The 72,089-nt window shown below is 46.9% G+C and overlaps 1 protein-coding gene across 1 annotated transcript; it reads left to right on the top strand.

Moving 5' to 3' along the window:
* Positions 1–2,630: 2,630 nt before the first annotated feature.
* Positions 2,631–39,950, top strand: gdf5 (growth differentiation factor 5). Its single transcript, XM_078236178.1, has 2 exons — positions 2,631–3,451; positions 38,022–39,950. The coding sequence occupies exons 1-2, from the start codon at positions 2,998–3,000 to the stop codon at positions 38,891–38,893; spliced, it is 1,326 nt and encodes a 441-aa protein (XP_078092304.1). The 5' UTR covers positions 2,631–2,997; the 3' UTR covers positions 38,894–39,950.
* Positions 39,951–72,089: the final 32,139 nt, after the last annotated feature.

The raw sequence follows: 72,089 nt of genomic DNA on the forward strand, positions 1-72,089 counted from the left end.
TGCTAAGTTGTTTTAGTCTCCTCCTCCCTTCCTCCCACCTCCCCCTCAACCTCTCTTCCCCTTGGCCTCCCCAACCACCCCTCTAACTCCAAACTTTTCCACGCTTAATGTTTCTCCTCATCATCCTTGCAGCAATCATCAGAATTCTCCTCATTTCCAGAAGTCCCAGCATTTACACTGATCCTCCTCAACCCAGCTCTGCTCGCTCTACCTCCCCTCAGACACTGCTTACTAACATTGTTAATGATTGATTAACAAAGGCATTCTTCCACCCCCTTAAAAGCTGCCTCATTACTCTCTCGGTAAAGTCAATTCCAGTCCCCTCTTTCTCTTACACTGCTGTCCCTTCTCTAAGAGAGGATTTATATAGCACCTTTACATCCTTAGAACATCCCAAAGCAATTCACATCCAATAAATCACTTTTGAAGTCTAGTCTAGTCACTGCTGCAATGGAGGAAATGAAGCAGCCAATTTGTGCACAGCAAGCTCCCATAAGCAGCAATGTGACAAAGACCAGATCATCTGCAGTGGTACGGCAGCACAGTGGTTAGCACTGCTGCCTCACAGTACCAGGGACCTGGGAAATCTGGCCTTGGGTGACTGTGTGGAGTTTGCATGTTCTCTCGGTGTTTGCGTGGGTTTCCTCCAGGCACTCCGGTTTCCTCTCACACTGTAAAGGTGTGCAGGTTCGGTGGATTGGTCATGAGAAATTGTCCCTTAGTGTCCAAAGATGTGTAGGTTAGGGTGATTAGAGGGGCAAATCCATGGGGTTACGGGCATAGGGCAGAGGGGAGGGTAAGGTGCTCTTTCGGAGAGTCGGTGCAGACTTGATGGGCTGAATGGCCTCCGTCTGGATTCTATGGTTCCATTCTATGTTTGAGTAATAAATGTCGCAGGGACACAAGCCTTCTGGCCTTTGAATAGTGACCACGGGATCTTTTCCATTCACCTGAGCAGACATTTCATCTGAAAGACATCAGATTCGGATCTGGAATACACTGCCTGAGACTGGGGGGGAGGCAGATTTCAAAAGAGAATTGGATCATTCTCTGAGAGAAAGATTTACAAGGGGCTATGAGGAAAAGATGGGGAATGGCAGGTGAGTTGTTCTTGAAGAGAGCTAGTCTGGGTCCTAAGAGGCTGAATGGCCTCCTCCTATGATAAGAGCACAGAGCAGTGTCAGCTCTTCCTCTTGGCTCTAATCTTTGGCTGTGTTCATCATCCTTCAGGTCTCATACGCTACAAAGGTCATGGACTTCCATTGGATTGGTCCGTGATGATGCTTGGCAAAGTACAGCAGTGGTTTGCTGTGCCTTCTGCAGTGTGGCTTACCAGGAAACTCTCCCACTCTTACCGCCTGTCAACAGGTGTGTGGGAAAGATTTACAGACTGATTACCAAGTTGACAATCGACCTGTTTCACCATGTTATTCACCTTCCATAACCACCAAGTCCTGAAGTGGGACTTGAACCCTGAGACGTTACCCATTGTAACCTAAAGGCGCCTTTGAGTGTGTTACCCTCTCTATATCCCTACAATCCAATGGTGCTCATTGACAGCACCAAAACCATCTTTAAAGTTTAAGTATTAGTGTCACAAGTAAGGCTTACATTAACACTGCAATGAAGTTACTGTGAAAATCCCCTAGTCGCCACACTCTGGCACCTGTTCGGGTACACTGAGGGAGAATTTAGCATAGGCAATGCACCTAACCAGCACATCTTTCAGACTGTGGGAGGAAACCGGAGCACCCGGAGGAAACCCACACAGACATGTGGAGAATGTGCAGACTCCACACAGACAGTGACACAAGTCCGGGAATCGAACCCGTGTCCCTGGCGCTGTGAGGCAGCAACGCTAACCACTGTGCCACCGCGCCACCCACTAAAGATGATGTTCCCCGACTGGGAATCGAACCTGGGCCACGGCGGTGAGAGAGCCGAATCCTAACCACTAGACAACCAAGGAGCTCTTGGTAAAAATCACTAACAGTATCCCTGACTGTGGCTGCAAGAAACACCAGGTGGGGACCTCAGTACCCAGTAGGGTCCCAGTGACAGGGCGAGGTACCCAGTGACAGATACCCAGAGCTGCTACAGTTTTAGCTGGAGTTGTAAGAAAATATCCCAATAAACCACTGACCTTCCCCTGGAGTTCCTTGTGCTGTTCCAGAGTTTTAAAAAAATCCAAACTGAAAGCAAAGTGTTAGCTTTCCAACCGGGGGCGGGAGGGCTCATTCTGTTAAAAAAATGTACTTATTCTTAAAATAAAAGGAAGTTACGTTTGGTCGCGATTTCAATGTCTGGAGGAATGTGAGTCCCTCACTGACAGTGAAGAGAATTGAAAGAAGCTTCTCCATCACACATTGCTCTCACTGTAGCTCGGATAGTCCAAGTTCAGCCCATGTATATATATGTATATATTATTTAAAAGAAATATATTGCACCCAAACAGCTTTGGACAGGCCGAGTGCTGAACATCAGCAAGTAATTAAAGCGATTTCTCTCTCTCTCTCTCTCTCCCTCTCTCTCATCCAGAATGTTGTCGGAACTCTCTCGCCGATTGCTAGAAGCAGGTTTGCCGAAACCACGGGCACCTGTCCCTTTACACAATATCTGAGTGTGAAATATTTTTATTGGAAATGATTCAAAATTTTGGAAGTTTTTAAGAGAGAGGGCGCTGGGCTGAATTACTCATTTCTGCTCCTCGGGATGAAGCTTCGAAGCAAGAATTGAACCATTGCTCTGACTGCGAAGAGGACAAGGAACAAGGAAAGGACAAGTTGATTTTTCCCCCCTCTCTCTCATTTCTGGTTTCTCTTATACTGGCTGAAGGAATCAGGGATTTTTAAATCTGTACTCAGCCGAGTCCACTATGGGACAGATTCCTAAAGTTCGGAGGAAAGTCTTGGAGAGATTTGTCTGGAAGTTTTGGGAGTCGGTGCATTGTCAGCCCGCCGCCACTCAGCAAGGATTCGCCCCCAGTCTGCTCGGAGCATGGAATTACTGAGACATCTCCCCCTCCTCATCTGCTACCTGAGCTGCCTGTGCCTGCCCCCTCCCCATTCGGCGGCACTGCTCCCCGGCGCCGCGGCAGGCAAAGGGCAGCTCGCCGGCAAGGGACTGCCCTCCGCCGCCGCCGCCAGATGGAACTCCGGCGGGACCGGCAGAGGCGCGGCGGCCGTTAGGACGGGAAATTCCGGCCTCAGGAAAGGCAGCCGGAGGACTGGGGAGGGGACGGCGAAGAACGAGAGGGGGAAAGGCGAGGGGGCAGCGGGCAGCCCGGTGAGAAGGTGGAGGAAGGCTGGCAGCCCCCAGGTGACCCCTCACGATTACATGCTGTTCCTCTACAAGAGCCTGTCCGTGGCGGAGCGGAGCGGCTTCAACAGCAGCCTGCAGAGAGCGGCGGGACAGGCAAACACCATCAGCAGCTTCGTGGACAGGGGAGAAGGTGAGAGGGTTAAACTGCACTCACACTGAGGCTGAGGAACAAGCCACCCAGAGCCCAGCTCCTCAGAGCAAACACACAGCAACTGGCCCAGGGCTCACACTCCAACCCAGCCCGGAAAATGTCCACATTTCATCCCCCCCGCCCCCCTTGGATTTTTCATCCTCAGCTTCACTCTGTGGCATTGAGTGGAAGTTTCCTTCTCAGGCAATAGAGGGATTTGCGATTAACACACACACAGACACACACAGACACCTCTCACACACAGACTCACACACAGACACTCTCACACACAGACTCACACATACACAGACTCACACGCACATACACACACACTGACATACACACAGACTCACACACACGCACACAGACACACTGATACACACAGGCACACACAGGCACACACAGATATCTGACACATAGACACTCACAAGCGCAAACACACATAGACACGAACACACAGAGACATCTCACACAAAGGCACACACATAGACATCTCACACAGACAAAGGCACACACATAGACATCTCACACAGACAAAGGCACACACATAGACATCTCACGCACAGACACACACAAATACAGACGCGCACACACACGGGCACAAACAGACACACACACAGATACAGGCGCAAACAGATATACACAGACAGGCACACAGACAGGCACAAATACACAAAGACAAACACACAGACACTCACTGGAACACACAGACTCACAAACACACACACACACACACAGACATATACAAACACGGAGGTTACTGGCTCGGTGACAGTTAACCAGACTTTCAGTCGCGTCATTGAAACCAAGGGCAGACCCCGGTTCAGGATTGTCTAGTCAGCCAGAGCCGGCCAGGACTGGAATTCAGGCTGCTCCATTCTTCCATCTGGGTGTTAATATTAATTTCTGATTTACAGTTGTGATTGAGTTGTGTGTCTGCGTGAGTGTGTCTGCGTGAGTGTGTGTCTGTGTGTGTGTCAATGTGTGTCACTATGTATGAGTGAGTGAGTGTGTGTGAGTGAGTGAGTGTTGTGAGGGGGACATTGACAGATAGAAACAGTATCTTGATACTCTAACTCTTCCAATTTGTGACATAAGGAAAATATTGCGGATGCTGGGAATCTGAAATTCAAACAGAAAATGCTGGAAAAGCGGCCAGACAGCGGAGAGAGAAACACGGTGAATGTTTCAGGTCGATAATGTTCTGATGAGAGGCAATTTCTCTCTCCACAGATGCTGCCGGAGCTGCAGAGTATTTCCAGCAGTTTCTGCTTTCCACCATGACTGATAAGTTCTGCCCCCTGTTTGCACCCTACATTTCCCACCTGTGGGGAGGGGTTGGAGGGATGGGTGGTAACTGTAGCACCAATTAGATGTAAAAGGTTCGCAACCCTCACCAACACTCCCCGACCTCACATCTGCTCACTGACAAGATAGAAGGCTTGACATTCCTCAACGATCCCCATTATCATTGAATCCCGGGATGGTGTAAGGAAAGCAGAATGATCTTGGGTCAGTTTGGAGCAACATTTTCTATGTCCCTGTGTTTTACAACCTCCGGTTCATGAGCTGTGTTCTCAAAGATCTCTTTCTGGGCTTCCTGTCAAATTCCATTGGATGAAGTTTCTGGAAAGGGACTTGGGGCGTGTTGAAGGCGCTATATAAATACAGGTTGCTGTCGTTGTTTTAAACAATGTGTCCGACTTTCTGATGCTTATACCCAAATCCACCAAGTGTCTATTCAGTGAAGCAACTTCCCCCCAGCCCCCTTCCAACCCCATAACAAAACCACCCAGTTATCAGTCAGTCTCAGTGTAACAGAGAGGAGATTCACTGACTGCTTGTTCTGTTCGAGAACCCGTTATCTCCTTCAACTGTTTCAGTCCCCCTGGACTGATGCTTGACTGAAGCAGTCGATCCCCACGGGGAGATCGGGAGATGCAGGTTGGCTGTGCATTCCCCCCGCCCCCCCCCCAGCTGTGAGCGGGGAGATCAGTCAGCATCCTCTCACCCTCAGCCTGTTCAAAGTGGAAAGCACAAGAGAGCAGGGTTTTTAAATTCGGGATCAGCAGGAGTTAAGGACTGGAATTCAGGCTGCTCTGTTGTTACCTCTGAATGTTAACATTAATGTCTGATTGATAGATGTCATTGAGTTGTGTGTGTGTTGGGGGGGCGGGGGGGGGGGGGGGTTCACAGTTAGAAGCAATATTTTGGTAAAGTTTTGTAGTTTACTTATTAGTGTCACAAGTAGCCTTACATTAACACTGCAATGAAGTTACTGTGAAAATCCCCACAGATGCGATTTGTGTTGTAAGGAAAACACTGCGGGTGCTGGGAATCGGAAATTTAAACAGAAAATGCTGGAGAAACGCTCCTTCTTACACAGTAAACATGATACCACTTACACTGATCCCTCCTGCCTGTTCCACAAGCTCCTTAAGAAGGTTAATAATCCCCGCAAGTGGGTGACTCCGGGAGCATGCCTCTCTCTGCCACCCTCGGGGCAATGCCCCAAACCCTCCCCACTTTTACACAATCTCTTTAGATCTTGGGAATTTGAGCTCCAGACGCTGTCCTGTTCTAGGTGAGGGAGTTTGCAGCTTCCAGTGAAGTGGGAGTGAATGATTGTGTGTCCCAGAGTAAGGAGTGACTGCAGTAAACTCAGCATTCCCGATGGGAAAAGTTACCAGCGCTGAAAATACTCACGCTGCTTACAGCTCACACTTACAGTATCACCCAGAGTTGTTGCAGCGCACCAGTTGGCCACTCGGCCCACCGCGTCTGTGCTAGCTCTCCGAATGAGCAACTCAACCAGTACTATTCCCACACATTCTCCCCAATACCCTGTACATATTCCCGCTGCTGATCACAATCCAGTTCACAATTAAATGCTTCCAATGAACCTGCCTCACTCACACTTTACCCTCTGCATCTAACCCAGTTTCCAAAAAAGCAGGAATACATTTTGCAATGTACACGTAGATGTTAAATATATTTGAAATAAGCCTCTCTGTGAGCTACACATCCACACACACTCTCAAAGACACGGGAAGGTGTTTCGGGGGCAGGGGTTGGGGTATTTCACTGGGAAGGTGTGAAGGACAAGAATTCTCTATCAAGGACAATGAATGACTGCCTCAGCTTGTGCGGGAGGAGCAGGGGGAGATCGGGGGTTAGGGTGGTGGTGATGGAGGTGGGAGGGATTTTTGAGCAAGGAGTAGGCTGAGGGTGGGGTGGGGTGAGGGTCAGAATGGTAGCGGGATGAGGGGTGAGGGTCAGAGTGGTAGGGGGGTGAGGGTCAGAGTGGTAGTGGGATGAGGGGTGAGGGTCAGAGTGGTAGGGGGGTGAGGGTCAGAGTGGTAGTGGGATGAGGGGTGAGGGTCAGAGTGGTAGGGGGGTGAGGGTCAGAGTGGTAGTGGGATGAGGGGTGAGGGTCAGAGTGGTAGGGGGGTGAGGGTCAGAGTGGTAGTGGGATAAGGGGTGAGGGTCAGAGTGGTAGGGGGGTGAGGGTCAGAGTGGTAGCAGGATGAGGGGTGAGGGTCAGCGTGGTAGCAGGATGAGGGGTGAGGGTCAGAGTGGTAGCAGGATGAGGGGTGAGGGTCAGAGTGGTAGCAGGATGAGGGGTGAGGGTCAGAGTGGTAGCAGGATGAGGGGTGAGGGTCAGAGTGGTAGCAGGATGAGGGGTGAGGGTCAGAGTGGTAGTGGGATGAGGGGTGAGGGTCAGAGTGGTAGTGGGATGAGGGGTGAGGGTCAGACTGGTAGTGGGATGAGGGGTGAGGGTCAGACTGGTAGTGGGATGAGGGGTGAGGGTCAGAGTGGTAGGGGGGTGAGGGTCAGAGTGGTAGTGGGATGAGGGGTGAGGGTCAGAGTGGTAGGGGGGTGAGGGTCAGAGTGGTAGTGGGATGAGGGGTGAGGGTCAGAGTGGTAGGGGGGTGAGGGTCAGAGTGGTAGTGGGATGAGGGGTGAGGGTCAGAGTGGTAGGGGGGTGAGGGTCAGAGTGGTAGTGGGATAAGGGGTGAGGGTCAGAGTGGTAGGGGGGTGAGGGTCAGAGTGGTAGCAGGATGAGGGGTGAGGGTCAGCGTGGTAGCAGGATGAGGGGTGAGGGTCAGAGTGGTAGCAGGATGAGGGGTGAAGGTCAGAGTGGTAGCAGGATGAGGGGTGAGGGTCAGAGTGGTAGCAGGATGAGGGGTGAGGGTCAGAGTGGTAGCAGGATGAGGGGTGAGGGTCAGAGTGGTAGTGGGATGAGGGGTGAGGGTCAGAGTGGTAGTGGGATGAGGGGTGAGGGTCAGACTGGTAGTGGGATGAGGGGTGAGGGTCAGAGTGGTAGTGGGATGAGGGGTGAGGGTCAGAGTGGTAGTGGGATGAGGGGTGAGGGTCAGAGTGGTAGCGGGGTGCGAGTGGGCAAGGAAGGGAGTGAGGGGATGATGAGGAAGTGGATGGGGAGAGAGTGGGAATGGTAGGGAGGATGAGAATCAGTGTGAGTGGAGGCAAGGGTCAAGGTTGGGGTGAGGATCGGGTGGGGGGTCAGGGTGCGGGTCAGGTTGAGGGTAAGGGTCAGAATGTGTGTGGGTCGGGGCTAGGGTCAGGGTGGGGATAGGGTCAGAGTGGGGGTAGGGGTCAGGATGGGGGTAAGGGTCAGGGTGGGGATAGGCTCAGAGTGGGGGTAGGGGTCAGGGTGGGGGTAAGGGTCAGGATGGGAGGGTAGGGGTCAGAGTGGGAGTCAGGGTAAGGATGAGGGTTGGGGTGGGGGTAGGGGTCAGGCTGCCATTGAGGGTCAGGTTGGAGATGAGGGTGTGGGGAAGGGTGCGGGTCAGGAGGGGCTGGGGTGAGAATGGGGGATGGTGAGGGTCGGTGGGCTGTGAGTGGGGTTGGAGCTGATGTGAGGGTGGCTCAATGGTAACGGGGGTTAGGATTGGGGTTGGGGTGGCCTGGTGTGGGTGAGAATGAGGCTGAGGATGGGAGTGGGGGTGAAATAGGAATGAGTTGAAAATGCAAAGATTCCTTTGGCAAAGTAATGAAGTCTCTTTCTCTCTCTCTTTCTCTCTCTATTTGTCTCTCTCTCTCTACTTTCTCTCTCTTTCTTGCTCTCCTTCAACCTGTTCACTTGTTTCCCCATTTCCTAATCGAGCAAAAGATAGTGAAATGGACAATAGAATACATCATGAGTGTGTGAAGGGACCTATTTCCATGAAGACACTTGTTTCAGTATTGGTACCTGTGCCAGATCCAGGCCAGCAGACGTCACATGGTTTGAATCGAGATGGGGGCTGGATCAAAGCCAGGCCACTGATCGGAAAACCCTCTGAATCTCTCTCTGCTGCTTTAAGACGCTTCTTAAAACCTACTTCTTTGACCAAGATTGTGGTCACCTGATCTAATATCTCTTGTTGTGGCCCAGTGTTAGTGTTGTCTGATATTGCTCCTGTTAAGAGCTTCTGGGTGTATTGTTCTACTAAGGATGCACCATAAATGCCAGTTGTTTTCTGTTGTCGAGTATTATCCCACACTGGGACCGGAAATCCATGTCATAAGAATGGAATTTGATTTATTTTGGCCCTGTGAGGAGATGGTCTCTATTTTTGGGATTGCTGGCCCAATCACAAGCAAAGTCACTGCGTTTTGGTTTAAAATGAGGTTGTTTTAGAAATGTCACCTCCAAAACACTAAAAAAATCCTGTAACAAAAGTAGCATTTAAACTGGCACATAGGCACAGTGGGTGGCACAGTGGTTAGTACTGCTGCCTCACAGCGCCAGGGACCTGGGTTCAATTCCAGCCTCGGGTCACTGTCTGTGTGGAGTTTGCACCTTCTCCCCGTGTCTGCGTGGGTTTCCTTCGGGTGCTCCGGTTTCCTCCTAGAGTGCAAAGATGTCCAGGTTAGGTGAATTGGCCATGATTAATGTGTGGAGTTGCAGGGATAGGGCAGAGGGTAGGGCCTGGATGGGATGCTCTTTCGGAGAGTTGGTGCAGACTCGATGGGCCAAATGGCCTCTTTCTGCACTGTAGGGATTCTGGTTAAAGCGTGCAATTTGAAGGGTGCTATATTATTAGTCAAATAATAGAAGCTGTTAAGCCAGCAAGGTTTGGATGTTTTGCTTGGGCAGTTTTATTCAGTCTGGGCACAGCAGGGGGCAGTGGGGATTGTGTGTGATGGTACCACAGGATGCAGCAAAGATGGTGAGTGCACATCCCACCTGTTTGCTCCTTGACGCTTGCTGCTTCAGCTGATTGAAGAATGACCATCTGGGTGAAAGGGAGAGAGCTGTTGTGTTGGAAACTGCACCCCGGCACGGGGCAGCTTCTTCAGTGGGAGCAGAGGGAAAATTCAAAACATTTGCAAACTGGAGCTAAAATAAATATTAAGAAAAAAGTAACTAAAAATATCAGCCAATGCCACACTTTTGGTACACACCTTCATCTGAACTATTCTGGGGTGTCTGGGCTTTCTCTCGTTCAAAGCTGAGCTTTGTGCATTATGATAAATGTGCACATTCTCATTGATCTTCAACATATCCTCCACTGAGGCCACCATCCTGATGGCTGCAGTGCTGTGAATTCCTAATATACCCAATGAGTTTAAGTTCTTTCTTCATGCTTTTCCTGTCTGATATTCCCATCTTTTAAAAACATACTTAGTCTCATCTTGAAGCACAGCTTCCTGTGAGTCTCCGTGTGTGTGGATACATGTGTATCTGTGTGCCACACACTCACAAAAACACACATTATGTGCATGTGTATGTGTGCATATCAATGCGTATCTGTGTGTATGTGTGAGTGTGCAAGTCTGTGCGTGTGTGTATGTGTGTGTATTTGAGTGTGTGTCTGTATGAGAAGGATTGTGTGTAAGTGTGTGTGTGATAGAGGGATTGTGTGAGTGTGTGTATGTATGTGTGTGTGTCTGTGCGTGTAAGGGAACGTGTCTGTGAGTGTGAGGGAATATGCGTGTGATAGCGAGTGTGTGTGTGAGTGCATTTGTGTGTGTTTGTGTGTGTGTGTGTGGAAGAGTGTGTGTGAGAAGGAGTGTGAGTTGTGTGTATTTGTGTGAGAGTTAGTGCATGCATATCAGTACGTATCTGTGTGTATGTGTGAGCGTGCAAGTCTGTTTGTGTATATGAGGGAGTGCGTATATATGTGTGTGTGTGTGTATTTGAATGTGTGTCTGGGTGAGAAGGATTGTGTGTGTGTATGATAGAGGGATTGTGTGAGTGTGTGTATGTGTGTGTGTAATAGAGGGATTGTGTGAGTGTGTGTATGATAGAGGGATTGTGTGAGTATGTGTGTGTGTGATAGAGGGATTGTGTGAGTGTGTGTATGATAGAGGGATTGTGTGAGTGTGTGTATGTGTGTGTGTGATAGAGGGATTGTGTGAGTGTGTGTATGATAGAGGGATTGTGTGAGTGTGTGTATGTGTGTGTGTGATAGAGGGATTGTGTGAATGTGTGTATGTTAGAGGGAATGTGTGAGTGTATGTATGTGTGTGATAGAGGGATTGTGTGAGTGTGTGAATGTGTGTGTGATAGAGGGATTGCGTGAATGTGTGTGTGTGATAGAGAGATTGTATGTGTGTGAGTGTGTGTGTGTGTGTATATGCTAGTCTCCTGCGACTGTGCTCCACCTAATCATGCTCTCATTCCATGTGCACCATGTATTTTCCAGCAAGACCCAGTCATTGGGTAGGATTCTTTTTTTATTAGTGTCACAAGTAGGCTTACAGTAACACTGCAATGAAGTTACTGTGAAAATCCCCATGTCACCCGCTCCGACGTCTGTTCAGGTACACTGAGAGAGAATTTAGCATGGCCAATGGATCTAACCAGCAAATCTTAGACGTCACACTAAAAAAGTTATCAGTACGACTAAGAGGATTTAAAAATTGAAATACAAGCCTGACCAATGCTGGATGTAGCACTGTGTGATATGAACATGTTTAGCCAGGAATACATCCGTGTGACACAACACACCCTTTCAACCTTTAACAAGCCTCGAAGAGTCATTGGGATCTTTTATCTAAACAGTTGAAAGGAGGGAGCCCAAGCTGCTGTAAAATTTTAGAATCTTTATCCCACTAAACCTTCCTAACTGCCTTTCCTTTCCCCAGTACACAATACTGCAGCAGATAAATACACTGCGAGAAGTAATCATAATGAAACAGAGGACACAAGATCCAGGTTCCGTTCTGGATCAGAAACTCAGGATTAATCTGGATTGAGCTGTCTCCAGTGACACTACAACTGATTTTAGCTCCTAAACTATGTGGCACGGTGGCACAGTGGTTAACACTGCTGCCTCACAGCGGGACCTGCGTTCGGTTCCCGGCTTGGGTCACTGTCCGTGTGGAGTCTGCATGTTCTCCCCGTCTCTGTGGGTTTCCTCCGGGTGCTCCGGTTTCCTCCCACAGTCTGAAAGATGTGCTGGTTAGGTGCATTGGCCACGCTAAATTCTCCCTTAGTGTACCCGAACAGGTGCCAGAGTGTGGCGACTAGGGGATTTTCACTGCAGTGTTAATGTAAGCCTACTTGTGACAGTAATAAATAAACTAAACTACATTAAACTCTTCCCCCCGCCCCTAACAAGCTGCAGAATGAGATCAGAGAGATTACAATACCACACTGGAAAATAGAACCAATTGCAAGTAACAACATATAAAACCTCAAACATAACCTGTCATAACCTCTGTACAGATGCTGATTGATTTGTCACATATTCTATTTACATTTGTGAATTTAAGATGTAATGAATCCAAGGGTGGACAGCTCACATATATAATAGCGCCTGGTTCAATGCCAGCGATATCACTTGCCTGCATGACCTTTCCTTTAATTATTACCAAACTGTAACTCTTTCAATATCAAAGAAAACGTGTATTGAGGGTAATGTTGCTCCGTGGCCGTCATCCGAGAGTTCTAAAAGAGAGAGCCGCAGAGATACTGGATGTGCTGCCCTATTTCCCCAAATTCCCTAGACTTGAGAAAGGTCCCGGCAGATTGGAAGTTGGCAAAAGTAACATTGGTACGCAGGAAAGGAGGGAGGGAAAACAGGGAATGACGGGCTAGTTAGCCTGACATCAGTCATTGAGAAAATGCTGGAATCTCTCATTAAGGAATTCTCAACAATGCACATAGAAAAGCATAGTATGAACAGACAAAGTCAGCAGTTTTATGCAAGGGAAACCCTGTTTGACAAATTTATTAGTGTTTTTTGAGGATGTAACCAGTAGAGTAGATAAAGGGGAACTCGGAGATGTAATGGCTGGAATTCTCTGGCCGTTCACGCCGGCGATTTTCTCCAGTCCCGCTGGCAGCGCACTTCCACCTGTGGGCTTCCTGCTGGCATGGGGTGACATCAATGGGAATTCTCATTGACGGCAGTGGGATTAGAGAACCCCACCGCTTGCAAACAACGTGTCACCTCCTGTCGGCGTGAAACACGCAGCTGGGAGGCAGGATAATCTCACCCGTTATCCTTAAATTTCCAAAAGTCGTTTAATGAGGTGCCACACAAAAGTTTTATTTGGAGGATAAGGGCTGATCAAGTTGTGGTTATATTTCAGCATGAGGAGAGGACTGGTTAGTGGACAGGAAGTGAAGAGTAGGGTAAGACAGGGCATTTTCAAGTTGGCAGATCGTAATCAGGGCAGCACCACCAGCACCAGGGTTGAGGTCTCAGTTATTCATGATCTATATTCATGACTTAAATGAAGAAACTCAGAGTAATAGATCCAACCTTGCTGATGATGCAAAGTTAGGTGAGGATGTAAAAAACATCTTCATCTGTCACAGCTCACAGCTTCGCTGCCCTTTGGCCATTCACACTCTTTACTCTCTCTGTGGACAGCTATTAGCAGTCTTTTCCCCAGGTTTCTGTGGCTATGGCTCATCTTTCATTCGCTCACCTTCCAGTATAAATATCTCCTGCTTTCTATGCCTTTTAGCTTTGACAAAGGGTCATCTGGACTTGAAACGTCAGCTCTTTTCTCTCCTTACAGATGCTGCCAGACCTGCTGAGATTTTCCAGCATTTTCTCTTTAGGTGTGAATGTAAGTTGTGAGTAGGACACAGAGAGGCTGCAATGAGATGTGGACAGGTTCAGTGAGTGAGCACCAAGGTGGCAGATGGAATATAACGTGGGGAAGTGTGAGGCAGTAAGGAGAGAAAAGCAGAATATATTTTTTTAAAAATAAATTTGTAAATGTTGATGTTCAGAGGGGCTTGGGTGCACTTGTACAAGGAGCGCAGAAAGTTAGCATTGCAGCACAACAAGCGATTAGGAAAGCAAATGGCGTGCTGGCATCCATTTCTTTGGCGTACAAGAATAAGACAGTGTTGCTCGAATTGTACAGAGCTTTAGTGAGACCATATTTGGAACACTTGGCACAGTTTTGGTCTCCTTAAGGATATACTTGCATCAGAGGCAGTGCACAGAAGGTTCACTAGACTGGTTCCTTGGGATGAAAGGGTTAACCAATGATGAGAGGCTGAGTAAATTGGGAATATATTCCTTAGAGTTGAGAAGAATGAGAGACAATCTCATTAAAACATCAAATATTTTGAAGGGTAGAGGCTGAGAAGTTGTTTCCCAAAGCCAGGGAACCTAGAACAAGGGCAGGCGTCATCTAAGGATAACGGGCTGATTATTTAGGGCTGGGATGAGAGAAGTCTTCACTGAAGTAGTAATCTTTGGAATTCTCTCCCTCAGAGGATTGCGGATGCTCCCATCATTGAATATGAAGAGAGAGAGATTACTGATCTGTTGCAATCAAGGGATTTGGGGAGGGGTGGAAAGTGGAGTTGAAGTCGAATATCAGGGATTGAATGGCAGAGCAGGTTCGAGAGACAGCTATTAGCAGTCTTTTCCCCTGGTTTCTGTGGTGCTCTCCAGTTCCCGTTCCTCCTGTTCCTCTGCACTCTTTTCCCTCTTCACCTTGTTGGCCCTGCAAACCTGCCCTGAGACTTCTGTCACTGCTGTGCTCCATCGCGGCCACTAGAAGGAGCTCATGATCCTTCACCTGGATCACAGAGACAGAAAGATGTGATGAAGCGATTAGTGGGGGGGCTTCCATTATGGATTCGCCACTGAACATTGGACACTCCTCACTTTGTACCAGTAATCCAGGAACCAGGCTTCCCAAGCGCAGCCTTCTGGAAACTGAACAAGGTTCGTCCAACTCAACCCTCCCTCCTCTGGGGGCTCAGTTTACAAAGTGTTGTGAATGCAGAGGAGAGAGCCAGGCTCTGCAGAATGGTGTCCCCCACCCCGCCCATCCCCCGGCTTAATAACTGAGGCATCATCACAAGGCAGCAATGAGGAATTCACAATGCATCAGTATCTGTCTCTAAATGAAGAAATAAAGAAGTAGGGAGTAAGGAATGATTGATAAATCCATCAACGATCCATACACATCCATACATTCCTGAGGGAAATCCTGCAAAATTTCTCCCTAATTCTAGAGTTAAACAAAAGTTCTAAATATCAACCTAAACTCCAACTGCCTATTTGCCCTGTATAGATAGATCTTACCTCCCAAAAAGAACAGGAGCCCACACTGCTTTATCATTTGATTACCTTAGCCCAGAGCTCGCCATTATTCAAAGCACAATGTGTATTAAACTCTCAGCATCCTTTGACTGTTATTTAGAGTAACGGTATTATACATTAAATTAAATGGAGCTCTTGTGGTGCAGTGAGTCAGCATTCCCTGCCTCTGAGCCAGGAGCTCCGGGTTCGAGCTGCCAGGATTTGATGGCCAAGGAAGATGCATTCATAATGTCGCCAAAGCAGGTTGAAAGCATCAACCTGCAAAATCCTTCCAACACACGCAAATAGGGGGCGCTAGGAGTGGGAGGGATGCCTGGTCAGCCATGTGATGGAAAGAGATTGGGGCCTCGACCATCACTGTCCATAGCTCCAGAGGACAACATGCATGGAAAAGTGTATGTTGCCACAGCAACTTGGGGTGATCTGTAACCACCACCACCGGACTCATTCATCATCTTGATGTTTTGTTGTAGTGGCCCTCCAATAACTTGCTCTGAATCCAAACACCGTCCATGCTTCATATGTACAGTGAGAGGGTGAAAGTTGCCAGGTTCACATTGCCGAATACCGTCGCTGGGTTTTCATTCATATTCCCAGCTAGGGTACTCAGGGGTCAGAAACAGAGGTCACTCGCATTGTCATTAACTCTCATAAGTCAACAAGTAATGGACTGGGGCTGTGGTTCAGAACTGGGTGAACTCAAACTACTGCACCCTATCTTAACATTGCACAGCTGAACATGACATCGAAGAGTCTGAACCACATCTGGTTGGATCTTCTTTTGCTGGAGATGGTCATTGCTTGGCGCTTGTGTGGCATGAATGTGACTTGCCACTTCTCAGCCCAAGCCTGGAAGTTATCCACTTGGACATAGACTGCTTCAGTACCTGAAGAGCCGTGAATGATACTGAACATTGTGCAATCATCAGCGAACATCCCCACCAGTGCTATTTAGACCATAAAATGTAGGAGCAGAATTAGGCCATTTGGCCCATCGAGTCTGCTCCAATTTAATGGGGTCACGAACCTCTTGCAGGTTCATTGTTGAATTATCTTTTCGGGATGATAGGACATTTCTGGAGTTTTCCTATACTTTCCCCAGCACTGAGCCGAGGACAGCTAACTCGGCAAGGCTGGTGAATGTACCTGCTACAGCAGGAGACCATTCGACCCCACAAGTCTATGCTAGTTCCTTTGCTGAGCAACCAGGTTAGTGCCGCTCCCTCGCTCTTTCCCTGAAATCTTTTTCTCTTTAAGCATTTACCAATTCACTTTGAAAGCTATGATTAATCGGTATCTGTCACCCTACCAAGCAATCCATTTCCAAATGACTAACCATTTGTTACAAAAAAGAAATCCTCTAATCTCCTCCCAGAGGGTCTCTGTCATGCGAAACTGCGCTCCCAATACTGAGCTGCTAAGAGTTTAAGTTTATTTATTAGTGTCACAAGTAGGCTTACATTAACACTGCAATGAAGTTACTGTGAAAATCCCCGAGTCGCCACACTCCGGTGCCTATTCGGGTACACTGAGGGAGAATTTAGTATGGTCAATGTACCTAACCAGCACGTCTTTCGGACTGTGGGAGGATACCGGAGCATCCGGAGGAAACCCACGCAGACACGGGGAGAACGTGCAAACTCCGCACAGACAGTGACCCAAGCCGGGAATCGAAGCTGGGTCCCTGGCGCTGTGAGTCAGCAGTGCTAACCACTGTGCCGCCAGAGAGAGGTGTGAGTGGGGAAATCAGCCTGACAGTGATTCTTCTGATCTGTAACCCGTGTGCTTTCAGTCAGAGCTGGATAACTGGGATGGTGGATCAGGGAGATTGCCCGATTGTGTACCACAATCTCTTTGCTTATTGTATTTTAACTGCTGCGAATAATGATTTATTTCATAAAGCCATGAATGCAGATTGGAATAATAATGGATGGTTTGAGTGAATAATGAGGTTACCCTGGTTCAGACAGCTTCTCGAAGGTTCCGTTTCATGGTTTATGACATAATTTGAACCCAAGGATAAAGTGACAGCTGCATTATTCACTTGCTCCCATTCAGAGGGCTTTGTATATTTCAATGTGAGCACAGAGATGCAGCTCATTTTCCTCTTTAGGAAATGCATTCATCTTTTCTTTTGTGTAATATTGCTAAGAGGATCAAAAGAATTCCTTCCAGATCGATGACGAAGCTGGTAAAATAGGGAGAGATCTGGATAATCCCATGAGCAAGTTCAGGAAAGACTTCAGGCAGAATTTTCCCGTCCCGCCTGTCTTGGGAGTCATGGCGGGGGGGGGCGGCCATACAAAGGCCAGTTGACCTCGGGCGGGATTTTCCGGTCTTAGGGCGAGCATGGCCGGAAAATCCTGCCCCTCTTCTATCAGATATTGCTCTGAATCCTATGCATCTGCTTTAATGTGTGGAATTATTATTCTTTATTCATTCATGGGACATGGGTGTTGCTGGCTAGGCCAGCAATTATTATCCATCCCCAGTTGTCCTTCAGAGGGTGGTGGTGAGCTGTCTTCTTGAACCGCTGCAGTGCATGAGGTGGAGGTACACCCACAGTGCTGTTAGGGAGGGAGTTCCAGGATTTTGACCCAGCGACATTGAAGGAACGATGATATATTTCCAAGTCAGGATGGTGTGTGACTTGGAGGAGAACTTCCAGGTGGTGGTGTTCCCCAGGCATCGGGTAGTGGTCGTGGGTTGGAAGATGTCTAAGAAACCTTGGTGAGTCCCTGCAGTGCATCTCGTAGATAGTACAAACCGCTGCCGCTGAGCGTCGGTGATGGAGGGAGTGAATGTTTGTGAATGGGGTCAAATCAAGCGGGCTGCATTGTCCTGGATTGTGTCAAGCTTCTTGGGTGTTGTTGGAGCTGCACTCATCCAGGTAAGTAGAGAGTATTCCATTACGCTCCTGACTTGTGCCTTATTGATGGTGAATAGGCCTGTGGAGCCAGGAGGTGAGTTACTCACCACTGACCTGCTCTTGGAGCTGCAGTAGCTGCAGTATTTATACAGCTAGTCCAGTTCAGTTTCTGGTCAACCGTAACACCAAGGATGTTGATAGTGGGGGATTCAGTGATGGTAATGCCATTGAATGTCAAGAGGCGATGGTTAGATCTTCTTTTGTTGGAGATGGCCATTGAATGTTACTTACCACTTATCAGCCCAAGCCTGAATATTGTCCATTTGGACATAAACTGCTTCAGTATCTGAGGAGTTGTGAATGATACTGAACATCATCAGCGAACACCCCCTCCTCTGACCTTATGATGGAAGGAAGGTCATTGATGAAGCAGTTGAAGATGGTTGGGCCTGGGGCACTACCCTGAGGGACTCCTGCAGTGATGTTCTGGAGCTGAGATGATTGACCTCCAACCACCACAACCATCTTCCTTTGTACCAGGTGTGACTCCAACCAGCGGAGAGTTTTCCCCCAATTCCCATTGACTCCAGATCTACTAATGCCCCTTGATGGCACTCTCAGTGCTTGATGTCAAGGACAGTCACTCTCACCTCACCTCTGGAGTTCAGCTCTTTTGTCCATGTTGAACCAAGGCTGTAATGAGGTCAGGAGCTGAGTGAGCTTGGCGAAACCCAAACTGGGCATCAGTGAACAAGTGCCACTTGATAACACTGTTGATGACCCCTTCCATCACTTTACTGATGATCAAGGGCAGACTGGTGGGGCGGTAATTGGTCAGTTTGGATTTGTCCTGATTTTTATAAACAAGACATACCTGGGCAATTTTCCACATTGCCGGCTAGATGCCAGTGTTCTGGCTGTACTGGAACAGCTTGGCACAGCAAGACCTGAGGCACAAGTCTTCATTACTATGGCTTGGATATTGTCAGGGTCCATAGCCTTTGTAGTATCCAGTGCCTTCAGCCATTTCTTGATTTCACATGGAGATAGTTGAAGACTGACATCTGAGATGCTGGGGACCTCTGGAAGAGGCCGAGATGGACCATCCACTCGGCACTTCTGGCTGAAGATGTTTGCAATATTTCAGCCTTTTGCACTGATATGCTGGGCTCCTCCATCATTGAGGATGGGCATATTTGTGGAGCCTCCTCCTCCAGGAAGTTGTTTAATTGTCCACCACCATTCACAGCTGGATGTGACAGAAATGCAGAGCTTAGATCTGATCCGTTGATTATGGAATCACTTTGCTCTGCCTGTCACTTGCTGCTTCTGCTGTTTGGCATGCAAGTGGTCCTGTGTTGTAGCTTCACCAGGTTGACACCTCATTTTTAGCTATGCCTGATGTTGCTCCTGAAATACCCTCCTGCACGTTCCATTGAACCAGGGTTGATCCCGTGGCTTGATGCTAATAGTGGAGTGGGGGATATGCTGGGCCATGAGGTTACAGATTGTGGTTGAGTACAATTCTGCTGTTGTTGATGGCCCACAGTGCCTCATGGCTGAGTTGCTGGATCTGTTTGAGGTTTATCCCATTTAGCATGGTGGTGTTGCCACACACAGATTATTCCAATGGAATGTCTCGGAAGAGCTAGATCCAACCACCCCTGCTTTCTCTGGCCAGTAAGAAGTCTCACAACAACAGGTTCAAGACCAACAGGTTTATTTGGTAGCAAATACCATAAGCTTTCGGAGCACAGCTCCTTCTGACGAAGGAGCTGTGCTCCGAAAGTTTATGGTATTTGCTACCAAATAAACCTGTTGGACTTTAACCTGGTGTTGTGAGACTTCTTACTGTGTTTACCCCAGTCCAACGCCGGCATCTCCACATCATTCTCTGGCCAGCACAGATTCACTACAGCACTCAATAGGCCTTTCACTACTTTGGCCAAGTGACTATTTCTTGCCTGTGAGTCTAGGCATGGACTGACGATCGGCAACTCAATTCTGGAACTCTTCACAATGTAATTTGTCTCAAGTCGGCATCCTCTCTTACTGGCTTTCAAAAACCATTCAGTCTTGGTGGGGATGACAGATCCTGGGAGATTTTTTTGTGTGCCTACCATAAGCAAATGTTGTATTTTCCTGAGGTCAGGACAAATCCAGGGGGCCAGATTTTCAATGCTGGGTTGAGAACTTGTATCTGGATGAATTCTGGGTTCTGACTCAGTGCTCAGCCTGCATCTGTCATGTGACATGACTTGTCACTTCCTAATTGGCTAGGAGGCTAGCCCAGCACTCAGGAGCTGCCTGTGTGGTATCAGTGGCACAGGATGGTGGCAGCCATGTTGGGGACTGCCACTGCTTTGTCAATTTGAGCGGGCAACTCCCGAGAAATTCATGGAGGTGCTGAACTGTCTACACTTCCCGCTGCCTCGGCAAAGGAGCCAGCATAATTAAGGACCCCATGCACCCTGGACATTCTCTCTTCCACCTTCTTCCATTGGGAAAAAGATACAAAAGTCTGAGGTCACGTACCAACCGACTCAAGAACAGCTTCTTCCCTGCTGCTGTCAGACTTTTGAATGGACCTACCTTGCATTAAGTTGATCTTTCTCTACACCCTGGCTATGACTGTAACACTACATTCTGCACTCTCTCCTTTCCTTCTCTATGAACGGTATGTTTTATCTGTATAGTGTGCAAGAAACAATACTTTTCACTGAATGTTAATACATGTGACAATAATAAATCAAATCAACTCAAAATTTAAAAAAAATCAGAACTGCCACCTTCAATGATGTGTGTCCAGACACTGCCAGGTTTCTATTCCTGAACCTCCTTCAAAATGTTATCATTATGTTCAGAATGCCTCTCCTTATTCTTCCGACCAACATGAATCACTTCACACTTCCTGCCTTAGATTTAATCTGCCACGTATCGGTCCATTTCACTAACCTGTGTTGCCCTGAAGACTGCTATACGCTCTTCACCATGTTTAATACATTTCTGATTTTTGTCTGATCTGCAAACTTTGATCCAGATCACAGATCTAAAAAACAGTGATCCCAATGGTGACCTCTGGGGACACCACTGTCTCCTGGTCTGGAAAATAACCATTCGGCTTCCTGTCTCTTGGCCAATTTTGTAACCACACTGCCACTGTCTCTTTATTCCCATGGGCTTTCATTTTGTGAACAAGCCTATTATGTGGCACTTTGTCAAGTGCCTTCCATCAACTGCACCACCCTCATCAACCCTTTACATTCTCCATCAAGGAACTCAACCAGTTTAGTCAAAACATTACTTGCCATGTGCCAAATCCATACTGTATTTTATTTGTTAACTCATAATTTTCCAAGTGTCAACTAATTTTGTTCCTGAATATTCTCATTACAACTTTCCCTATGACCAAGTTTAGGTTGAAGCCTGTAGTAGCTGGGTTTATTTTTAAACCGAGGTGTTACATATACAATCCTCTGGTCCTCTCCAAATACAAAGAGGATATTGTGGCTGGAGCTCAGCAAATTCCACCCAGACTTCTTTCAGTGATCCAGGATGGATCTCAAGTGAACCGGGTAGCTTTTAACTTTACTAATTGCCAACGCTTTCAGAAATCCATCAAAATTCATAAAGTCTCTACAGTACAGAAAGAGGCCATTTGGCCTATCGAGTCTGCACTGACTCTCCAAAAGAGCATCCCACCTAGGCCCTCTCCCTCACCCTATCTGCGCACATTTACCTCGCTAATCCTCCTAACCTACACATCTTTGGACACTAAGGGTCAATTTAAATGGCCAATACACCTAACCTACATATCTTTGGACTGTGGGAGGAAATCGGAGCATCTGGAGGAAACCCACGCAGACATGGGGAGAACGTACAAACTCCACACAGACAGTCACCCGAGGCTGGAATCGAACCTCGGTCCCTGGTGCTATGAGGCAGCAGTACTAACCACTGTGCCTTTATCTTTTCTAACATCACTACTGCCTCATCCTTTTACTGCTAGATTGGCATCACCATCTTCTCTTGTGAAGACAGATGGATGACACACATTCAGTATCTTTGCAATACCCTCAGTCTCAACCAGGAAATCATCCAATTATCAATGGATAAAATCCCTTTCTCCATTACTTTGACAGAAGCAGTAATCCATTTTGTTCCAATCATTAAACATTCATATAATGGGATTGCAACTTATAATTTCCAGGGAAATATATAATTCCACAAACAGGCACAATAAACTCTTATTATATCAGTAGCAAAGCCTCCACCATCTACAAAGCACAAGTTAGGAGTGTGATGGAATACTCCCCACTTGCCTGGATAGTACAGCATTTGCTACCAAATAAACCTGTTGGACTTTAACCTGGTGTTGTTAAAACTCTTACTGTGTTTACCCCAGTCCAACGCCGGCATCTCCACATCATGAGTACAGCTCCAACAACACTCAAGAAGCTTGGCTCCAAGACTCAGTAACCTGGTTAATTGGCACCTCATCTACCATCTCCAATGCCAGCACCCTCCACCACCGATGCGCAGTGGCAGTAATATATACCATTTATTTTATTCATTTAAGGGGTGTGGGCATCACTGGCTAGGTCAGTGGCCATCCCTAATTGCCCTACAGGAAGCACTGCAGCAACTTGCCAAGGTTCCTTCGATAAAACCCTCCAAACCTGTGACCTCTATCACCCAGAAGGACAAGGGCAGCAGATACCTGGGAACACCACCACCTGGAAATTCCTCTCCAAGCCACTCACCATCCTGATTTGGAAATATATCAATGTTCCTTCACTGTCGCTGGGTCAAAATCCTGGAATTTCCTCCTCAATGGCACTATGAGTGTATCTACACCTCAGGGACTGCAGCGAGTTTAAGAAGGCAGCTCATCACCATCTACTCAAGGGCAATTAGGGATTGGCAGTAAATGCTGGCCCACATCCTGTGAAAAGCATTTAAAAAAGCAAGACATTGAAAAGCAGCATCAGCAGTGAGGAGTGTTCAACAAACCTTTTAATGGAAATCGCAAACAAGAGCAAATAGCATCATCAACACCTGTATCATGAGTAAATCGAATGGGGAATGGGGGAATGTCTGAAAGAAACAGGACATTTTCCTGTTTAAATAATTTTCAGGATTGATTTGAAGGGCAGTATCATTCATGGCACTCCTGAAGGAGGTGGGGGGAAGCACAGCTAAACCTGAAGCTCAACACCACCTCTGCCAAGTCTTGTCCCTCTCGAGTGGGCAGAGGCAGGACTGGACCACCCCTGGAATCATACGCAATCATGGGTCGGTTGATACCCCAAAGAGGGCAGATTGAAAGGACCTATGCAACGTTGACAACTGATCCCTGATCATTTGGCCAAACATCTGTCGCACAAATACCCTTGCTACAATTGTGTGTGTGCAGATTTGACTCCAGATTAAGTTGGCGCCAATATCATTGTCTAATTAAATGTAGGTGTCCCATACTGAACCTTCGCTCTGGGTTTCTTGCAAGGCAATTGCTACTCCATTCCAGCCTCAATCCTCCCGTGATCTAACAGATTATATTGAGCTTGGTTAAGAGGAAATTGCAGACCTATGCAACGACAGTGACAATTTACCTGATACAGCACCTCTGATGCACTGAAATATACTTTACAGGAGCTTTACCCTCTGAAAGGTAATTAATACCGAGGCACATAAAGGAACTCTAGGTCAGGTGACCAAACGCTTGGTCAATGAGGTAAAGTTTAAGGAGTGTCAAAGGAAGAGAATGGATCACAGAGGTTTGGGGAGGGAGTTCCAGAGCTTAGGGAGGGAATTCCAGACTTAGGGAGGGAATTCCAGACCTTAGGGAGAGAATTCCAGAGCTTAGGGAGGGAATTCCAGACCTTAGGGAGGGAATTCTAGAGCTTAGGGTGGGAACTCTAGAGCTCATGGAGATAATTCCAGAGCTTTTGGGATAGGAATTCCAGAGTTTAGGGAGGGAATTCTGGAGTTTAGCATCTCGGCAGCTAAAGGTACAGTTCCCAATGGTGGGGCAACAGAAATTGAGATGGTGAGGAAGTCAGAATTGGAGAAACACAGAGTTATTTACCACCTTGGACTGAGCGAGAGGGGGATCCTTATTCATTCCTTTGGTGTTCTCAGCCTAACAGTGTGTTGCAGTGTACCTCTTGGCATTCCTAGATATAGATAGTGGCAGTGATGTAGGAGGGGGCTTCCTGACCTGAGGGTTGGTTAGATTGCTGGTTGGCTTGTTTATTTTTTCAAGAGTAAATTTCAGGAAATGTTAGTACCTTGTGTATAATATCTATTTATATTACTGACTGTTATTTCCTAGCAATCAACCTCGTATTTATCATCCTTTAAACTTGGAGCAATTATGTTGCAATCATTAATCCTTCAGTGTGACATTAGCAGGTAATGGCTGCAGCAATGACAGTCTGGCCCCTACTGGCAGATCAACTAAGGCAGTGTCTCAATTCCGCTCACATAGGGTGGGTTTCTAAGGACCCCACCTCAGTGGCAAAGCAACACAGCAAAGGGCAGCGGCATTGCCGCTGTGAGGACTTGCCTAAGAACACACAAAGGAGTTAAGTTTTCAACTTGGCCATACTAGCCCATGCGCAGTGTTTGCAATGAGGGCCTGTGAGGAGGTATATCTGGCAGTGAAGAAGATGCAAGGGGCAGACATATTGCATATGGAATTATGTCGCGGTTTCAGCACAGAAACAGGCAAATTACTGCGGAATCTGAAACAAAAACAGAAAATGCTGGAAAATCTCAGCAGGTCTGACAGCATCTGTGGAGAGAGAATAGAACCAACGTTTCGAGTCTGGATGACCCTTGGTCAGAGTGTAACAGAAACAGGCAGTTTGACCCAACTGGTCCACACTGATGTTTATGTTCCACCCGCCCCGCTTGCAGAACGGAATTCTCTGTTAGCCTCGGTGGGATTTTATGAGCCTTGCCCGAGTGAGGTTGTAGGATTCCGTTTTAAGCAATCACAATTTCATAGAATAGAATCATAGAATCCCTACAGTATAAAAGGAGGCCATTCGACCCATTGAGCCTGCACCAACAACAATCCCACCCAGGCCCTGTCCCCGTAGCCCCACGTAGTTACCCTGCTAATCACCTGGACACTGAGAGGCAATTTAGCATGGCCAATCCACCACCTAACCCGCAGGTCTTTCGGACTGTGGGGGGAAACCGGAGCACCCGGAGGAAACCCACGCAGACATGGGGAGAACGTGCAAACTCCACACAGACAGTCACCCAAGGCCGGAATTGAACCCGGGTCCTTGGCACTGTGAGGCAGCAGTGCCAACCACTGTGCCACCGTGCCCCCGGGAATCGAACCCGGGTCCTTGGCACTGTGAGGCAGCAGTGCTAACCACTGTGCCACCGTGCCATCCCAATGACTACGTGCTCATGAATTTTGTGGCTCCTGGTTTCTACGAATATTTAGCCACCAGTGGTGACAAACGTGCCAGTCATTCTGCAGACAGAATTCTGGCCAATGATTGTAGGGTCGGAGATCACCTCTCGGTCACTGACCTCTTATGGTGACGCGGTGTCAAATTCTGTTTTAAAATGCACTGGTGGAGCACGTTGGGACATTAAACGGGATATATCTAAATATAAGTTATTGTAATTAGTTCCACTGGACAAAAAGCAATCGCATTGCAGCATCGTTGCTGACTATTTGGAATGTCTCAGTCAAAGAGGTCGGTCTTGAGCAGAATCTTAAAGGAGGAGAGAGAGAAGGTTGGAGAGATTTGGGGAGGGAATTCCAGAGTTTGGGACCTAGGCAGCTAAAGGCTCCATTTGTGGAGCGATTAAATTATGGAATATTCCAGAAGCCAGAGTTGAGAGGCATGTGAAGCTCTCAGAGGGTTGTGGGTCTGGAACAGTTTACAGAGATAGGGAAGGTCAAGGTCATGGCGAGATTTAAAAACAAGGATGAATATTTTTAAATCAATGAGTTCCTCAACAGGGGAAAACAATGAACAGTCATTACACCCATCACAATCAAATATTGCCCACAATCACACGCTTCCATGGACAGTGGAAACATGTCTCTTGATTGTAAACCATGAGTTTTGAATCTAACTGTTGATCGTCACCTCCCAGCTTCCTCTCCGAGTTCTATCACGGACCTATCCCACTGATCCTTCATCCTCGCTGGTTGGAAACACAGGACTGCCCCAATGAACACCTTCATCACACGGACTGTCCCAGTTTGAGTAGAGAGTTCACCACCAACTTCTCAAAGCAACCAAGAGGAGGCAAGATAAGTAGCCTTGCCAATGACAACTATAGACACACACACACACACACACACACACGCTCACACACACACACGCTCACACACACACACACTCACACACGCTCACACACACACACACACACACACACACAAACACACTCACACACACCTACACACACACCTAGACACACACACACAAACACACACATACACACACCTACACACGCACACACACCTACACACACACACACCTACACACACACCTACATACAGACACACACACCCACCTACCACACACACACCTACACACAAACACACACACGCCTACACACACACACACCTACACACACACACACCTACACACACACACACCTACACACACACACAATGGGGAAAGCTTTATTTCGCTATTAATGAGATTATAAATGGGTTTATAAAACATGATGCTATCAATAGGAATTCTATAAACACTGCTGATCACCACTGGCGCATGATCCATGGATAACTCTGATCAGGTGAATGGCATCCTCATCCCATGTTTCATGCTCTTAATTTCATCACAGATCGAGACGCCTCATTTTTTTATCTCTCCATTTTTCAATCCCATTTTCAAAAAGAAAATCAAAGCAATGAGGCAGAAAGAATTTCTGTGGGGGTTTTCCTGATTTCCCATCGTAATTTGCCTGTCAAAGTTACAACGAGACATTTATATATTTATCAAACTGGTCCGAGTGCTCATTTTTCACGTGTGATCCGAGGCAGAGTGTTAACAGGAAATTTTCCCATGGGAAAGATAGCAGTAAATTTGCTAATAACAATCTGGAAATTACACTGAGCAATGTTATCATTTCCCCGTGCTATTTTTATGGAGGTATTAAACTGTTCCTTATAAATGGATAAGTGTTAAAATAGCAGAGAGAGGGCAATGTGATCCTGACATGTTTACACACTAACACTGCCCGCAGAAATCCACATTTCTGTTGTTATCCTTAACAATTTTTTCACACAGAGGGTGGTGAGTGTCTGGAACAAGCTGCCAGAGGTAGTAGTAGAGACGGTACAATTTTATCTTTTAAAAAGCATTTAGATAGTTACATGGGTATGATGGATATAGAGGGATATGGGCCAAATGCGGGCAATTAGGATTAGCTTAGGGGTTTTAAAAAAAAAGGGCGGCATGGACAAGTTGGGCTGAAGGGCCTGTTTCCATGCTGTAAACCTCAATGACTCTATGACTCTAATTTAACAATCAAAAGTTTAGATGAAGAATCTCTGCAGTGCAGGAAGAGGCCATTTTTCTGGAATGCGCTGCCTGGGAGGGTGGTAAGGGCGGGTTGCCTCACATCCTTTAAAAAGTACCTGGATAGGCACTTGGCACATTCAAGGCTATGGGCCAAGTGCTGGTAGATGGGAGCTTTCGGCCCATCGAGTCTGCACCAACAACAATCCCACCCAGGCCCCATCCCGTAAACCCATGCATTTACACTTCTAATCTTCCTGACGCTATAGGGTAATTTAGCATGGCCAATCAACCTAACCCGCACATCTTTGTAGTGTGGGAGGAAGCCGGAGCACCTGGAGAAAACCCACGCAGATATGGGGAGAATGTGCAAACCCCACACAGACAGTCACCCAAGGCCGGAACTGAACCCAGATCTCTGGCGCTGTGAGGCAGCAGTACTAACCACTGTGCCATCGTGCTGTGCCTGTGACTGAACCGACATTGATCTGCGGTGAACTGATTTCAGTTGGATTAATAGAATTGGCCATTGTGTTCCTAAATTTGGGAATGGTCACAAATCATAGCAGAACCTATTGTCCACACTGCGATGACTCCCACTGGAAATACAATGGGAAAGGCATTGAACTAGTTGTGGTATCTTCCCCAGGACCATCACAGTTATCACCGGCCACCCTAGCAGTCCAGATCACACGAGGACAATTCAGGCGACCATCGCACAGATTCTGTCTCCTGGTTTAACAACACCTCCATTTAAAAATATTCAACCTTGTTTTCAAATCCCACCCTGGCCTCATCCCTCTCTATCTGTGTAACCTCTTCACAACCTTCCATGGGGACGCTATGTTCCTAATCCATCCCTGATTTTAATCAGAGACTGTGCTTTCATCTGCCAAGGCCCTACCTCTAGAATTACATCGATAAACCTCTCCACCTCACAAGGTGAATAGGATCTCAGGAAGACAACCTGTGCAATAAAGCAGTGTTCCCTTTAGCTGCAATACATTGTTACTCCAGACTATGTGCTCTGGCGGCATGGTGGCACAGTGGTTAGCACTGCTGTCTCACAATGCCAGGGACCCGGGTTCGATTCCCGGCTTGGGTCACTATCTATGCGGAGTCTGCACATACTCCCCGTGTCTGTGTGGGTTTCCTCCGGGTGCTCCGGTTTCCTCCCACAGTCCAAAAGATGAGCTGGTTAGGTGCATCGGCCATGCTAAATTCTCCCTCAGTGTACCCCCGAACAGGCACCGGAATATGGCGACTGGGGGATTTTCTCAGTAACTTCATTGCAGTGTTAATGTAAGCCTACTTGTGATATTAATAAATAAACTTTAAAACTCTAAACAAACCTTGAATCAGGATTGTATCCACAATCCCCCAGCTCAGAGGGAAGCATTCAGGTTGACGTGTTAACACAGTGAGGGTGTTGCTAGTTGTAAGCAGCAGACATGTTTAGTACAGCGCATTCTTGGGTGTTGTGATTTTTCCTCGTCTGACCATTAAAGGGACATTAATGAACCAAATGGGCTTCTGTGACAATGGTTTCATGGTCATCGCTAGAAGTTTTAATTCCAGATTTTTATTGAATTCAAATTTCACCATCTACTGTGATGGGATTTGAACCCAGGTTCCCAAAGGATTATCCTGGGTCTCTGGATTAGTATTCTAGTGAGAATACCACTCCACACCACTGCCTCCCCGAATTAATGCATACAACTTTTACTCTGCCAGTAGATGTCACTAGCACATTCGGTAACAAACAGTAAAATTTGGGTATTAAAATAATGAAAGAGGACCTATTTCCTCAGGTGGGGGAATCCAGAACAAGATGGGAAATGTAGCCTCAAAACTAAAATTCAACGATTCTGTGCATCAGTTAGCACCACCTTCACACACGGTGGAAATCTGTACTCTCTCCAAACTGCTATTAAAGCTTTCTTTATGCATTCAAGGGATGTGGGTGTCTCTGGATAGGCCAACTTTTCACAGAATTCCTACAGAAGAAGGCCACTCAGTCCATCGAGTCTGCACTGACAACAATCCCACCAGGCCCTATCCCCACAGCCTCATGTATTTACCCTGCTAACCCCCCTGACACTGAGGGGCAATTTAACATGGCCAATCCTCCTAAACCGCACATGTTTGGAGTTATTGCCCATCCCTAATTGTCCTTGACAGGAAAAGGTGGTGGTGAGCTGCCTTCGTGAACTGCTGCACTCTATGTGATGTAGGTATACCCACTGTGCTGTTAGGGAGATAACCCCTGGATTTTGACCCGCAACGGGAAGGAGTGATGATGTATTTCCAAGTCAGGATAGTGAGTGGCTTGGAGGGGAACTTGCAGTGGCGGTGTTCCTAGGTATCTGCTGTCCTTGTCCTTCTAGGTGGTAGTCGTCTTGAGTTTGGCAAAGTGCTATCTAAGGAGCATTGGTGAGTTCCTCTAGTGTATTTTGTAGATGGTACACACTGCTGCATCAGTAATAGAGGGAGTGAATGTTTGTGGATGGGATGCCAATCAAGTGGGCTGCTTTGTCCTGGATGGTGTCGAGCTTCTTGAGTGTTGTTGAAGCTGCACCCATCCAGGCAAGTGGGGAGTATTCCATCACACTCTTGATTTGTGCCTTGTAGTTGATGGACAAGCTTTAGGGAGTCAGGAGGTGAGTTACTTGCCACAGGATTCCCAGCCTTTGACATGTAGTTAGAGCCTCAGTATGTATATGGCTTGTCCAATGGTAACACTTGGGATGTTGATAGCTGGGAGACAATTGAAAATGAAAAAAACTGGGATTGATAGATTTGTGTTGAGTAAGAGTGTTCGTGGCTATGGAACCAAAGCAAGTAGCTGGAGTTAAAATACAGATTAGCCATGGTCTAATTGAAAAGCAGAAAGGGCTCGAGGGACTGAAAGACCTATTGCTGTGCTCCTGCCGTATTATGTCAGATTCCTAAGGATCATCTTATTGCATTGAGGAACTGAGGTGAAGGGTCAAGATACACAGCACAGGATAACAGGAAGACTGAAAACAGTCAGGGAGTCACTGAGGTAATGCAAAAAACATTGGTGACGCTGCTGCCAAAACTGTAGATCATCGGAGAAAGGAATTAAAGGAAGGGCAGAGATCCACAAGGTTGTGGAAAAGAATGTTAGGCTCGGGTGACTCATTAAACATTGGAACAGTGAGGATGAGAGTGGAGGAAGGGTGTGCATGAGTTGCTGAATTGAACAAGAGAACCATATATTGGAGATGGGTGTTTGAATACTTTCAGAATCCATGATCCATAATTAACACAGTGCGGCCAGTGAAGGGAACCAAAGTAATTGTAAAGCTATGATACATGCCTGGCATTCCCATGGCAACGGATGATTTTATGAATCGTGGTTTACCACATGTGGTAAACGTCTTAATGGGGACATTTTTGGGGAGTGCACCAGTAGCAGAAAAATCCACACAGCTGAAAATGGGAACTGGCGTGGTGTCAACGCTCAGTTAATGGGCCACACAATGTGATGTATTCTAGATGGTTCCCATGGTTTGTTCCTGTGGCTGGTGACATCCTCAGACTGTGGTCTTCCCTGTCTGACTCTCTCACACTTGTCTACTATCCTGGAATGACAGAATGTGTGCAGATTGTCTCAGCTGTGCTTTCACAGCCAGTGGGGTGGAGGTTTTGTGTCTCACCAGTTGATGGGCCAGGAGTTCTGGATTGAAGTCCCACTCCAGGACTTGTTGGCCACAACAGCAGCATTCGTGACCTGGTTCAGCAGATTGGTAATTAGCTTGCCAATCCCTCCAACAAAGAGGGGAAGAAAATGCTCGTAATGATACAAAACAAACAAGCCAACGGCTTTTAGCCAACAGTCACTGAAGTCACCCCTGAGAATTGCAGTCTTTTTACCAAGAGTGCAGTTTTGTGTCAAACGAACATCAACTTGTTTTACTGGTGAACTGTATCTCTTCAATCAGAATTTAAAGTATTTCACCACAGGGGAGTAGCTTCCAGAACCATAGAATCATAGAATCCTTACAGTGGAGAAGGAGGCCATTCAGCCCATCATGTCTGCACTGACTCTCCGACAGAGCATCTTACTCAGGCCCACCTTCTGACCCCACACATTTATCCAGCTAATCCCCCTAACATACATATCTTTGGACACTAAGGGGCAATTTAGCACGGCCAATCCACCTAACCTGCACATCTTTGGAGTGTGGGAGGAAACCGGAGCACCCGGAGGAAACCCACGCAGACACTAGGAGAACATGCAAATTCCACACAGACAGTGACCCAAGGTCGGAATTGAACCTGGGTCACTGTGCCACCGTGCCACCAGCTGTAAAAATGAAACCACTGGGCATCACTTCACCTAGATGCACAATACAGAAGTGTTGCTGTTTGTGAGGTTTAAACATTTTAGTGTTGGTCTTAAATTTTAACTCTCCTTGAATTCCCTAATAACTCAGCATTGAATAATGCAGGGAACGACAACATGACAAAGTGAGCTTTCGCACTATTTCACACTTGGGCTTACAGCTTAGGACCTCCATGTTCCCAGCATTGTTGTTCAGGGAATATCTCTCAAAGTGCTTCTTAAAGCTGGGGAATGAGCATCTATCAATGTCTATACTGTACCATTAGGGTAAATCCATTGTGATTGTGCCCCAAGAGAAAAGGTTTTCTTGGGAGAATGAAATTAGTGAGACTGTGAGCCCTCCTGGAGTTACAGAAGCTTTAAGATGGGAGAAGCATTTGCGGCAAGCCCATATTCTCTGCCGTCAATTTAGATTGTTGCAAATTCGGAAATGCCACAAATTGGATGTGTGAAACTCCACATCTGATCCTCTATTCTCCACTCATGTTGAGTGAGATTACGCAATGGAAATAAGTCTTTGAAAACCTGACCCTTCCATATTTTTCAGAACAGAACTGTCTCTCCCACTGGCTGTTGTCTTTAGGAAATAGGTCCTCTCTTTATTTGAAACACCCCAATTTTACTGGTTGTTACTGAATGCGCTCGTATCACCCACTGGCAGAGTGTAAGGTTGTGTGTGTTAGTTGTACAGAAGGTCTGTCTGGATGGACATACTGGATTGAATTGTCACAGGCAATGACAATTGACTGTGTTCCTGGTGACTATGCCATCGTTTCTGGGATCAGTTCAACTTGAACATTGACATTGCCAGGGCTTCCAATGGGAGCTTAGCTGTGACAACGTTAATGGACAGTGGGGGAGATGGGCATCAATGGAAGACATTCAGTATTAGGGGTCTCCATTTCAGACTGAAATGAGGAGAATTTCTTTTTATCAGAGGGTCGTTAGTCTGTGGAATTGTCTTCCCCAGAGAGCAGTGGAGGCCCAGTCATTGAATATGTTCACGGCTGAGTTGGATAGATTTCTGATCGATAAGGGAGTTAAGGGTGATGGGGTAGGAAGGAAAGTGGAGGTAAGATCACAATCAGATCAGCCATAATTTTAGTGAATGGCAGAGTGGATTTGAAGGGCCGTATGGCCTACTCCTGCTCCGAATTCTTTTGATCTTGTTTCTGTGAGCGTGTGTTTTAAGTCTAGTTTTCCTATAAACACACAGCTGTGTAGGAAGTTAAACATAGAAACATAGAAGATAGGAGCAGGAGGAGGCCATTTGGCCCATCGAGCCTGCTCAGCCATTCGTTACGATCATGGCTGATCATCCAACTCAATAGCCTAATCCTGCTTTCTCCCCATAATCTTTGATCCCATTTGTCCCAAGTGTTATATCCAGCCGCCTCTTGAATACAGGCATCAACTACTTCCTGTGGTAATGAATTCCACAGGCTCACCACCCTTTTTCCCAGGGTGGAAGAATCAATTACTAGGGGGCACAGGTCTAAGCTGCGGGGGGCAATGTTTAAAGGAGATGTACGAGGCAGATTTTTTACAGAGAGTAGTGGGTGCCTGGAACTCGTTGCCGGGGGAGGTAGTGGAAGCGGATATGGTAGTGACATTTAAGGGGCGTCTTGACAAATACATGAATAGGATGGGAATAGAGGGATATGGTCCCCAGAAGGGTAGGGGGTTTTAGTTCAGTCGGGCAACATGGTCGGTGCAGGCTTGGAGGGCTGAAGGGCCTGTTCCTGTGCTGTAATTTTCTTTGTTCTTTGGGTGAAGAAATGTCTCCTCACCTCCATCCTAAACAGTCTACCCTGAATCCTCAGGCTGTGACCCCTGATTCTGGACTCCCCCACCATCGGGAACATCCTCCCTGCATCTACCCTGTCTAGTCCTGTTAGAATTTTATAAGTCTCTATGAGATTCCCCCCTCATTCGTCGGAACTCCTGCGAAAACAATCCTAACCTAGCCAATCTCTCCTCATGCATCAGTCCCGCCATCCCCAGAATCAAGCTGGTAAACCTTCACTGCACTCCCTTGAGAGCAAGAACGTCTTCCTCAGAAAAGGAGACCAAAACTGCACACAATACTCTAGGTGTGGCCTCACCAAGGCCCTGTATAATTGCAACAACACATCCCTGCTCCTGTACTCAAAACCTCTTGCAATGAACGCCAACATACCATTTGCCTTCTTTGCCGCCTGCTGCACCTGCATGCTTACCTTCAGTGACTGGTGCACAAGGACACCCAGGTCCCGCTGCACACTCCCCTCTCCCAATTTACAGCCATTCAGGTAGTAATCTGCCTTCTTGTTTTGCATCCAAAGTGAATAACCTCAGACTTATCCAAATTATACTGCATCTGCCATTGATTTGCCCACTCACCCAACCTGTCCAGATCATTCTGAAGGATCTCAGCATCCTCGTCACAGTTCACCCTCCCACCCAACTTGGTATCATCTGCAAACTTTGAGATGTTACATTTTGTTCCCTCATCCAAATCATTAATATATATTGTGAATAGCTGGGGTCCCAGCACCAATCCCTGTGGCACCCCACTAGATACTGCCTGCCAATTTGAAAAGCATCCATTAATTCCTACTCTTTGTTTCCTCTCTTCCAATCAGTTTTCTATCCATCTCAATACACTTCCCTGAATCCCATGCACTTCAATCTTGCACGATAATCTCTTGTGTAGGACTTTGTCAAACGCTTTCCGAAAGTCCAAATATGCCACATCTACTGGTTCCCCCTTGTCAACTCTACTAGTTACATCTTCAAAGAATTCCAACAGATTTGTCAAGCATGACTTCCCCTTCATAAATCCATGCTGACTCAGTCTGATCCTGCCACTGCTTTCTAAAGGCTCTACTATAAAGTCCTTGATAATGGATTCAAGAATTTTCCCCACTACCGATGTTAAGCTTACTAGTCCATAATTCCCTGTTTTCTCTCTACCTCCCTTTTTGAATATTGGAGTGACATTAGCTACCCTCCAATCTGCAGGGACTGTTCCAGAGTCTATAGAATCCTGGAAGATGACCACCAATTCTTCCACTATTTCTAGAGCCACTTCCTTAAGTACTCTGAGATGTAGATTATCAGGCCCCGGGGATTTATCCACCTTCAATCCCATCAATTTTTCCAGCACCATTTCTCTACTAATATTGATCTCCCTCAGTTCTTCACTCTCACTAAATCTTGCATTCTTCAACATTTCTGGCATTTGATTTGTGTCCTGTTTTGTGAAGACAGAACCAAAGTACATGTTCAGTTGCTCGGCCATTTCTTTGTCCCCTATTATACATTCCCCCGTTTCTGTCTGTAGGGGGACCTACATTTGGCTTCACCAACACTTTCTCTTCACGTATCTATCGAAGCTTATTTTCGTACTGTATTTTCCCGTTCTTAATCAATCCCTTTGTCCTTCTTTGCTGACTTCTAAACTGCTCCCAATTCTCAGACCTATTATTTTTCTTGGCCGATCTGTATGCTCCTTCCTTAGATCGGATACTCTCTAATTTCTTTTGTAAGCCGTGGATTGGCCCTCATACCCGTTTTGCTTTTGTGCGAGGAATAAACAGTTGCTGCAGTTGCCCCATGTGTTCCTTGAATGTTTGCTATTGCCTATCCACTGTCATCCCTTTAAGTAACTCTCCCCAATCTATCAAGGCCAACTCACACCTCATATCTTCATAGTTTCCTTTATTAAGATTCAGCACCCTAGTCTCCAAATCAACTACTTCACTCTCCATCTTGATCAAAACTTCTATCATGTTATGGTCACTCATCCCCAAGGGGTCTTGTACAGCTAGATTGGCAATGCCTCCCTTCTCATTACACGGTACCCAGTCTAAGATGGCCTGCTCTATAGTTGGTTCTTCCACATATTGGTCAAGGAAACCATCCTGTACACACTCCAGGAATTCCTCCTGTACGGCATTGTGACTAATTTGATTTGCCCAATCTGTGTGCAGATTAAAATCACCCATGATCACTGATATTCCCTTATCACATGCATCACTAATTTCATATTTAATGCCATTCCCAACATCACCACTGCAGTTTGGGGGTCTGTATATGATACCCACTGATGTTTTCTGTCCCTTGGTATTTCTCAACTCTACCCATACAGACTCCACATTGTCAGAGCTAATATCCTCTCTCACTATTGTGTTAATTTCCTCTTTAATCAGCAGTGCCGTTCCACCACCTTTTCCTTTATGCCTGTCCTTCCTAAATATTAAATACCCTGGAGTATTCAATTCCCACCCCCGGTCACCCTGCAGCCATGCCTCCGTAATCCCAATTATATCGTACCCGTTTACATCTATCTGCGCAATTAATTCATCCACTTTATTGCAAATGATCCACACATTAACTCACAGAGCCTTTAAGCTTGTCTTTTTAACATTGTTTGCCTTGCTCCCAATATTTTCTCTATAGCCCTGTTTGAACTTTTGTCCTTTATTTCTCTGCCTATCACCTTTCTTGTTCCCTTTTCTACCTTTTGTTTTTGTCCTTGCTCCCTCCTTCTCTGACTCCTTACATAATTCCCGTCCCCCTGGCATATTAGTTTAAACCCTCCCCAACCGCTCTAGCAAACCGTCCCCCTAGGACATCAGTCCCAGTCCTGCCCAGGTGTAACCCATCCAATTTGTACAGGTCCCACCTCCCCCAGAACCGGTCCCAATGCCCCAGGAATCAGAAACCCTCTCCCTGACACCATCTCTTCAGCCACATATTTATCCGATATATCCTGTTATTTGCGTCAAAACTCTCTCTGTGTAGGTTTGTAGATATTGATTTTGGAGGGGCTATGTTATAGTGTCCTAATATCTATGGGTATGTGGCTTGAATCATTATTCGAGACTTTTCACTGCCTTTTTTCGCCTCCTCTGTTTCTCCTCATTGCTGTTTCTCTTTGCTTGCTCTTCTACATATTTTATCCATGCGTGGATTGATAAGGCAGTGCCAGTGTTGGTGGTCAGAGATAGGAACAGACCCAAAAAAGCTTTCACGTGAATTCTAGCTGTCATTTCTTTCTCCCTTTTAGGTGTTTATTTCTTAAATGTTAAAAGGTTTCGAAAGGAAGGACTCCCAATCCCATGGCAGTACATCTCTTAGCACTTTCCAGGCAACTAAGTACTTGTGAAATGTAATCTCTGTTGTCATTTAGGAAGGTGCCAATTTACAACCACCAGGGTTTCACAAACAGCAGCAAGATAATGACAGATTTATGGATAGAGCCTGAACCCTCAAACTTCTGTGGTGACTGTCCTTCCACAGAACCACAGCTGACGCCACCAATGACAATGGCTGGAATTCTCCGACCTCGCCCGGGGCTGGGATTTTCCGGTCCCACTGCAGTGAATGGAGATTTGACTGAGTGTCAAATTCTCCATTCTCGCTGGCTGCAGTGGCGGGGTTTCCGACATTGGAGAATTCAGGCTTATATATCCACTCCCCTTTACATAATGGATTTTAATACAAGCACAATTAACATGCATTCCTTAGGCTTCATCAAGTGGTGGAGTTGGGATGGATCATTGAGTTATACAGCCCACACAAGAATGCCATTCAGCCCCTCGAGCCAATGCCAGCTCTTTGACAAAGCTATCCAATTAGCTACATGACTCTGCCCTTTCCCCAAAGCCTACAAACTCATTTCCTTTTCAATTAGAAATCATAGAAATCATAGAATCCCTACAGTGCAGAAGGAGGCCATTCGGCCCATTGGGTCTGCACCAACAGCAATCTCACCGAGGTCCCATCCCTGTATCCCTCCATATTTACCCCGCTAATCCCTCTAACCTACGCATCCCAGGACACTAAGGGGCAATTGAGCATGGCCAATGCATCTAATCGGCACATCTTTGGACTGTGGGAGGAAACCGGAAGAAACCCACGCAGACCTGGGGAGAACGTACAAACTCCACACAGACAGCGACTCAAGCCGGGAGTCGAACCCTGGTCCCTGGAGCTATCAGGAAGCAATGCTAACCACTGTGCCGCCGTGCCGCCATTTATTATTATTTTATATTTATAATTATTTATCCAATTTCTTTAATGAAAGTTAATAGTTTTTAAAAAAAATTCCTGGTGTTTTTAAACTGAAGGATTCAACTCTCAAAATGTCTTTGTGGAATTTGAGCTCACAATTATTATCTCTAGTTTACTAGTCCAGTAACATAACCTATATATAACTGAGTTTTGTACCCTTTAATCTTTCCGATATTTTTCTTGGTTATTAATTCTTTTTGAATGTCTGATTCATTTTCTCTTTTTTCAGATGATCGCCACACTTTTGTGGGGAAGCAGAAGTATATTTTCAACATCAGTGCTATGGAAAAGGAAGGGTTATTGGGAGCAGAGTTACGGATCCTGAGGACCCGACCCGTTGATCCCAGGAGGTCACGACTCCCAGGAAGTGTGTACAATCTCAGAATATCCAAGTGCCCCGCAGACAGACAGAAGACAATCGTACTGGACTCTCGCTCTGTTGATGTTTTGGACGCGCCCAAATGGGAAGTCTTCAACATTTGGAAGCTCTTCAAAATGTCCAGGAAGGAGCAGCAGTTGACTCAACTTTGCTTTGAACTGGAGGCCTTGGACAGAGGAAGGTCAGTGGATTTAAGAAGCTTGGGTTTTGGCAGAGCAGGCCGGCAAACCAAGGAGAAAGCTCTCCTGTTGGTGTCTGGTAGGACCAAAAAACGAGACCTGTTCTTCAATGAAGTCAAAGCCAGATCCGGGCAGGATGACAAGACTGTTTATGAATTCCTGTTCAACCAGAGGAGGAAGAGAAGAGCCCCTCACGCATCCCGCCAAGCAAAAGGCAAGAAGGCCAAGCCAAGGTGCACTAGAAGACCTCTCCATGTGAACTTCAAGGAGATGGGCTGGGATGACTGGATCATTGCTCCATTGGACTATGAAGCGTATCACTGTGAGGGGGTCTGTGACTTTCCCCTTCGGTCTCACTTAGAACCCACAAACCATGCCATTATCCAGACACTGATGAACTCCATGGACCCAGAATCGACTCCACCTAGTTGCTGTGTACCCACAAAACTAAGCCCCATTAGTATTTTGTACATAGACTCTGCGAATAACGTGGTCTATAAACAGTATGAGGATATGGTAGTGGAGTCCTGTGGTTGCAGGTAGCACTGGACTGAATTATTGGGCAATCAGTAAAAGGTACAAATATGGGACTTGTGCCATATTGAGTATTGCAGTTGGTTTTCTGATGGTGCCAATTGCTGAAAAGACACCACAGACCTTTGGTAATAAATAAACATGAATATTTGATGGTGCAGAAACTAAATCGCTGTTGAAGCTAAGCTAGCTTCAGCATCGCCTCCAAATTAACTCAAGCAACCAAATTGGTTCCAAAGTGTTTTCCTCTGGATGGCATTCCCGTTCGTTGCAGTGATTCGGTGCCAAGAATCCAAATGGTGACTCACACTGTCCATGCGACTGGTAGCTCACACTACCACCGCAATCCACTTGCCCAACACTGCCCACTTAACTGAAACAGAGACGGTGCCAGGGAGTAATCCTGGGAGGAAGGGCGTGGGTCGAGGGAGTCAGGGAGGGAGATTAAGCCGAGGCATGGCTCCGGAAAGGTTCTCTTCACTAACGTGGGACTTACTGCATTCCTTGCTCTGCATCCAATGGCTGATGTTACAGTTGCTTTGCTCATTTCGGAGCAAAACCCCATTAAAATATCGCCTCCTGATCATGCGGACATTACATTATCCAGAACGCTATCACGGTTGGCCCTCTGTGCCACTGAACAAATGCTCAAAGAGAAATCGAGGCCATTGTTAATGTCTCCCACTGTACTGGTGGTCAATCTGATGGCACCATTCACTCACCACCCATCAGGGGATGGGACGGCATGTGATGTTGCAGAGAATCTTCTGCAGATCGTCAGGGCCGTCAGCACTGACCCTTAGGGGACAGTTCCACAAATCCACGCTGCTGATGGGCGCGAGGCTTGTTAAAAAGAAACCCCTAAAACATTTACAAACCACTTGCACTCTCAAACCTACAATCACAACATCGTGGTCTGATATTCTAACCTTTTGTTACGCGAGGGAGCAAGTGGGACAGGTAGCATTTGAGCCCTGCTCAATGTCTGCTTCTATCAGAACCCACCGCCAAATCCGTGTCAATCGCGATGCATTAAACAGCTGCTTTACTATTAAAGTGAAATGATAAATCACACGGCTTTCAAACTTCTGTCAGCAAATAGGCAATCTTATTTAAACCAACATGGTCCAGAGGCTTGAACGCCAAATAAATGCATTTCTAATCTTAGTCCTGTTGGAAATTTAAAAAAAATTATCTCCTGAGATGGGAAAGGGGAAGGGATAAACACTCCCAGACAGAGGCAGGCAGACCACACATCCACTTCGCTCATCCTGCAGAGCGCTGTATTGTCGAACTCACTCCAAAAACCATTCATTTACACTGTTAATATCAGACCTTATATGTGACAAAACCCGAGGTGTGAAAGTAGACCAGATCTGGCTGCGGCAAAGCTCTATGTACATTGTGATACAAAGGGTGAAAGTATATCGGCCAGGCTTCTCCAACCTTGTTCGTCCCACCACCACTGCCAGCAAGAATGGAGAGTTTGGCACTCAGCCAAAACTGCATTCACTGCAGCGGGACTGGAGAATCCCAACCACAGACGAGGTCGGAGAAATGCAGCTACAATGTCTCTTCAAAGCCACAAAAAGCCTTGAAAATTCCGTTACTTTGACTACTCAAGAGGCATGTCATCAGATGAAGAGCACAGGGAAAGAGCAATACAATTGATTTGAATATGAATTAAGAATGTGCGTGCAGTCAGGATTAAGGCCATTCAGCCCATCAAACTCCATCCCCTGACACTCTGCCTTCACCCAAAGGATCTGGAGTGAACAGTTGTTGAGGATTGTGCCTGGCATAGGGGACTGGGCTTTGGAAACACAGACCGTGATAGTGGCTCGTGTGCCCAGTGCAGCTCCTTGCACTGTTTCCAAAGACAGAAGTCCATTGCACAGGCAATGATACAACAATAACTCACACGTCAACAGGTGCTAGAAAGTGTTACCTGGAGGCCAGCTACGAATACAGAGAATGTGCCAAATCTCCGAATGGGGGTGAAGAAGGAGGGGGGGAGGGTGTTGGGGGGAGACATGATTCACCATTCAGTGGGATGCATCCATGCATCCCACAGTCCAAAGATGTGCGGGTTAGGTTGATTGGCCAGGTTAAAAATTGCCCCTTAGAGTCCTGAGATGCGTAGGTTAGAGGGATTAGCGGGTAAATATGTGGGGGTAGGGCCTGGGTGGGATTGTGGTCGGTGCAGACTTGATGGGCCGAATGGCCTCCTTCTGAACTGTAGGGATTCTATTTCTATGATTTCTATACATTGGTCAATAGAATTGCCACTGTGCACCTTCTCATCTTATTGCTATTTGTGTTGCTTGCTTTGCCGTCCAAAAACGCCTCCGGGTATTTAATGGGTAAAAAAATCACATTTATCAGTTGCCTGATAACCAACAAGTGACTCGTCTCTGTTGAGGCAACTTAACAGTCTCCTTGTGTAGAGTTGGAGGTTCCAAAGCTTTGGCTCTGCCCACATTCCACTCAAAACAGATAGAAACACATTCCAGTACATTTTCTGTTGGAGGTGGCTTTGTTCTTGGTTATCGCTACATATCTACCGCTTGCATACGAATATCAGTTTCAGAGCCCTGTCTTACATTGTATCACTGCACCTATTGACATCAGCAAGCAGACAATCCAATAAGGTGTTTTATGGCCTTAACGGGAAAGTTTTGAAGCGGTTGAGTCTTGCCAAAACTTTCCACAACACTCAATGTCCCAGTGATTAAAGCAATCTACCCACTGCTTCAAGCCCTCTGCAAATATTTTACAAATGTGCTGTCCCTTTAACTGGGAAGAGATTGGCTGCACCAACAGCTCTCTAAAATGGAACTCTCTTCCTTCTAGTAATTGTGAATTGGTGAACTTTAATCACTCCTTTTATGAGGGTAAAAGCTCTGAGTAATGAAATACATCATTGGCTTTAAAAGCCAAATATTTCTTCACAAAGCATCTGCAAAATTATTTTCTTGGACATTGATCATGAGAAACTAAATAAAGTCTGAGGGCGGCACAGTGCACTGCTGTGTTACAGTGCCAGGGATCTGGGTTCAATCCGCGCTTTGGGTCACTGTTTGTGCTGAGTCTGCACGTTCTCCCCGTGTCTGCATGGGTTTCCTCCGGGTGCTCCGGTTTCCTCCCATAGTCCAAAGATGTGCAGGTTAGGTGAATTGGCCATGCTAAATTGTCCCTTAGTGTTCCAGGATATGTGGGTTAGCGGGATTAGTGGGGTAAATATGTGGGGTTACGGGAATAGGGCCATAGGTAGGATGTTCTGTCGAAGAGTTGTTGCAGAGATGATGGGCTGAATGGCCACCTTCTGCGCTGTAGGGTTTCTATGGATTTTATGGACAGTACAAAGGCACACACTAACGCATGGCAATAATATTCTGGGTAACAAGAGATAATGCTAGAATTTCTATTTTTGCATTGAAATGTTCCTAGTTCTAACAGGGTTAAGGAATGTGATTTGAAACTTCAGCAATGAGTCAGCTGTCAGAATGTGATGTCCCTCTTTTCCCCTTCCACTAATGCAATAATTAGGCTCAATCCAAGCACTGATTGGTGTGAGAACCAAGGGGCAGAACTGGAAGGATCTGAGGAACACTTCCTTAATGGCAAGAAACTAGAAACTGTGGATGAGCAAAGGGATTTGGGCATTAATGTACACAACTCACTGAAAGCTAGCACCTGAATACAAAAAAATGACTGAACAAATCTGATGAAAGGTTGACCCTTTTCCCTGAGGGGGTTAGAAAACAAAAGTGAGGAAGTGATACTTCAGTTGTACAGAGTCTTGGTCAGATCCCAGCTGGCTCGAGCACTGCGTTCAGTTTTGTACACGTCACGAATGCTAAGATGGCCTTGGAGGGGATGCAGAGTGACATGGGGGCATAAAGGATCACATTAAGAGGACATGTATCATTCTCTTTCATTTAAAAGACTGACTAATCAAGCTACTTAAAATTACTAAGGAATTTGATAGGGCAGGTACAAAGAATCTATTTCTTCTGATTTGATTTGATTTGATTTATTATTGCCACATGTATTGGGATGCAGTGCAAAGAATTGTTTCTTGCACTATACAGACAAAGCATACTGTTCATAGAGTACATAGGGGAGAAGGAAAAGGATTTGATTTGATTTGATTTAGTATTGTCACATGTATTGGGATACATTGAAAGGTATTGTTTCTTGCACACTACACAGACAAAACATACTGTTCATAGAGTACACAGGGGAGAAGGAAGGGAAAGAGTGCAGAATGTAGTGTTACAGTCATAGCTCGGGTGTAGCGAAAGATCAGCTTAATATAAGTAGGTCCATTCAAAAGTCTGATGGCAGCAGGGAAGAAGCTGTTCTTGAGTTGGTTGGTGCGTGTCCTCAGACATTTGTATCTTTTTCCCGACAGAAGAAGGTGGAAGAGAGTATGCCCAGGGTGTGTGGGGCCTTTGATTATGCTGGCTGCTTTTCTGAGGCAGTGGGAAGTGTAGATGGAGTGGGAGAGTTCAGAACACGTGAGCAGAATGTTTAACTTGGTGCTATGCTAGGAGTGGGAACGGCACGGTAGCACAGTGGTTAGCACTGCTGCTTCACAGCTCCGGGGTCCCGGGTTCGATTCCCAGCTCGGGTCACTGTCTGTGTGGAGTTTGCACATTCTCCTCGTGTCTGCGTGGGTTTCCTCCGGGTGCTCCGGTTTCCTCCCACAGTCCAAAGATGTGCGGGTTAGGTTGATTGGCCAGGTTAAAAATTGCCCCTTAGAGTCCTGGGATGTGTAGGTTAGAGGGATTAGCGGGTAAATATGTGGGGGTAGGGTCTGGGTGGGATTGTGGTCGGTGCAGACTCGCTGGGCCGAATGGCCTCCTTCTGCACTGTAGGGATTCTATGATTTCTATGAAAGGTGGGTAATTGGAATTGAAACAAAGATGGGCCATAGTCTAATTGAATGAGGGAAATGGCTTGAAGAGCTCACTATTCTTTCCCATTCCTTTGTTTCCATATTCCGTTCCCACTCTAACATTGGACATCAGCATCTGTGGTGCGACATTGGTAACTGATGCTAACGTGCAAAGTGATCCCACTTGAATGACACCAAACCTTCAGCCCTCATCAGCAGCAGTCCAGATGTTCCAGTCCACCAAAAGGCTCAGGAAGGCTGAAGTGGGCAAAGGAAATGCAGAGGTGCCAGTGGAAAACCTTGGTGACTCTCAACCCAGTAGGTTGATTGGAAACCATTTGGTTGCCTCATAGTAAAGGGTTTGGCCATCATTTCCTTCCCCATGCCAGCCAGGAGGATAGTGTGTTCCTGTTATCTGTCATCACTGCCTTGGTACTCTTCCAACTCTCACCTGGGGCCAAGCATGGGGAGAGAGGGTAAGGGTGGGATCGGGCCAGGAGAAGACTTCATGACTCAACCCTGTGTCATGCCTGTGCACAATGGTACATTTCACACTTACTAGTGGCATTCACCGCATTGGCATCCATGGGTATGTGCTCAGTTTGCCAGTCTGCCCTGTAAGGCAGAATCTGATATTGTACAGAGTTTTCTTGGGGAGGGAGGGGAAATTCGCTATAACTTTCAGCACCAGCCATGGATGTAATCACCACATGTTGGAATGAAATCAAATGTGTGAACTTTTTAATGTGTATGAAGAGGAACTTGTTATCAGTTTATAAATGTTACTGTAAATTAGCCGTTCTTGCAATTTTCCTGAACGCATATACCATAGGAAAAAAAAATGAACAAATGAGATGTGCTTGAGATAAAAAGAATCTTGAATGCTGAAATTCTGAAATAAAAAACAGAAAATATTGGAAACGTGTAGAATTACATCAAATTTACAAACCAGCAGCAGTTCATCCAGGTCAACTGGTCTGTATCAGTGTTTGTCATCCATACACACCTCCTCCCACACCTCTTCACCTCACTTTTTCTATTCCTTTGCTCGCTATATCATTGACTAACTTCTCCTCAAATGCATCGATACTCTCGGTTTTGATTGCTCCATATGATAATATGTTCCACAATCTTGCCTCTGAGTAAAGAACATCTTGAATTCCTCATAGGATTTATTAGCGACTATCTTATATTTATGACCACAAGTGGAATTTGATTTGCAAAGCACATTTCCTCAGTTTTGGAAAGAGAAAATCGAGCCTTGGGTCACTGTGCGGAGTGTGCACGATCTCCCCATGTCTGCGTGGGTTTCCTCTGGGTGCTCCGGTTCCCTCCCACAGTCCAAAGGTGTGTAGGTTAGGTGGATTGGCCATGCTAAATTGCCCCTTAGTGTCCCAAGATGTGTAGATTAGGAGGATTAGCGGGGTAAATGTGTGGGATTACAGGAATAGAGTCCAGGTAAAGTGCTCTTTCGGAGAGTCGGTGCAGACTCGATGGGCAGAATGGCCTCCTGCTGCACTGAAGGGATTCGATTCTATTCCATGTGAAAAGAGGAACTGATACTTCAATCATTCCCCCATTGGTGGTCGTGCTGTCAGCTGCCTCAACCCTGAGGGCTGACCTTTCACCTGAACCTCTCCACCTCCCTCCTCATTTAATTCACTCTTTGACTATGCCTATGGGCACCTTTTCTAATACCCTCCCCATGCAGTTTGGGGTCAACTACCTTAAAGATGCTACATGAATGCACATTGCTGCTATTGCTCCTGTTGTGAGTCCACAGGGATCATTCCTAACTGGCGCTCTCAGCATTGGGCAAATTTCAGACTTGAGATTTTCAGGTTTGAGAGATCACACTCGAGGCAGTGCCCCGAATCGAAAACGTCAGTGTGAAACTCACCTGAAGAAGGGGCTTGGAGCTCCGAAAGCTTGTGTGGCTTTTGCTACCAAATAAACCTGTTGGACTTTAACCTGGTGTTGTTAAACCTCTTACTGTGTTTACCCCAGTCCAACGCCGGCATCTCCACATCATGGTCACGGGGTGGCAGAGGAAGGCTGCGGGGAGAAGGAAGAGAAAACTTGCCACCGGAATTCTCCAGCCATTCACGTCCTGCTATCGCCTGCAGCGAGAATGGAGAATTTGGCGCTCAGCCAAAATCTCCATTCACTGCAGCGGGACTGGAGAATCCCAGCCGTGGGCGAGTCGGAGAATTCCAGCCCTAATCCTTTCATTTTGATCACATTATTTAATTGCAGGCAAGGAACAAGCGAATCAAGAATGTGTCCAAATGTAGCCCAGAAAAGAAGAGGTCCAAAAAAACATTCAGGTTATTAGGGTAATAAGTAGTTACTTTTCTTCCCAGACTTGCTAGAATTTTCCATCAGAGAGTGAGAAAGGCTACACAGGTGCGAGTTTGTAGTTGCTAGCTTCAGAGTGTTAGCGGCTGTTAAGTTAACAATATATTGCACATAATCGGCTGCAAGGGGAGGAGGGGAACCAGTCCAAATCCCGGAGATCGGAGCTGGGATGTGAACCACTGGTACCGAAGAAACCCCCCCTCCCCCTCCCCCTAGCCCCACACAACTATCACTGTCATCAATTCCCACTGGTGGATTTGCTTCTGTCCACAGTCACACAGAACTGTATCTGAGCCACCTTGTCCAGATACAAACACAACTCTCCCCAGTTTGCTTCCTTTAATTGCTCCCTTTTTCCCCCAATCGGCCATCGTAATCTGATCTTGCAGCCCCAGCGTTCTATCTGGGCTTCTCTCCAATGTCCCTATCCCCATCCACTCTCTCTCCCTTCCTTCAAACACCTCTTACAAAACATGCCCATTCAGCTCTGTTTAAAAGACAAAGCAACTTGAATTTATGTAGCACTTTTCACAAATTCGACCGTCCCAAAGTACTGTGCAGCCAATGAAATACTTTTCAAAGTGCCATTCCCAGGAAATTTAGCACACAGCAAGCTCACACAAGCAGCAATGTGATCATGACTAGGTAATCTGATGTTGGTGAAGGGGTAATTATTCAAAACAGTAGGAGAGCACTTTTTGAAATGGTGCCACAGGTTCTTTTACATCCACTGGCAAGGCACACGGTGCCTTGGTTTAAAAAAGCAACCAAAAGACGGCATCTCTGACAGTGAAGCACTCCCTCACTAAAGTAAAAGTAAAAGTAAAGTTTATTTATTAGTCATAAGTAGGCTTACATTAACTCTGGAATGAAATTACTGTGAAAATCCTCTAGTCGCCACACTCCGGCGCATGTTTGGGTACACTGAGGGAGAATTTAGCATGGCCAATTCACTGAACCCGCGTATCTTTGGAGTGTGGGAGGAAACTGGAGCACCCGGAGGAAACCCACACAGACATGGGGAGAATGTACAAACTCCACACAGACAGTGACCTTCAGATCAGCCATGATCTTGTTGAATGGCGGGGCAGGCTCGAAGGGCCAGATGGCCTACTCCTGCTCCTATTTCTTATGTTCTTATGTGCTTATGACCTAAGCCAGGAATCAAACCCAGGTCCCTGGTGCTGTGAAGCAGCAGTACGAACCACTGTGCCACCAGGCCGCCCCACTACTGCACAAGCCTAGATTTTGTCATCTAGCCAGTAGTGTGGGGCCCAAACCCACAGCTGTACAACTGAGATGAGAGAGAGCATCTCACCATGCCACAATGTCTCTTTTCACCCAAACTCTCTTGATGTCTCTATTCCCCCCTCCTCTTTGAAAAGCACTCGATGATGTTAATGCGTCTGAGGTCTCTATATAAATGTAACTTGCTGTGTCTCGTTCTTCCCTTATGGGCAGGATTCTCTGATCTCATCCAAAGAACAAAGAAAATTACAGCACAGGAACAGGCCCTTTGGCCCTCCAAGCCTGCACTGACCATGCTGCCCGACTGAACTAAAACCCCCTACCCTTCCAGGGACCATATCCCTCTATTCCCATCCTATTCATTTACTTGTCAAGACGCCCCTTAAAACTCACTATTGTATCTGCTTCCATCACCTCCCCCGGCTGCAAGTTCCAGGCACCCACCACCCTCTGTGTAAAAAACTTGCCTCGTACATCTCCTTTAAACCTGTGCCCCCTAGTAATTGATTCTTCCACCCTGGGAAAAAGCTTCTGACTATCCACTCTGTCCATGCCCCCCATAATTTTGTAGATTTCTATCAGGTCGCCCCTCAACCTCCGTCATTCCAGTGAGAACAAACCAAGTTTCTCCAACCTCTCCTCATAGCTAATGCCCTCCATCCCAAGCAACATCCTGGTAAATCTTTTCTGTACTCTCTCCAAAGCCTCCACATCCTTCTGGTAGAGTGGCGACCAGAATTGAACACTATATTCCAAGTGCGGCCTAACTAAGGTTCTACAAAGCTGCAACATGACTTGCCAATTTTTAAACTCAATGCCCCAGCCAATGAAGGCAAGCATGCCGTATGCCTTCTTGACTACCTTCTCCACCTGCGTTGCCACTTTCAGTGACCTGTGTACCTGTACACCCAGATCCCTCTGCCTATCAATACTCTTAAGGGTTCGGTCATTTACTGTATTTTCCTATCTTTATTAGATCTTCCAAAATGCATACCTCACATTTGACTGGATTAAGCTCCACCTGCCATCTCTCCGCCCAAGCCTCCAACCTATCTATATCCTGCTGTATCCTCTGATAGTCCTCATTGCTATCCGCAAATCCACCTACCTTTGTGTCGTCCGCAAACTTACTAATCAAACGTAGTTACATTTTCCTCCAAATCATTTATATATATTACGAACAGCAAAGGTCCGAGCACTGATCCCTGAGGAACGCCACTTGTCACAGCCCTCCATTCAGAAACACCCCTTCCACTGCTAACCTCTGTCCTCCATGACCGAGTCAGTTTTGTATCCACCTTGCCAGCTCACCTCTGATCCCATGCAACTTCACCTTCTGCACCAGTCTGCCCTGAGGGACTTTATCAAAAGCCTTACTGAAGTCCAGGTAGACAACATCCACTGCCCTACCCTCATCAATCATCGAAAAACTCGATTAAGTTAGTGAGACACGACTTCCCCTTCGCAAAATCATGTTGCCACTTGCTAATAAGTCCACTTATTTCCAAGTGGGAGTAAATCCTGTCTTGAAGAATCCTCTCCAATAATTTCCCTTTGTGCCCTGTTGCCAGCGGGAATGGAGAATTTGGCGTGGAGGCAAAATTCCATTCACTCCAGTGGCACCGGAGAATCCCAGCCACGGGCGAGGGTGGCGTATATTTCCTCTCTAGTTCCTATCCCAAATCAACAGCTAGTCCAAAGGGAAAGGGATGTCCGTGGACCTGGGTGTCTCCTGTTGATCCACAGAAAGGTTAGCTGGAAAACCCTACACAAACAGGATGTACCTGTTCTAAAATGTTAATACGCAGATCCAGTGATCTGTGGTACAGCCTGATGTACAGTGAGAAACAGCGGCGCCGTTTAGTGCGTTCATTGTGTGTGGCGTTGTCTGCTGAACTGCAGTTTGGCATCAATAGTGTTGAAGGATGACAAAGGAACTATTGGTTTCTTCGCAGGTCCGAGTGGTTAACCCTAGCTGCTCAGAAATTGCTGGGTTTATATAGCTGGACAGTCAGCGTCTGTAACAATGTGGACCTTATCGAGGCAACCTGCTCCCATTGAGAATTCACTGTGTGTTTTTCCAGTTAAGAATCACACTATACAGCCACAGGAGGAAAGACTGCACAAGGTTGGCCAAAAATATTAAACCTCATTGGCGAATATTTATTTTTCCCCAAAAAGGAATATTGTTAATAACCGCAGCAAAAATGGTGTTAATCTTCCTCTGCTCCCGGGCACCTTTCAGAATCTAAAGCTTCTTTTTAGTTACTCTCCTCCTAAAGCATTGCTTTTTAACTGAAAGAAGTGCAGTTTGATTTTAGCCAATTTTTAAAATTTCACTTTCACATTCCACCATGTGAGAAAACATTAAAAATACTCATTAAAAGCACCGCAAAGTAGCTGGAGAGGAAGTAACACTATTTGCAGTTGGGGAGTGGAGGAAAGGAAGAAGCAGCCAGGAATAATATTAAAAGATGCTTCCTGAAGGATTTACCCCTTAAAGTGACACACTAAACAGGATCACGCTTTCTGTCCTTAAAGGAGCAGTCCCACGTTAAGGCTCCTTCTGCTTGTCAAATAACCAAAACTAATTAAAGTTTTTGTCACAAGTAAGGCTTACATTAACACTGCAATGAAGTTACTGTGAAAATCCCCAAGTCGCCACACTCCAGCGCCTGTTCGGGTACACTGAGGGAGAATTCAGCATGGCCAATGCGCCTAACCAGCACATCTTTCGGACTGTGGGAGGAAACCGGAGCACCTGGTGGCAGACACGGGGAGAATGTGAAAACTCCACACGGACAGTGACCCAAGCCGGGAATCGAACCTGGGTCCCTGGCGCTGTAAGGCAGCAGTGCTAGTCACTGTGCCACCGTGCCGAATTAAAGTAGTACAAAGTACTTACCACAGAAAAATAGACCATTCAACCTAACGTATCTATTCTGGTGTTAATGCTCCAAGCCAACTCTCACCCTTCTTCACCTCACCCCAATAACATATCCTTCTGTTCCACTTTATTTATCTAACTTATCCTTGAATGTGTTCCATCTATTCATGCCAACTACTCTTTGTAGCAATGACTTCCACATTCTCGCCACTTGTTGGAAGTTTCGCTTGAATTCCCGAATAGATTTATTAGTTTATTGGACTATTTTATATTTATGAGATCTCGTTCTGTTTTCGCCCATAAATGGAAACATCTCCTCTATTTCCAGCCTATCAAACACTTTCAGAAGACCTCTCTATCAGGTCATTTTTTTCAAAAAAATTTACTTCACCCCATTCTTGTCTCAAGTGCATTATCTTTCTCAAAACAGAAATTTCTGCCTGGTATCATTTTAGCTGAAAGGTCCCAGATTGGGTTCCTGGTCAGTGCCCCATCTCTCAGAGGTGTGTATGCTGAGGTCACAGGAGCTGACTATGACACCGGTGACATTGGAAGGAGAAAGTCAGTCAGGGTTCCTGCCACTATCCAACATCCACTCAGAACAAATGTGTGGGCATTGGATTAGGGCAGCACCACGAAGACTTCCAAAGTTGAATAGCCTGGAACCCAGGCCTGTTCAAAGTAAGTGGTCACTTGGCTGAAGCGTCGGAGGAACTGTCCCCTTCAGGATAGAGGGGGAGAGAATGGGGCAGGGGAACATTGATCCATAGAATGAACAGCAGGGACGGATGCCATCATGCCAATATTGTCACACAAGTACAAACACAAGAGGTTTACTCCTGTTTTCCCAATCCCAGGAGAGAGCAGGCAGTAGTAAGATCCTTTCACAAAGTGAATTTATAAGTGAATTTATAAATGAATTTATGTGAGTTTATAAGTGAATTTATAAGTGAATTTGCATTACCGATATATTTGCGTTTAATAATATTAATAATTTGATGTTTCCATCAATTTCTACCACTTGATTTAAGAACAGAGGAGACCATTCAGGCCTGTTCCACTATTCATTTCAATCATGGCTGATCTGTATCTCAACTCCCACCCATCCACCTTGGCTCCGTAACCATAATAGTCTTGCCCACAATAATCTATCAACCTCTGGGCATTGCGGTTGACCTTCAGGCTCCCACAGCTCTCTGAGAGATGGAGGATGAGATTTTCCGGTCTCTCAGCCGTGTATTTCCTGCCGGTGGAAGGTGGCGCGTTGTTTGCTAGCAGCGGGATTCTCTGGTTCTGTCGCTGTCAATGGGAATTCCTGTTGACGTCACCCCCACAGCCAGTGGGAAACCCATGGGAGGGGGTATGCTGCCAGCGGAACCAGAGGATCCCGCCGGAATGAACTGCTGGAGAATTTTGGCCAGATTGTCTCTCGCTACAGCCTTTGTCTATTCTTCTGTACAGCTGGGGTCATCGATTGAAAGGAATTGTTCGATGTACTTGAGGGACATTGAAGATGGGAGATGTTTGGAGTTATTGGCCTGAAAGGATGGTAGAGGCAGAAATTCACCTTGGATTTAAAATATACTTGGATATGCATTGAAGTGTCATAACACACAAGGCTACACACTAAGACCTGGAAGGTGGTAAGAGGCTGGGGAGCTCATTTCTAACTGATACAGATACAGTGGGCTAGAATTGTTTCCATCCGTGTCGTCAATTTCTATGTTTCTATGTGAAACTCCCTTTCACGAAATTCTCCTTGTGATGTTGTCATAATGACCATTAGAGCTCCGAAAGCTTGTGTGGCTTTTGCTACCAAATAAACCTGTTGGACTTTAACCTGGTGTTGTTAAACTTCTTACTGTGTTGTCATAACTCAGGAAGCCAACAGTCAGGATACGAGTTTCATCTGGTTAGACATTGGCTATTACCACGGGAACTCGTATTCCACAAATCCCTCAGGGAGGTCAATTCGGGATTTCCCCATGTGAGTCCTGGGGGTTATCACAGATGTCATGGCTAAGCCCATTAATGGTGTCACTGGAGGACGTCCTGGGGTTTGGCATGAGCCCACCTGCTGGCTTTCTTTTTCTGGGCAGCACGGTAGCGCAGTGGTTAGCACTGCTGCCTCACAGCGCCACGGACCTGGGTTCGATTCCTGCCTCAGGTCACTGTCTGTGTGGAGTCTGCACATTCTCCCTGTGTCTGCATGGGTTTCCTCTGGGTGCTCCAGTTTCCTCCCACAGGCTAAAGATGTGCAGATTCGGTTGATTGGCCATACTAGATTGCCACTCAGTGTCAGGGGGACTAGTAGGATAAATATGTGAGGTTACAGCGATAGGCGCTGGATAGGATTGTGGTCGATGCAGACTCGGTGGGCCGAATGGCCTCCTTCTGCACTGTAGGGATTCTATGATCCTATGAAATGACATCATGGCAGAACCCACAGCTTGCATTCTGCAGCACACTGAAAGCATAAACAAAAGTCAAAACAGACGCTCTGGACACAAAATGGTAATACTGTCCTTGGACAGGTCCTGTCTTGTTTCTCCACACCTTGTGCTCGTCATTTCCAGCGTCAGTTGCTCGTTGGATCCTCCCACTTCCAATCCCATGTTGTCTTACATCATCATTCTCTTTCTCCCTATTGGTCTACATCCACATGATCTTCCTTCAGCCATCGCCTTCAGTTCTCATGCCTTAGGCTATGACCAATCCAACTGTGTTACCTTTTCCAGATGATACTCTTTAACAATCTTCCCTTTGCCACCATCCTTCATCGCTCTTGTGATCTATCCAACCGACCCACCAGTTGCCGATTGTGGGATCTGTCTGTGCACTAAATTTGCCAACATCACGATGGCATTGCCAGGAACTGATGGGCACAAGGCAAACAAGGGAGCACTTGGCAATCAGGTGAATGTTGCAACAGATCAGATCCCAGGAGACAGGTGTGTGACCTTGGAGGTGGGATGTGGGGGAGGGGGTGAATTTACACTGCTGCTTGTGGGTAGAGTTAACATTACCCCCACTCGTTCTGAGGTAAAATTACTGTTCATATATTCCACGAGGCTCTGCTTATTGGAAGCAACTGTTAAACTGGGGTATTTGGTTCACCAAAGGATGTTTTGTTTAAGAGTTTTTTATTGTACAATATTAGATTTCCCCTTTCTCTAAGGCTGTAATGTAAACCTAGATCGGTTCCACATGTCTGTGATTTTTCTCATTGCAGTCTCTGAGATTCACAATTATGTCTTTATCCCTCAATATCATTATAGCCTGGAACACGTAATGGGAAACAAATCCTGGCCCAGGAGTCTTGTTCCAATTTGAGATGGGTTAACGGGGTAAAGAACCAGAAGTGGAGACTTGGCAGCCTGGCCGTGTGTTGGCAAACACCAACATCGTCTAAACACTGCCTTCCAGACCAGATGGCCCTTTGAAGCCAGAACGAGGTAAACTCGGCCGTGAGTCAAACACACATGAGTCAACGGTGGGCAGGAGCACAGAGGGTAGGACATTGCAGTGGGTCTGTGTGGATGGGTAAGCTGAAGAAACCCACAGACGGATGTCCATCGCACAGCTGTCAACATGGAAGCTTTTCTAGCCACACGTGGAATACGGAAGAGTCAGTGCGGAGGCGGAGGTGGAGGGAGAGGGGGAGGAGAGAAGGACTTAGTTAAATCTGGGTTATGCTCAAACCCAATGGCCCTGATCCGAATGGGCCACCTGATATCTTCTGATAGATTTCCAATTGATTCTTTGTACAAATAGGTAAATACATATACTGGAATCCATAGAATCCCTACCGTGCAGAAGGAGGCCATTCAGCCCATCAAGTCTGCACCAACTCTCTGCCAATGTATCTTACTGTAACGACTTCAATCAGGCAATTGAGGTGGGCCTGTTAGAATATGAACTCCCTGATTAAGGGCCAAATTGATGGGCCAATCAGGGAGCCTCTTATTTTGTATTTAACCAGGAGGGCCAGTTCCTCTGTGACTCCTAGTGCAGACTGCTAACTGAAGGCACTCTTAGGCTGTTGTCAGACTTGTAAATAAAGGGATTTTGGTGAAGGGACTTCTGCCTCCGAGGACTTATTACACTTACCGAGGCCCTCTCCCCATTACCCATACATTTAGTATGGCTAATCCATCTAACCTACACATCTTGGGACAGGGGCAATTTAGCATGGCCAATCAAACACAACCTGCACACCTTTGGAGTGTGAGAGGAAACCGGAGCACCCGGAAGAAACCCACACAGACACGGGGAGAGTGTACAAACTCCGCACAGACAATCACCCAAGGCCAGAATTGAACCTGGGTCCCTGGCACTGTGAGACAGCAGTGCTAACCACTGGGCCATTCTGTGTCTCTAATTCTAAGCCGTGCGTGCTGCAGTAATAACAAGAGGCAAGGTGAAATACTGGACTGTTGTAGCAGTCTCATGCCTTAGTCAGAAGGTTGTGCGTTCGCACCCCATTCCAGAGACAAAGATGCAAAAGCGAAGCTGACACTCCAGGGGCAGCGCTAAGTGAGCTTTACATTGCCATCTTTCAAGTGAGATGTTAAAGCGACGTCCCTTGGCTTTCTCAGGTGAGAACATAAAGGATCCTACAGATTCGATTATTCCATAGGAAATCAGGGAATCAGGAAATCTTTGTTGCTCATCCAACATCACGAAGACAGATTCAGAAGAAGAGTCACATCGGACTTCAAAGGTTTCTCTCTGTTTCTCTCTCCACAGATGCTGCCACACCTGCTGAATATTTCCAGCACTTTCTGTTTTTATTTCAGGCTTCCCGCATGTGTAGTATTTTGCTTTTATCACCAGGACAGATTACTTGGTCATTTATCTCACTGCTGTTTGCAAGAGCTTGCTGTGTTCAAATTGGTTGTCACACTTTCTACAATAGCAACTACACCTCAGAAGGAGATAAATGACAGTAAGACACTTTGCACAACCTGAAGTGATGAAAGGTGCTGCATAAATGCATCTTTTCAAATCTAAATTTAACGAAAGATATCATTGAATCTAATTATGGTCGATGACCCTTCTATGAATAATGATGCTATCAATATCAATCTTCCATAAGTTGAAGAACTGACAATATTTTCATAGAAATCATAGAAACCCTACAGCACAGAAAGAGGCCATTCGGCCCATCGAGTCTGCACTGACCACAATCCCACCCAGGCCCTATCCCCATATCCCGACATATTTACCCACTAATCCCTCTAATTTACGCATCTCAGGACACTAAGGGCAATTTTTAGCATGGCCAATCAACCTAACCTGCACATCTTTGGACCGTGGGAGGAAACCGGAGCACCCGGAGGAAACCCACGCAGACACGAGGAGAATGTGCAAACTCCACACAGACAGTGACCCAAGCCAGGAATCGAACCCAGGTCCCTGGAGCTGTGAAGCAGCAGTGCTAACCACTGTGCTACTGTGCCGCCCCAAAACACAGACAAGCTGTGTTTTTTAAAAATGTACCCTGCTATATGAACATGCAAATATGAATATAAATTAAACTTGAAGTTACATATTGTTCCTAACATCATTGACCACCCAATGAGATTGACCATTTCCTGACCAGCCAATGAGATAGACAACCCCCACTGACCATCACAATGATAGAAACCATTCCCATTGACCAGCCAATAAGATAGACCATTCCCACTGACCAGCCAATGAGATAAGCAGCCCCCACTGACCATCCAAACTTTGGGGCCAGCCCAGTTGATTGACTGTCGATAAATAAATGAACAAACTGAACTAGAGGAAGAGTTGTACTAAAGGGTTCATAATGAAGGAGAAACAGAGTGAAGAATTGGGGATAAAGAGTGAAAGCCTATGAAAGACAGGGAAAGGGAGGGCAGCAACACATTTCTTGAAATACCTTTTCATACACCATGTATAAAGACCATTCTGCCCATCATGCCTGCGCTGCTCTTTGAAGCCAGTATGGAATTTATCCCACTCCCCTGCTCTTTCCCCCAAAGCCCTTCAAAATTTCCCTTTCAGTTCAGTTCCCTTTTCAAAGTTATGATTGAATTTGTTTTCCCCTTTCAGTGTTTTCCAAATCATCAGAACTTTCTGCATGAAAAGAATTCTTCTTTTCTCCCTCCTGGCTACAGAGCGGCACCTACAGGGGCCAGTGAGAAGGTCAGGCCTGTACCATTCATTGTGGGTGGCCGGAGGACGACACTATGGAATTTTTCCCAGTCTCCTACCCTTTCCCCCAAAGCGCTATGGAATTTATGGAATATGGAATTCGACAGGAAGGGTGAGAATAGCCAGTATCTGTTCTTATCTACATAAATACAGGAGGAAGGGAGATGAGACACAGATACCTCCAAATGCTCCACCGAATCCGTCAGCAAAGAGGAGGCCATTCAGCCCATCCTCTCTGTGCTAGTTCTTTGAAAGAAAGCTATCCAATTAATCCCACTCCCTTGATCTGTGGTACATTCAAAATAACTTCAGTTTTGGTACACTAATATAGGGGTGGCGATGGCCTAGTGGCATTATCATTAGACCAGAAGCTTCAGCTAATGCTCTGGGGACCCAGGTTCGAATCCCGCCATAGCAGATGGTGGAATTTGAATTCAATAAAAAATATCTGGAACTAAGAATCTACTGATGACGATGAAACCATAGTCAATTGTCGGAAAAACCCATCTAGTTCACTGACGTTTTTTAGGGAAGGAAATCTGCCATCCTTACCTGGTCTGGCCTATATATCGCCTCTCCCTGGAGATCACATGGTCTGGAATGGTGGGGTGGGGGTGAGTTAATAGGTTGTAATGAACAAAGCATCGTAGCTGTGAGGGACAGCTCGGTGGATAGGATTTTGGTATGTAGATAGGCTGGAAAATTGGGCGGGGATCCTGGATTCAGGATTCAATCCTGGACCGGGGAGCGGCGCGGGCTTGGAGGGCCGAAGGGCCTGTTCCTGTGCTGTATTGTTCTTTGTTCTTTGTTCTTTGTATATGTGACTCCAGATCCACAGCAATGTGGTTGATTCTTAACTGTCTTCTGAAACAAGGGCAACTAGGGATGGGCAATAAACGTTGGCCAGCTAGTGATGCCCATGTCCCATGAAGGAGTACAAAAAAAATCATGTTTGAAAAAAAAATACGCTCAATTATTCCAACATTTCATTAACAATGAAAGTCAAAGCTATTACCTCTTGAGCAGATTGGAATGATCTCTTGCTGCTGCAAATGCCAGAGACAGTTTGTGCTCGATACAAATCTTTAGAACAAGCCATAGCCAAAAGCAAGGCAACGTTTGGGAGGCAGGAATCAATTTGAACAGCACAGCCCCCTCTCAGGATGTAATCTGAACACTGACTGTTCCCAAAGCACGAGTTGTCAAAAATATGACAGGGGGTGATATCAGGAGAACAGAGACACAGGATCCCTTCGGAATCTAAACCAAACTACATTTAATGCAAGATTTCCACTAGAGCTACTCTCCATCTTATGCTAGCTTGACCTTGGTGATAGATGTTACAGCTTCAACATTCTTATCTACGAGCCAGTGTGTTTCGGGTTCTTAGTCCCATTCCAGGGACTTGATCCCTAACTCTAGGCTGACATTTCCAGTGCCAATCGTGAGAGAGTTGTTATCTTTCAGACGAGACATTAAACCCCTGTTGCCTCTTGGGTCTCACAACTTCTTACTGTGCTTACCCCAGTCCAACGCCGGCATCTCCACATCGTGCCTCTTGGGTGGCCAGAAATGATCCTGTCACCTTATTTTGAACTTTATAATAAACAGATAATCTCTTCATTATCACATGGCTGTCTGTGGGAGCTTGCTGTGCGGCAGTTAGGTGCCACACTTACTACGTTATAACAGTGACTGGACATGAAAATTAATTCATTGACTGGGATGTTCTGAGGTCATGGTTAGATCACAACAAGTCAAAGAGTCATAGAGGTTTCCAGCATGGAAACAGGCCCTGCAGCCCAACTTGTCCATGGCACCCTGACTTCTTTTCTCATTTTTATTCCCTTCGTACATGAGGACTGGAGAAGGGAGAAATAAAGGGATCGATCTTACCAAAAAAGCTCCAGGATGGCGTGAAAACAGGAGAGTTTCAGGTTCGTTTTTTGGGCGAGTTTAAATCTGCGATCTTATCCACTCCTGGGGGCCTCAGTGGCCTCCGGTTTCACCGCCAAGGACCGGCTGTGATTCTCACCAGAGAGAAGCTCACCCAGCGAAGTCACACAGGCCAGTGAGCCCGGACAATTGAGTCCCAGGCTCACTCATGCCACGCAAATGATATTGAAATTGAACTTAAGTGAATTATTCAGCCAAACACCAGAAATGGGCCTGGGGCTGACCCCACCGGATATCCGGCACTGGTAAGATTGCGAGAGGTGAGAAATTGGGCACAAACCTGATGTTTTGGCTCTCGTGCGATCTTTCCGGCTCATCTCGCCCTTTGGTCAGTAGGGCACAACAGTAAGATTGCCCCCATGGCTTCTATTGGCAGCATTTTCTGGCCTTTCCTGTTGGCAGGACACCCCCCCCCCCCCTCCCCACCACTCCCCCCCCCTCCATCCCCACTGTGGGGTGGATGAGCCATGCATGCTTGGAATATTATGTGCAGCATTGGTCTGCTTACCTAAGGAGTACTGACCACAGAGGGAGCAATGAATGTTCACCAGACTAATCTTTGGGATGGCGGGAATGTTCTATGAGGGGAGATTGAGGAGGCTGGGCCTGTATTACAGTCATAGAGGTTTACACCATGGAAACAGGCACTTCGGTCCAACTTGTCCATGCTGCCCAGTTTTTACCACTAAGCTAGTCCCAATTGCCCGCATTTGGCCCATATCCCTCTGTACCCATCCTACCCTTGTAACTGTCTAAATGCTTTTTAAAAGACAACATTGTACCCGTCTCTACTGCTGCCTCTGGCAGCTTGTTCCAGGGAGTCACCACCCTCTGAGTGAAAGAATTGCCCCTCTGGATCCTTTAGTATTTCATCTGTCTCACCTTAAACCTATGCCCTCTAGTTTCAGACTCCCCTACCTTTGGGAAAAGATGTTGACTATCTACCTTATCTTTGCCCCTCATTATTTTATAGGTCTACAAGATCACCCCAAAGTCTCTGAGGCTCCAGGGATAAAAGTCCCAGTCTATCCAGCCTCGCCTTATTACTCAAACCATCATGTCCCGGTAGCCCTTTTCTGCACTCTTTCTAGTTTAATAATATCAGTTCTCTAAAGTTTAGAAGAATCAGAGGTGATCTTCTTGAAGCCTTGAGGGCTCAACAGGGTAGACGCAGGAAAGATATTTCCTCTGGTTGGAGGTCCAGAACCAGGGGATACAGTCTCAGAATAAGAGGTAGACCATTTAAGACAAAGTGAGGAAGAATTTCTTCAGTCAAAGGGTGGTGATGAATCCACCCTAGAGAGTTGTGAAGGTTTAGTCGTTGAGTGGGTTCAAAGCAGAAGTTGATAGATTCCTAGATACCATAGAACATAGAACATAGAACATAGAACAGTACAGCACAGAACAGGCCCTTCGGCCCACGATGTTGTGCCGACCTTCATCTGAAACCAAGATCAAGCTATCCCACTCCCTACCATCCTGGTGTGCTCCATGTGCCTATCCAATAACCGCTTAAATGTTCCTAAAGTGTCTGACTCCACTATCACTGCAGGCAGTCCATTCCACACCCCAACCACTCTCTGCGTGAAGAACCTACCTCTGATATCCTTCCTATATCTCCCACCATGAACCCTATAGTTATGCCCCCTTGTAATAGCTCCATCCACCCGAGGAAATAGTCTTTGAACGTTCACTCGATCTATCCCCTTCATCATTTTATAAACCTCTATTAAGTCTCCCCTCAATCTCCTCCGCTCCAGAGAGAACAGCCCCAGCTCCCTCAACCTTTCCTCATAAGACCGACACTCCAAACCAGGCAGCATCCTGGTAAATCTCCTCTGCACTCTTTCCAGCGCTTCCACATCCTTCTTATAGTGAGGTGACCAGAACTGCACGCAATATTCCAAATGCGGTCTCACCAAGGTCCTGTACAGTTGCAGCATAACCCCACGGCTCTTAAACTCCAACCCCCTGTTAATAAAAGCTAACACACTATATGCTTTCTTCACAGCTCTATCCACTTGAGTGGCAACCTTTAGAGATCTGTGGATATGGACCCCAAGATCTCTCTGTCCCTCCACAGTCTTCAGAACCCTACCTTTGACCCTGTAATCCACATTTAAATTTGTCCTACCAAAATGAATCACCTCACATTTATCAGGGTTAAACTCCATTTGCCATTTTTCAGCCCAGCTTTGCATCCTATCTATGTCTCTTTGCAGCCTACAACAGCCCTCCACCTCATCCACTACTCCACCAATCTTGGTGTCATCAGCAAATTTACTGATCCACCCTTCAGCCCCCTCCTCTAAGTCATTAATAAAAATCACAAAGAGCAGAGGACCAAGCACCGATCCCTGCGGCACTCCGCTAGCAACCTGCCTCCAGTCCGAAAATGTTCCATCCACCACCACCCTCTGTCTTCGATCAGATAGCCAGTTACCTATCCAATCGGCCAACTTTCCCTCTATCCCACACCTCCTTACTTTCATCATAAGCCGACCATGGGGGACCTTATCAAACACCTTACTAAAATCCATGTATATGACATCAACCGCCCTACCTTCATCAACACACCTAGTTACCTCCTCAAAAAATTCTATCAAATTTGTGAGGCACGATTTGCCCTTCACAAATCCGTGCTGACTATCCCGGATTAATCCGCATCTTTCTAAATGGTCGTAAATCCCATCCCTAAGGACCTTTTCCACCAATTTACCAACCACCGAAGTCAGACTAACCGGTCTATAATTACCAGGGTCATTTCTATTCCCTTTCTTAAACAGAGGAACAACATTTGCCACTCTCCAGTCCTCTGGCACCATCCCCGTGGACAGTGAGGACCCAAAGATCAAAGCCAAAGGCTCTGCAATCTCATCCCTCGCCTCCCAAAGAATCCTAGGATACATTTCATCAGGCCCAGGGGACTTATCGACCTTCAGTTTATTCAAAACTGCCAATACATCCTCCCTCCGAACATCTATTTCCTCCAGCCTATTAGCCTGTAATACCAATGACATTAAGGGGAACTGGGGATAGTCTGGGAATAATGGCATTGAGGTAGAAGATCAGCCATAATCTAGTTGGGTGGCAGAGCAGGCTTGAGGGGCCGAATGGCCCACTCCTGCTCCTATGTTCCCAGCATACAGAGCCCTCTGCGGCATCAAATTTCAAAGATTCTGAGTGAAAACGTTCTCCTCACATTGGTCTAAAATGGCTGCCCCTTACCCTGAGACTATGACCCTTAGATTGAGACTTACATTCATTCCAGAAAGCTTTTCTTCAATATCTGACCACTGACATTAATTCCAGTCCTTAGTCATTGACCCGTTCAGTCAAACTCGTAAATAGAAAGCACCTTCAATCTGACAGAACCCACCTGATAATGTCACAAACTTCACCATCATTCGCTTAAGAACTCCGGAACAGTAACAATATTCCTCTGGGAGATCTTGCAATAATCCAATTTCATAGCAAGATATTTGTTTCATTGAGTAACAGTCTCATCATCTTTCTGAAAAGATACATCTACATTTGACTGTTTTAAAACAGAAATACCTTTCAGCCAGATCAGTCAGACTGGGACAGAGAACTCAGGTCTAACATGTGTCAGGCTGTACATAGTATTCTTGTCTCTGAGGCAGAAGGTTGTGGATTCAAGGTCCAGTCTGGACACTTGAGAACAAATTTTAACTCTCCTGTAGGGCAGCACAGTGGTTAGCGCTGCTGACTCACAGCACCAGGGACCAAGTTCAATTCCAGCCTTGAGCGATTGTTTGTGTGGAGTTTGCACATTCTCCTTGTGTCTGCATGAGTTTCCTCCCGGTGTCCAGTTTCCTCCCACAGTCCAAAGATATGCAGGTCAGGTGGATTGATCATGCTAAATGTATAGGTTAGGGAGATTAGCCGTGGTAAATGCACAGGGTTACAGGGATAGGGCCTGGGTACTCTGTCAGAGAGTTGGTGCAGGCTCGATGGGCCGACTGGCCTCCTTCTGCACTGGAGGAATTCTATGAAAATTTCTACGAGAGAAAGATTCTCCCTATTTACTCCATCAAAATCTTTCATACATTTTTATTAAACTTAACCTTCACAAACACATTTGATTCAACTCATTTTTAAAATTCATTACTGGATGTAAGTGTCATTCACTAGGCCAGTTTTTATTGTCCATTCCTGGTTGTGCTTGAGAAGGTGATGATGAACTGCCTGCTTGAACCGCCGCAGTCCATGTGGTGTCGGTACCCACAATGCTGTTGTGGAGGGAATTCCAGTATTTTGAACAAGCGATAGTGAAAGAACGGTGATATATTTCCAAGCCAGGATGGTGAGTGACTTGGAGGGGAACCTTGGAGGCGTTCCCTAATATCAGCTGCTCTTGTCCTTCTAGATGGTAGTGGTCATGGGTTTGGAAGGTGCTACCTAAGGAGTCTTGGTGAGTTCCAAGTGTAGATGTTACACACTGCTGTCACTACACATTGGTAGGGGAGGGATTGAATGTTTGTGGAAAGGGTAGCGATCAAATGGGCTGCTTTGTCCTGGATGTGTTGAGCATCTTGAGTGTTGTTGGAGCTGCATCTATCCAGGCAAGTGGAGAGTATTCCATCACACTCCTGACTTGTGCCTTATAGATGGCGGACAGGTTTTGGGGGGTTAGGAGGTGAGTTACTCACAGCAGGATCCCTGATCTGTTCTTGTAGCCGTAGGGTGGGATTTTCTGGCTGCGCTCGCCCCAAGACCAGAAAATCCCACCTGAGGTCAATGGACCTTTGCATGATCTGCCCCTGCTCACTACGATTCCCGTGGCGGGTGGGCAGTAAAATTACGCCCATAGTATTTCTATGGCTAGTCCAATTCAATTTCTGGTCAATGGTAACTCCCAGGATGTTGATTATCATCCCACATTCTTTTAAAGACTAATGGGTACAGGCCCAATCTTCTCAATCTTTCCTCATAACCCCCTCATCCCAGGTGTCAGGCTCGGGAATCCTCGCTGAACTACCTCTGCTGCAAGAATGACACTCCTTAAGGAGGTTAGCACTGCTGCCTCACATTGCCAGGGACCTGGGTTTGATTCTGGCTCAGGTCACTGTCGGTGTGGAGTTGCACATTCTCCCCGTGTCTGCGTGGGTTTCCTCCGGGTGCTCCGGTTTCCTCCCACACTTCAAAGATGTGCGGGTTAGGTTGATTGGCCCTGCTAAATTGACTCTTAGTGACAGGGGGACTAGCAGGGTAAATATGTGGGGCTACAGGGATAGGGGCTGGGTGGGATTCTGGTCGGTGCCGACTCGTTGGGTCGAATGGCCTCCTTCTGCACTGTAGGGATTCTATGAGACAAAAGCTGCATACAGTTTACACCTATGTTTGCCAGCCCAGGTTTCTCTGCCAATGAAGGTGGTGAAAGGGGAATTATGGGCTGGGCAGGTAAAAGCAAAAGCCCCCAGGTCAATGTGCCCTCTGGATTGATATTCATCTGATTTTGACCAGATTGCATTGGGGCTTTGAGTGCAAGTTGCTTGGATCAATTAGAAAACAAGTAGTGGGGGTCCCATTGCTGATGCCTGGGGGGCTACAGTCAGTAACCCCCCCTCCCCATTTCAGTATACCTCCTCTGAAATACCTCTGCTCCATCCAAAACCCTTCAGCCAAATTCAAATCCAAACCCAAGTTTAACTTGATTGCCAGCACTTTAAGATTTAGGTGGCAGCGTTTTATGTCGAATGCTTTCATGGAAACAGAGCAACAAAACTTCAAAAGACGTCTCATTACAGCCTCCCTGAACAAAACAATTATTTACAGTGCTGTAATTCCTAATCACAGGATGTGAATAACACAAGCAGCTTTCTTGATCATGGTGCTCTGCAGAATGCACTTGGCTTCCAGTACTAATGAATGGCACAGTTAGAAAGAAAAGCTTGGCGGTCCAGGGGATTGTTTCTGTAATTGATGTTAGAACAGAAAATCAATTTGAAATTACAGCCAAAGTGTAATTTGATAAAGAATCCCAAAGTGAAGCAGAGAAAAGCATTGCCCTTGAAAGAACTGACGGAGCTTTTAGATCTCAGTGTTGGTGGAGTAACCACTAAAATTACTATTCCACCATAAGGCAAAGGCATCATAGTCCCAGATGACCATAAGCTGCTCTCCCCTTTGAGGGTGAGAGCTGACTGGTGGTGATTTAACCTGAGGATCATCACACCTCAGGCAAGGTTGGGTGGCATGGTGGCACAGTGGTTAGCACTGCTGCCTCATAGCGCCAGGGACCCGGGTTCGATTCCCGGCTTGGGTCACTCTGTGTGGAGTCCTCATGTTCTCCCCGTGTCTGAGTGGGTTTTCTCCGGGTGCTCCGGTTTCCTCCTGCGGTATGAAAGACGTGCTGGTTAGGGTGCATTGGCCGTGCTAAATTCTCCCTCAGTGTACCCGAACAGGCGCCTGAGTGTGGCGACGAGGGGATTTTCACAGTAACTTCATTGCAGTGCTAATGTAAGCCTACTGGCGACACTAATAAATAATTCTTAAACTTAAAGAAGGCAGGGTCTTGATGAATAACCTCAGCCGGGACAGGAATTGAACCTGTGCTGTTGGCATTGCATGGCGTCATGAACCAGCCGTCCAGCCAACCGAGGTTCTACAATAATACGCATCCAAAAACACAAATTCAAAAAAAAACTTGCATTTATACAATCTCTTTCATGACCCTGGGCATCTCAAAGGCAATGAAACACTTTTGAAGAATAGTCAATGTTGTGATGTAGGAAATGTGGCAGTCAATTTGTGCACAGCAAGATCCCACAATATCATAATGTTTCAGTGATGAGGGATAAACCATGACCAGAACATTGGGATTGTGAATTGCAATTGCACAGAGCAGGACTGTACTCTCAAGTGTACAGAAGATGGCAGGGTGATGTGAGTGAAGATGATGAAAGGAGAGTAGAAAGACAGGGGCGATTTCCTCTGGCAGGTGAGTATAGAAAAAGGGGACATGACCTTAAAATTAGAACTGATAGCAGGAAACATTCCTCGTGCAAAGGAGAGTGGAAATCTGGAACTCTCTCCTCAAGATATTGCCGAGGCTCAATTAAAATGCTCAAAACTGAGATTCACGAGAGTTTTTGTGACGCAAGAGCATGCTCATACGTAAGAAATATCAAACTAAAGCGGGTAGATGGGGTTGTGATGCAGACCAGTCGCGATCCAATTGAAAGGCAGTACAAGATTGATGGGTTGAATGGCCTGCTTCTGCTTCTATGTTGCTAGCACTGGCATTTTCTTGTGTTCAGTGCCGGATAATGGAATAGGTTTTGTGCCAGAAACAACACGAAGCAGCCCAGTTCAGGTACGGCGCAGGCCAGATATAGTTAAGCTATTTCTGCTCTCCCTCAAAAGCATTCTGCAGCTTACTATGGCATCAGTGCGACAGTCTCCATCCCTCACGCCAGCCATCATATGACCTCACTGAGTGAGTGTGCCAATTTAGTGGCAATTAGTTGTGAATTATAGACAGTCTCGTACCATAGACTCATACCCCTTGGGTACAATACTGAGATTGTCCTTAATCCAGTTCAGAGAGGACCTAAGTCAACATATATTCACAAAGAGATTATTTTCCTCCGATCCATCTGTGTTAGATTCAGACTCAGCTCCCAGAGGTGAAGGCAGAGTATACTAACCCAATGCCCCCTACAAACTTCACAAATGCTTCACTTGTAGCTGGGAAACATATCTCTACTTCCCTTAGTTACCGAGGGTTGTGTTTTAGTTTGCATGTGTTTATTATCTTCTTTTCCTTTACTTTTTAAGCTTTTCAGTATTTTTCTGACTCTATGAACACAATGCTTCTCCAGTTAGTACAGACCCGTTCTGGATTTAGAGCACAACAGGGTTGTACACACCTGTTGCGGGGGGTTAGGACAGACTTTAATCCAGGACTGCCACGGGGTTAGGACAAGATTATTGCAGGGTGAGTTTAGGTCAGTTGTAGGGTCAGTGCAGGCCAGGTTCAGTCGCCACATGTTGGCTTAAGTGAGTGTGAGGTAGCCGTGACCCGCTTGCAGACACCGAGTCAGAGAGTCGTGGTATAAAAGTCCATCCCAGAACCCTGAGCACAATAATCTAGACTGACACTTGAGTACTGCACTGAGGAAGCACTGCACCGAGGGAGTGCTGCACCGAGGAAGCGCTGCACTGAGGGAGTGCTGCACTGAGGGAGTGCTGCACCGGGGGAGTGCTGCACTGAGGGAGTGCTGCACTGAGGGAGTGCTGCACCGAGGGAGTGCTGCACTGAGGAAGCGCTGCACTGAGGGAGTGCTGCACCGGGGGAGTGCTGCACTGAGGGAGTGCTGCACTGAGGGAGTGCTGCACCGAGGGAGTGCTGCACTGAGGAAGCGCTGCACTGAGGGAGTGCTGCACTGAGTGAGTGCTGCACCGGGGGAGTGCTGCACTGAGGAAGCACTGCACCGGGGGAGTGCTGCACCGAGGGAGCGCTGCACCGAAGGAGTGCTGCACCGAAGGAGTGCTGCACCGAGGGATCGCTGCAGCGGAGGAGTGCTGCACCGAAGGATCGCTGCACCGGGGGAGTGCTGCACCGAGGGATCGCTGCAGCGGAGGAGTGCTGCACCGAGGGAGCGCTGCACCGGGGGAGTGCTGCACTGAGGAAGCGCTGCACCGAGGGATCGCTGCAGCGGAGGAGTGCTGCACCGAGGGATCGCTGCAGCGGAGGAGTGCTGCACCGAGGGAGTGCTGCACTGAGGAAGCGCTGCACCGAGGGAGCGCTGTACCAAGGGAGTGCTGCACCGAGGGAGCGCTGCACCGAGGGAGTGCTGCACTGAGGGAGCGCTGCACTGAGGGAGTAATGCACCGAGGGAGCGCTGCACTGAGGGAGTGCTGCACCAAAGGAGTGCTGCACTGAGGGAATGCTGCACTGAGGGACGGCTGCACTGAGGGAGTGTAGTGCTGAGGGAGTGCTGCACCGAGGGAGTGCTGCACCGAGGGAGTGCTGCACTGAGGGAGTGCTGCACTGAGAGAGCGCTGCACTGAGGGAGTGCTGCACTGAGGGAGTGCTGCACCGAGGGAGCGCTGCACTGAGGGAGTGCTGCACTGAGGGAGTGCTGCACTGAGAGAGCGCTGCACTGAGGGAGTGCTGCACTGAGAGAGCGCTGCACTGAGGGAGTGCTGCACTGAGGGAGTGTAGTGCTGAGGGAGTGCTGCACTGAGGGAGTGTAGTGCTGAGGGAGTGCTGCACTGAGGGAGTGTAGTGCTGAGGGAGTGCTGCACTGAGTGCTGCACTGAGGGAGTGCTGCACTGAGGGAGTGTAGTGCTGAGGGAGTGCTGCACTGAGGGAGTGTAGTGCTGAGGGAGTGCTGCACTGAGGGAGTGTAGTGCTGAGGGAGTGCTGCACTGAGTGCTGCACTGAGGGAGTGCTGCACTGAGGGAGTGCTGCACTGAGTGCTGCACTGAGGGAGTGCTGCACTGAGGGAGTGCTGCAATGAGGGTGTGTGGCACTGCCTGATGTGACATCTTTCAGAAGACTCTTCTCTCGGGAATTTAAAAATATCCCGGTGACATTACAATGAAGAAGTTGAAGCAGGGGAGGTAGCCCAGTGTCCTGGAGAATATCGAGCTCTCACGTTGCAGTCCATGTGAATTCCTCAGGTTGTTAAGGTGCTATATAAATGCAATTATTCTTTACTGGTGTGGGGATAATCCAGTTTTGAGTTAGCAGAGGCCAGTTACATGGTTCGGACAGTTTGGCATGATCCCGTCAACAGGATTAGTACCCCCAAAGAGAGGGACTCACAACAACAAAAGTACCAGGGGGCACTCTTTCTGTTTGGCTGGCACAGCGGCACAGTGATTAGCACTGCTCCCTCACAGCACCAGGGTCCCGGGTTCAATTCCGGTCTTGGGTAACTCTCTGTGCAGAGTCTGCACGTTCTCCCCGTGTCTGCATGGGTTTCCTCCGGGTGCTCCAGTTTCCTCCACAGTCCAAAGATGTGCGGGTTAGGAGGATTGGCCATGCTCAATTGCCCCTTCGTGTTAGGGGGGTTAGCAGGGTAAATCAATGGGGTTACGGGAATAGGGCCTGGGTGGGATTGTTGTCGGTGCAGGCTTGATGGGCCGAATGGCTTCCTTCTGCACTGTAGAGATTCTATGAGTATTACAGATGCAGTCCTGACCAACTCATAGACTCCTACAGTGCAGAAGGAAGCCACTCGGCCCATCGAGTCTGCAACGACCACAATCCCATCCAGGCCCTATTCCTATAACCCCATGTATTTACCCTGCTAGCCCCCCTGACACTAAGGGGCATTTTAGCATGTCCAATCCACCTAACTCACACATCTTTGGACTGTGGGAGGAAACCGGAGCACCCAGAGGAAACACACATAGACACGGGGAGAAAGTGCAAACTCCACACAGTGACCCAAGCCAGGAATCGAACCCAGGTCCCTGGCGCTGTGAAGCAGCAGTGCTAACCACTGTGCCACCGTGCCGCCCCTAATCTAAGCCAACTCAAATGTACTTGCTCAGTTGTGTATGTACATTGCCACCTTAGAGGGAATAGATTGGTAAGTGTCTGGTAAAGTTGCACAATTCCTTCTCTGACTCATTCATTACATAACAAGGGCAGCAATATCCAGGGAATGGAGAAACAACTGCAACAAAAAAGCAGCTAAGTGGAACCTGAATTAATTATCCTTGTGCACTTTGTTAAACCTGCAAATTAAGTCCCAGCTGCTCTATTGTGCCTTGGCACCAATTCTGCTCAAGTTAGTCTCAGATTTTCCTTTGCTGCTATGTCATATTGGGACAGGAGGCAGGTAGAGGGCAACCCGAGATTTCTCACTGTGAATGCTGCCACCTCCGTTGCATAGAGTGGTGCTGGTCAGTTTGGACCATCTACAACAAGGGCTGCTCACCGTGTCGATATGGTACAGTTGGTGGTACCATGGCCTCAAAGTCACAAGGCTCTGGGACCAAGTCCCACTCCACGGCTGGAATTTTACGCTCCTCCCACCCCATCCCAGGGGGAAACTGCATGGACGGGATTCCCTCCGGGATCGTGACTGTCCTGACCTGGCCCTAATTTTACACGCTGTGGGCAGGGCCTCAAACGGGAAGTCCATCCTTACCCCAATTAAGACGCTTCAGTGACCACTTAAAGGCGACGTAAGGGCCTCTCCCCAGCCAGCCTCAGTTTTAAGGCTAAAAGCAAATTACTGCGGATGCTGGAATCTGAAACAAAAACAGAAAATTCTGGAAAATCTCAGCAGGTCTGACAGCGTCTTTGGAGAGAGAATAGAGCCAACTTTTCGATTCTGGATAACCCTTTATCAGAGCCTAAGGCATCCAGACTCAAGACGTTGGCTCTATTCTCTCTCCGCAGATGCTGTCAGACCTGCTGAGATTTTCCAGCATTTTCTGTTTTTGTTTCAATTTGATGGATTTGGAGGAGGAATGTTAATGTGAACAAAGTTGGATCTTGAGTGGGAAGCAGGGGCCTCCATCAGAAGCCCCCTTCTGACTTGGGATGCCCTGTCCTTAGGTGACCTCTGCCAATCCTTCGTTGCCTTTGTTCAGAGGGCAGTTGAGAGTCAACCACATTGCTGTGGCTCTGGAGTCACATGTAAGCCAGACCAGGTACGGACGGCAGATTTCATAGAATCATAGAATCCCTACAGTACAGAAGGAGGCCACTCGGCTCATTGGGTCTGCACGGACCACGATCCCACCCAGGCCCTTTTCCCACAACCCCACCATTTACCCTGCTAACCCCCAGACACTTGGGTCAATTTAGCATGGCCAATCAACCTAACCCGCATGTCTTTGGACTGTGGGAGGAAACCGGAGCACCCGGAGGAAACCCCCACGCAGACATGGGGAGAACGTGCAAATTCCATGCAGACAGTAACCCGAGGACGAAATTGAACCTGGGACCTTGGCGCTGTGAGACTGCAGTGCCACCGTGCCCCCCCCGTTTCCTTCCCTAAAGGACATTAGTGAACCAGATGGGTTTTTCCAACAATTGACAATGGTTTCCTGGTCATCAGTAGATTCTTAATGCCAGATATTTTTTATTGAATTCAAATTCCACCAGCTGCCGTGGTGGGATTCGAACATTAGTTGAGTTTCTGGGTTAATAGTCTCGCAGTAACACTATTAGGCCATCACCTCCCCTTATATCAATATAAAAACACGACTGAGCGAAACCCAAGGGAATTTTAAAAATGAAGTGTTTTTTAAAAAAGTATTTGCAGGTTTTCATTCATAGATGGATATAAAATAGTGTTGAAAATGAGGGAGAAGGACTTCCCAAAGAACCTGTTCACTTTCCAATCTGCTTGGGAAGGTGGGGCACTGGGAGGACGGGCTGACCAATGGTGGGAGTGCAAGGGCGGGGCAATTGGAGGTCAGTTGTCCTGGGACACAATCTCTGGGAATGCATCCAATTAGACTTGGCAGCTCCTTCTCCAGGGCAGTGCAAACCCCGTGCAAATCACAGCTCTGAGTGGAAGTTACAGCCTTCCCAGAATTCTCCTCCCTTAAATCCTTCAATGGGAGCCGACATTTTCCGCAGACAATTTTGATCCTGGCATCTGTTTAAGGAACTCAGCAGACAAGACAGTGGCAAGTTGTCATCACCAACGTCTATCAACCACTGACCTAAGTTAACTTCAATGCTCTGAGGCAAGGATTGAATTTAGCACCTTGGGAGTATGGGGCCATAGCAAAAGTGACCATAACTCAGGATCAACTCTTAAAGAATTCCACGTTTAAAATGATCAGGTGTTGCTCTGATGTCAGGAGGACTCAAAGCACTTTGTAGCCAACTAATTACTTTTTAAATTGGCATAACACAAGAATCACAGCAGCATATAGCAAGCTCCCACAAATAGCAAAGTGATAATGAGCAGATAATTCACCATCTACAAGGTTTAAGTCAGGAGTTTAATGGAATACTCTCCACTTGCTTGGATGAGTGCAACTCTAACACTCATCCAGGACAAAGCAGTCTGCTTGATTGGCACCCTTTCCACAAACACTCCCTCCATCACCGATGCTCAGTAGCAGCCGTGTGTACTATCTACAAGATGCACTGCAGGAACTCACCAAAGCTCTTTAGGCAGAACCTTCCAAACCCACGACCTCTACCCTCTAGAAGGACAAGGGCAGCAGATACATGGGAACACCACCACCTGCAAATTCCCCTCCAAGCCACTCACCATCCTGACATGGAAATATATCGCCGTTCCTTCGCAGTCGCTGGGTCAAAATTCTGGAACTCCCTCCCAACAGCACTGTGGGTGTAGCAGTTGGACTGCAGAAGGCTGTTCACCACCACCTTCTCTGGGGCAATTGGGGATGGGCAATAAATGCTGCCTAGCCAGTGATGCCCACGTCCCAAGAATGAATACAAAAAAAAATCTATTTTCATGATGTGAATTGAAGGGTAAAAATTGAGCCCTGGTCACTGGGAAGAATATTCAAAAAAGCGCCACAGGATCTTTGGCATCCACCAGAGCAAGCAGAAAGGGTTTTGATTTGACAGCTCACCTGAAAAACAGCACCTCCAACAGTGCAGCACCCCCTTAGTATGGCAGTAGCACTGGCAGACTGGACTACGTACTCAGGTTTCTAGAGTGGGGCTTGAACCTACAAACTTCTGG

The sequence above is a fragment of the Mustelus asterias genome, chromosome 20 (genome assembly GCF_964213995.1).
Source record: "Mustelus asterias chromosome 20, sMusAst1.hap1.1, whole genome shotgun sequence".
NCBI classification, from domain to species: Eukaryota; Metazoa; Chordata; class Chondrichthyes; order Carcharhiniformes; family Triakidae; genus Mustelus; species Mustelus asterias.

Excerpts from the sequence above, each read along its gene's own strand:
- gdf5 (XM_078236178.1), top strand. The coding sequence starts at position 2,998 with ATGGAATTACTGAGACATCTCCCCCTCCTCATCTGCTACCTGAGCTGC. Across the intron at positions 3,452-38,021 it reads CTTCGTGGACAGGGGAGAAG|ATGATCGCCACACTTTTGTG; the intron begins GTGAGAGGGTTA and ends CTCTTTTTTCAG.